This window comes from Microtus pennsylvanicus, chromosome 8, assembly GCF_037038515.1.
Source record: "Microtus pennsylvanicus isolate mMicPen1 chromosome 8, mMicPen1.hap1, whole genome shotgun sequence".
NCBI classification, from domain to species: Eukaryota; Metazoa; Chordata; class Mammalia; order Rodentia; family Cricetidae; genus Microtus; species Microtus pennsylvanicus.
Window position 1 is genome coordinate 19139105 of NC_134586.1, and position 71578 is coordinate 19210682.

General features: G+C 39.7%; 3 protein-coding genes, 1 long non-coding RNA gene and 1 pseudogene across 11 annotated transcripts in view; 2 read left to right on the forward strand and 3 right to left on the reverse strand.

Moving 5' to 3' along the window:
* The first annotated feature begins 15158 nt into the window (after window positions 1–15158).
* LOC142855451 (C-type lectin domain family 2 member H-like) lies at window positions 15159–36380 on the forward strand. Of its 2 annotated transcripts, none has more exons than XM_075981949.1 (5): window positions 15159–15242; window positions 31619–31741; window positions 34410–34594; window positions 35153–35259; window positions 36260–36380. In XM_075981949.1, exons 1-5 carry the CDS (start codon window positions 15185–15187, stop codon window positions 36372–36374), a joined length of 588 nt encoding a protein of 195 aa, XP_075838064.1. In that variant the 5' UTR covers window positions 15159–15184; the 3' UTR covers window positions 36375–36380. The 2 variants fall into 2 exon arrangements, with proteins under 2 accessions (XP_075838064.1, XP_075838065.1); XM_075981950.1 differs by having other exon boundaries at window positions 31625–31741.
* On the reverse strand, window positions 23726–31604 carry LOC142855698 (killer cell lectin-like receptor subfamily B member 1F). The gene is made up of 6 exons (XM_075982144.1): window positions 31575–31604; window positions 29367–29382; window positions 25937–26038; window positions 25246–25320; window positions 24322–24476; window positions 23726–23845 (listed from the first exon to the last, which is right to left on the reverse strand). Exons 1-6 carry the CDS (start codon window positions 31602–31604, stop codon window positions 23726–23728), a joined length of 498 nt encoding a protein of 165 aa, XP_075838259.1.
* An 11459-nt stretch (window positions 36381–47839) lies between the features above and the next one.
* Window positions 47840–49718, reverse strand: LOC142855454 (nuclear factor erythroid 2-related factor 2 pseudogene; annotated as a pseudogene).
* Window positions 49719–52424: 2706 nt separating this feature from the next.
* On the reverse strand, window positions 52425–69385 carry LOC142855942 (killer cell lectin-like receptor subfamily B member 1F). 7 transcript variants are annotated; one of them, XM_075982614.1, is made up of 9 exons: window positions 67846–68905; window positions 67244–67317; window positions 64312–64563; window positions 64127–64237; window positions 60340–60438; window positions 57317–57391; window positions 56652–56806; window positions 56197–56312; window positions 52425–53439 (listed from the first exon to the last, which is right to left on the reverse strand). In XM_075982614.1, the coding sequence occupies exons 4-9, from the start codon at window positions 64209–64211 to the stop codon at window positions 53295–53297; spliced, it is 675 nt and encodes a 224-aa protein (XP_075838729.1). In that variant the 5' UTR covers window positions 64212–64237; window positions 64312–64563; window positions 67244–67317; window positions 67846–68905; the 3' UTR covers window positions 52425–53294. The 7 variants fall into 7 exon arrangements, with proteins under 7 accessions (XP_075838729.1, XP_075838730.1, XP_075838728.1 ...); XM_075982615.1 differs by lacking the exon at window positions 64312–64563 and adding an exon at window positions 65786–65927 and having other exon boundaries at window positions 64127–64249; XM_075982613.1 differs by adding an exon at window positions 65786–65927 and having other exon boundaries at window positions 64127–64563; window positions 67846–68904.
* Window positions 69386–70648: 1263 nt separating this feature from the next.
* LOC142855455 (uncharacterized) overlaps window positions 70649–71578 on the forward strand; it is a 7762-nt gene continuing 6832 nt past the window's right edge. The window contains exon 1 of the long non-coding RNA XR_012911511.1: window positions 70649–70891. This is a non-coding gene — a long non-coding RNA (uncharacterized LOC142855455). The remainder of the gene's footprint in view (window positions 70892–71578) is intronic.

The following is a 71578-nucleotide window of genomic DNA, read 5'->3' on the forward strand; positions in this document are numbered from 1 at the left end:
AAATATACTCATAGATACAACATATAAACAACTATAGGAAAGCAGTGCATGGATAAATTATACTATTAAAGATTTAGAAACTGTAAATAAAACCAAACAGAAATTCTGTAATAAAAAATACAATAACTGAAATAAAATATGTTAGTTTTAAACAAGGATGGGAGTGAGGGGCTTGGGGGAGTGAAGAGATAGAGAATGGATTAACCAGAAATATCAATGGTCTTCCCCTACAACACAAATCAGCCACAGAAGATGAAGAGTGGTACAATGCTGATATGAACACTATGAGGGATGCACTTCTGCTTTCCAATTAGATTTGAGGCCAATTCATTTCTGGTGTTGTAAATGTGTTAAAAGCCCATGGATACAGAGGTCATGGACCATAATGAGGAATCTACTGTAGTTGTTTTGATAAATAGTCTTCTTGTCAGGTTACCATCTAAATAAATATCTATGCTTATACTCATAGATTATTACAGTCCCCCACCTTGGTCAGAGAAGCTTCTATTTTTTTAGCAGGCAATGGTCAATGCAGGCATGATTATAACTGGTAAAATTGATGGGAATAAGTAATTGTGAATTTTCAGTCTTAAATACGACATCTATATTAATTCAAACCCAGTGTACTCCATGGAAGAAAGGTGAAAAGAATGGAAAATTAACATAAAATTCTGTCTTCTGGACCTGAAATGGTCATTGTACACACAACCTCAAAGAAGCTGGAGTAAACTGCACAAAATCAAGCCTGTCAAAATTCCAGCATGGGTCAGGCATGGTGGCACACACTTTTAATTCCAGACCCTTGTAGGCAAAGACGGGAGATGATGTGGGAGTCCCCTTTGTGTGCTGTGATTACCATTAATGATAAAGAAACTGCTTTGGCCTGTTGATCAGGCAGAACTGAGGTAGGACTTAGGGGAGGACTGGACTGAATATTGGGAGAAAGAAGGGCAGAGTCGAGGAACTCCATGGATTTGCCACCAGAAATAAACATGCTGAAACTTTGCTGGTAAGCCACATACTCGTGGTGATATACAGATTAATAAAAATAGGTTAAATTAAGATGTATGAGTTAGCCAATAAGAAGCTAGAGCTGGGGGCTGTAGAAATGGCTCAGTGGTTAGGAGCACTGCCTGCTCTTCCAAAGGTTCTGAATTCAATTCCCAGCAACCACATGGTGGCTCACAACCATCTGTAAGAGATTTGGTGCCCTCTTCTGGCCTGCAAGCATACATGCAGACAGAATACTGACAATACTGTATACATAATAAATAAATAAATCTTTAAAACAAAAAAGAAGCTAGAGCTAGTGTGCCAAGCAGTGATGTAATTAATACAGTTTCTGTGTGATTATTTCAGGGGTATGGGCAGCCAGGAAATGAACAAGCAGCCAAGTGGCCTGCTCCTACAAATTGGTGCCCATGTGGCCAAGTAAATCTATGTAAAACCTGAGAAGGCTGGACAAAACTATACCCGTATTCCCAAATATTGTTTATAATTGTTTGTTTACATTTAAAGGCAAATATGATATTGATATGAATAATTTTCATTTGTATGGATCTTGGTTTATTGATACAAATTTAAGGTCAATTTTCTTATATGTATTATTGGGTTCTTGATTAAGGTATTGTGTTTGTACAGGTCATTTAAAAATGTAATGTATGATTATGAAATATAAGTTAATAGATACTCATCTATAATAGTCAAGCTTGTAGTCATGATAGTTAAATTTTCTATATGTATAGAGATTTCAGTTAGATAGATATTCTTCAAATCTTTCAGAGACCTTCATAATATGGCATTTAAAATGTTTTAATAACTTAGGACTTTTCATGACAATGAGATACATCTGCTCCTGGCAGCACCAAGCTACTTGAAGAGGAAGATCAGCATCAAAGAGGCTCCTAATGGAATTGGTTAGCCATTTGAACAAGAAACTGTTCTAGCCTTGACTGTTTAACTAGACATGTAGGACCCACTGAGAAATGACTGCTAAGTTTGCCTAAAGGTGAGATGATCCTTTGGGGTTCCTGCTTCATGAAAGAGTCTGTGAGACATTGGGCAGGATATAGAAAAAAGTGACTGACAAAAAGGACCTTCTACACCAAAAGACTTCTCTTTAAAATTTCCTGCTTCATGGAAAAGTCTGCTGGATGCTATGGGCCTGAGGGCTAAATATGGATGCCCCGATGGTACAGAAGAACTTTGAGTGACTGTCGAGGCAGCAAGAAGTCTGTCAATTCTAGAGTTTTGGAAGACGCTTACAATGCACTTCCTGTTTACTTAGGTAATATTATATCCTTCTGGAGTCTTTGATGAAGTTGAAAAATTTATAGTTAAAGTTATAGTTTTCTTTAGTTACAATAACAGATAAAGTAGATATAAATATTGTAACTGTAATTCTTGCTTGATACCTGTTTTGTTAAATGTAATTTTACTATGTTAAAATTAAAACATTCCTTTCTGTTTAAACAGAAAAATGGAGGTGATATGGGAGTCTGCTCTGTGTGCTGTGATTACCATTAATGAATAAAAAAACTGCCTTGGCCTGTTGATAGGGAAGAAAGGTAGGCAGGGCGGACTGGGCTGAATATTAAGAGAAAGAAGGATGGAGTCGAGAGACTCCATGGATCCACCATTGGAGATAGACATGCTGAAACTTCGCTGGTAGGCCACGAATTCATGGTGATTAATAAAAATGGGCTAAATGAAGATTTAAAACTTAGCCAATAAGAAGCTAGAGCAGTGATTTAATTAATACAGTTCCTATGTGATTATTTTGGGGGTCTGGATGCCTGAAAAACAAACAAGTGGCCAAGCGGCCTACTCCTACAAGGAGGATTTCTGTGAGGTCGTGTCCAGCCTGAACTACACAGTGACTTCCTGGACAGCTGAGCTATATATAGCGTGGTCGCTGGTGGTTGCTTTGGCCCCAGTAAATGGCCCCACATCTAGGTATATACAGGTAGCACTCATTGGACTCATTGGGATTTTAAAAAGTAAAATTTATATAGTTGGGAAGAACATGTTGAAGAGGCACCGGTCTCAGCTGAGTTAAAGGTATGATATGAGGAGGGGATATTACATTGTGAGAATACATAAAATTTTCAAGTAAAAACCTCCACATCTGTCTCTCTCCCACTGTCTCTCTGTCTCAAACATATAGACAAACTTATTGGAACTGATAAAGTAATTTAACATTTTAGAATATAAAATTAAAATGCAATTTTGTTTTGTATACAATTTTGTACACAATTTACTTATTACGAGTAATTTAAAAGGAAACTCTTTAAAAGTTCTGTGTCAAATATCATGATGCAGACTAAAATATGTAGAAATGAAGCCAGTTATAAATATGAAGGATTTATACAGTGAAAATAGTAAAACATTGCTGAATGAAATTAATCAAGCATTAACTAATGCAATTTTGGGTTAGTGGGTTATATGACATTATTGTCGAGATGATCATATAAAACAAAGTATTTACAATTTGAAAGAACTCCTTGTCAAAATCTTAATAGCATCTCCTCAGAAATAGAAAATTTTATGATAAAATCTAAATGGAATCTCAGGGAATTCTAAAGATGAAAAAACAGACTTGTAGGACAGGTGCTTCTTGATTTGCAAACATCTGAATAATATGCTCTAATCAAAACAGTGTGGTATTGGCAGAGACACAAGCAGACTAAATATAATAACATGGGACAGAGAATGAAAATAAATTGTCAGTACATGGCCAAGTTACCTTGACAAGGGTACCAAGTTGTATAATCGAGGAAAATAATCCCTTCAATGCATGATGTTTAGAAAACTGGAAATGCACAGACAAGGAATGAAATTTGACTCACTTATAATACATTTATATAAAGCAGTTAACTCAAGTAGTTTGATTAGCTAATCACAAAACTTAAAATTATAAAATGCTTATAAGAAAGTATAAAGAAAAATATTGTGACATTATACTTAGTAATGGTTTGTGACAGTGGCACCAAAACATTGACAGGAAAAGAAAAATAGGCGAATGGGGCCAAACAAATCTAAAGAATTTTTACAACAAACATAGCAGGTGAAAATATAAAAGAAATATGAGTGTGGTAATTTGAATGAGAATGGGGACTGTAGGATCATATATTTCAATGTTCGGTGATATTACCATGCATGAGAACTAACCACACGATATATAACAAAACCTACTTTAAGAGTTTTTATTATTAAAAATAAAGGAAAGAGAGGTGTGCCTTGGTCTGTCTGAAACATACATCTCAAGAGAGAGCATTGGGCATATGTGTGTCTGTTCTTTAAAAGTAGTTCAGCACATGTGTATGGGGCCTTATGGAGCCTTGCCACACATGTGTATAGATTACATAGCCAAGTTGCACTTCAACATACATTGCATAAGGCATAAGACCCTGGGGTAATTAGGCAATTTGCCTGGATGCTGATGATGCATGTGTGGCAGTGGGACCCCAGAAATGCTAGTACCTAGGGTGACTAAGCAATTTGCCTGAATGCTGATGGCGGTGGTAACCTGAATGTGATAGAAATGACAACATTTAGTCCCTAGTTAGTGGAACTGTTTAGGATAGGTTAAGAGGAGAGGCCTTGGAGGAGATACGTCACTGGGCATGGGTTTTAATATTTCAAAAGTTCATGTTGTCCCTGGTTAATTTTCTGCCTTCAATTTTCTGATCAGGATGCAAGCTCTTAGCTACTGCTCCATCACCATGCCTGCCTGTTAGCTACCAGGCCTCCCACCAGGATGATTATGGACTCTTACCCTCTAGAGCCATGATCCCTAATAAATATTTTCTTTTATAAATTGCTATGACCATGGTGTCTCCTCATGGCAAGAGAAAAGTAACAAAGTTAGAAGTTGGTGCCAGGAAGTAGAGTATTGCTTTGACAGACCTGACCATGCTATGTTTTGGAATAATGTCAGAGAATTTGGGACTTTCTTTTAGGAAAGGGCTTGAATACTAAAAGTAGGGTTTAATGGCCATGTTAGTCAGAGCTTGGAACACAGTTGTGATGAGAACAGTTGAAATATAGAGGCCCAGCCAAAGAGGTTTCAAGGAGAAACAATCTTATCAACTGTCTTATGGAAGATTTTTGTGAAATTCTGACAAATAACACAGATGTTTCTTTGCCCTTGTCTTAAGAATCTCCATGAGGCTCAATTGAAGAGTTTTGGACTAATTTTATTGGCAGAGATTTTATGACAACCTGATATTGGTTGTGTTGTATGGTTATTAGTAATAATTCTTATGCAGAACTACAGTGAAAAAATGTAAGCAGGGCAAAAAGTAATACACAATTTACAGTTCAGAAGGAGAAAGAATGCAGGATATTTAAGGGTGGACCAAAGATTTGCACTGAAGAAATGGGAGAAATGGAATACTAGGTAGAGTGCCCTCAGGGCAAAAGTCCACCTAGCTAAATCTGTACCATTTGAAAAAGTCTAAGGAATTTTCTTCTCTGTGAGAGCAACAGCAAATCAATCCTAATGCAAATGTAATTCAAAGAAGAGGAGGCTAGTTTCTATCCCAATTAGGCAGTAAAACCTGGGAATAGAAATCAGCCACATAGTTATGGCTTTAGAGTCATGAAGAATACAGAAGTAAAGAGGGTATGGACTATGTCTCCATGATTAACGAGAGCAGCTGACATCAATGTAGGGAAGAGAATTCCCTGCATTAAGTGTCAGAGATACCAGTTTTGAAAATGTAAAATTGAAGTCTGGATTGTGTGAGAGAACCTAAGATATTGGATATGCCAGAGCTATGGGTTATCTACCAAGGAGAGCTGCACACAGGGAATGAAAACAGACCAAGAGAGAAGTGTGCAGCAATCAGAAAAGCAAGGAGGGTGGAGTCAATGGGGCCCCATGAGTTGCAATGTAGAGCTATAGGATTTGGGGTTTGTCTCTCTGGTTTCAGGCTTTCTTTGATCCAGTATTTCCTCATTGTGCCCCTTGGCTCCCATTTGGAAATGTAATGTATATTTGTGCTGTTGTATCTTGAATTGAGTGATTTACTTTTTGATTTAAAGAGGGTTACAGTTAAGAGATTGCTGTGTGTCTCAGAAGAGAATTTGGGCTTTGAACAGTATTGAGACAGAAATTCTATGGGAACTTTAATTTAATGTGTAATGCCATAAAATTATGGGGGCCATAGAGTGGAATGTGGTGGTTTGAATGAGAATGAACCCCATAGGTTCATAAGTTTGCATTCTTTGTCCCCAATTAATGGAAATATTTGGGAAGGATTTAGGAGGTTTTGCCTTGTGGAAGGAGTCACTTTGGGGCGTCAAGTCTCACTCCATTCCTAATTAGGACTCTCTCTGTTTCCAACCTGCAAATAAGGGTATAAGCTCTTACCTAATTTTCCTATACATCCTGACTGCAGGATACCATACTCCCTACCATGATGATCAAGAACTTTAACTATCTGGAACCAAGAGCATCAATAAACGTTTTTTTTTTGTAAGTTCCCTTCATTGTGATGTCTCTTCAGAGCAATGGAAAAGTAACTAAGACAATGAGAAAATATTATTGTCACATATTTAATGAGATTATTATCTAGCCTATGGAGGAATTACAAACACCAAAGACCAAATAAGCTAGATTTTATAATGTGTAAATGATTTGTATAGATATTTCTCCAAACGCAATGGTATTAGTTGTTTTTGAGTTGCAGTTACAAAAACACTGAGAACAACTTAAAGGATGAAACTGTTTGGCTGACAGTTTCACAGCCAGTACATCAAGGATTAGTATTGGTTCATAGAAAAGGGGAAGGGGAGCAGTAACATTATAGTGTGCCAGAAATCAAAGAAAATGGCATTGAAATGTGGCCCAGGTTGAGATACTACCCATTAGAAACACTTCCTGTGAAATATTGCTTCCTTCTAGGCTTCCATTGCCTACATTTCATCAGATCTCAAAGTAGGATCACATTATATCAAGTGATTAAACTGTTCATTTTGTAAAAAATCTTGTATATATTTTTCTTTGGAAACATCTTCACAGACACATATTAAAGAAATGTCATAGATTTTTTTTAACTAAGACAAGCAAAAATCAAGGTTCAGTAACAGAAGAGCATAATGTTAGCAAAGGAGCATATGAAAAGCTTCACAACATCCTTAACCATCATGAAGATTAAAATGAAAACATGGTGAGAAAGTCTTGGTTTCTAGTTCTGCATGAAGGAACTTGGAAGTTTCTAGTTCATCCTCACAGTACCCATGTGAACTAACTGGAAAGCAAATAGTTCTTCTTGATGGTGCAAGGAAGGTGAGAACACAAGACAAAGACATGTCCACCAATAGAGGAGAGATGGGGGGGGGGCAGGAAACCATGGTTCATGGAAGACAAATTCAATACTTCTCTCCCACCATGGAAGCCATAACAGAACTTGAAAACCTCAGCTGTGATTAAAGAAGTACTATGAGCTCAGTGTGGTTAATGTGATAGTTAAAAATGCTTGCAAGAGCCAGTCAGCGGGCAACCACAGTGTGAGACTGGCCTCCAGAGACTTGACCATGTCTGCACAGTAAATATCTCAAGTCCCTTAAGATCATAGTAGGGGAGAGAAATAAATTCTAAAATATATGGCTGACTACTCTGTTTTTAATGAAATTTTTCTCTAAGATAGATAGATAGATAGATAGATAGATAGATAGATAGATAGATAGATAGATAGATAGATAGATAGATAGATAGATAGACAGACAGATAGATAGATGATAGATGATAGATAGATAGATAGATAGATAGATAGATAGATAGATAGATAGATAGATAATAGATAATAGAGAGAAAAAAATACAAAACCCTAGGAATTGAGAACCAAAGACCAGAAGATTTATAATAGTTTAACTGCCCAGAGGTTAGGAGAAACACACTCAGTCACCTTTCCACACACAGAAGGTAAATCCAACTTGAGTACACTGTTGACTTCAATGGGGAAGTGAAATAGCCAGCTTCAATTGCTCTAGATTCTGTCCCTTCCCACATTAAAGATGGAAGGGAATAAGTGAAGAAAAGCTGAGGAATTTATCTTTAAAGATACATAGTCACTAACACCCTGAGACCTTATCACACTTACCTGTCCCTCCACCTCATCAGCATGCTAAATGTCTAAGTCTGAAGTGCCTTTACATGGAGCATTGTGTTGGGTATCAGGAAAAATGAAAAGGCACTGCCCAATGCTAAACATGTGACTGGAGGATCAAGAACAATCTTCACAAGACATGGCAGGAGTTGGGGGAAAAAGAATGGAATATCACCTCCTACCCACTTAATGGCTATTCTAAGAAAGCAGCTTCTCCACTAGAAAATGAAGACATGTTAAGTGTGAGTGAGAATGTCAGGGAATTGATACCATTATTTATTGTTGGGTGGAAAAGTAAAATGGTGCTACTACTTTAGAAAACTATGGTTAGTCACCAAGACAAAAATGAAGAAAGAAAAGAGATTGGCATAGTACCTACAGCCCTACTTCTGATTATAAGAACATAAGTATTGAAAGTTGTGTCTCTTTATGTCATCTCTAAAATTAATCTTGATATTGTAACCCACGACATAGTAATGAGAGGAGGCCTCTATGAATGAATCTACTACTGAGGTTTTTCACAAAGGGGCATATAGATAAACTTCCCTCTAAATATTTATTTTTATCTCTGTAGAAGAGTTGCCTCTCACCCTTAAACAGACAAGTTTCTTTAATGAATGGGTACTGGTCAAAGTGGAGACTCATGGATGGCTTAAGTACTGAAAGTACTTAAATACTGAGTGTTCAACATCAAACCCAACATCAATGTCACAAACACCCTGAAACCTTATCACGTGTTTTTGTCTCTGCTTATGTTACAGCTCTCAGCCCTCGGTCTGAGACCCTTGTCCATGAAGACTGGGCAGCTCTCCAGGAGTGTTGTGGCAACTAGGACATTTCTTGTCTCTTTTCTCTGTGTTTACAGCTCTTTATTAGTCTGCCTCAGACTCTGACCCCTTTTTCATGTTTCGTCTCACTTTCTCCCTCCTGCCCTGGCTGCTATCAAACTGATCAACTGCTTCTTCAGCTATCAGTCATTAGCTGCCTTACTCTGCTCATAGCATGGCCTGCCTACACTCAGTGGTCCTTGTCTCTTCCCTTCTATAGCCTTTGTTAGCATTTCTGTTCACATCTGTCCTGATGCTATTTCCCTGGTGTTACCAGTTCAGCCTTAATTGCCCAGAGAAAGCAAGAAAAGGCCAGTCAAGAGAACACTTTCATCAGGTCTGACATTGAAAGACCTGGAGAGAAGCACAGAAGCACATCTTCCAGAATACTTAGTGAGACAGAGAAACCTTCTGAGTAGCTTCAGAAAAGGCCTTTGGACCTGTCATGGTCATCATTTCTGACCAGTCACAGAACTTTGTGTAGGACAATCACAGTATTAACTTTTGTAACAACCACCGACTTGATGCTTAGGTTTAGGAATCATGGGCAGGATTCTTAATGTCAGTCATAGGAGTGTTTTGATAGGCCATCAGGGGAGGGAGGCATTTTCCCTCTCTGCCCTAGGTGAAATTGGCTGTAAGCTCCTGCAGAGCTCAGTGGATCATCTGATAGCAAAGATCCTGGTTTAAACTGCTCTGACAGCTAAACTAAATTTAGTGATTTAATACAACAAATGCAGTGTGTGTGTGTGTGTGTGTGTGTGTGTGTGTGTGTGTGTGTGTCTGTCAGTCTGTCTGTGTATGTGTGTATGTGTGTGTTTCTGTTTGTTAAAGGTGTGCATCACCATACTCAGCAATTCTTAACAGTCTTGACATCTTGTAAATTATTTTCCAAAGGTTGCAATTTTTTTGTTTGTTTTTTTTATTGCGAAAAGGAAAAAAAAAAGTTTCCAGCCTCCCATTTCCCTCCCTCTCCTCCCACCCTTCTCCCCCTCCCCCCACTCCTCTCCCCCTCCCTCTCCAGTTCAAAGATCAGTCAGGGTTCCCTACCCTGTGGAAAGTCCAAGGTCCTCCCCCTCCATCCATATCTAGGAAGGTGAACATCCAAACTGGCTAGGCTCCCACAAAGCCAGAACATTAAGTAGGATCAAAACCGTTCGCCATGTTCAGAGAGTCTGGTTTTATCCCATGCTTTCTCAGTCACAGTCCAGCTGGCCTTGGTGAGCTCCCAATAGATCAGCCCCACTGTCTCAGTGGGTGGGTGCACCCCTCAGATTCTCACTAAATAATAATGTCAATGACATTTGTAACAATTTACTTTGTACAAAGCAGAATGACAGGTGTAAGTAGAGATTTCACTTTTATTTCTCAGTCACTGTGCTATTGTTTCCCCGCTACCCAAACCTGAATAGTCAAACAGAAACTTTATAAATACAATATCGTTTGACCAATGGCTCAGACATACTCCTAGCTAGCTCTTACATCTTAAATTTAACCATTTCTATTATATTATATTTTATCACGAGTTTTTTTTGTTTCTTCAAATCTTTTTTTCTTTTCTTTATTTATTTTTTAAATTTATTTATTTATTTATTAAAGATTTCTGCCTCCTCCCCACCACCGTCTCCCATTTCCCTCCCCTTCCCCTGCCCTGATCAAGTCCCCTTCCCTCATCATCTCGAAGAGCAATCAGGGTTCCTTGACGTGTGGGAAGTCCAAGGGCCACCCACCTCCATCCAGGTCTAGTAAGGTGAGCATCCAAACTGCCTAGGCTCCCACAAAGCCAGTACGTGCAGTAGGATCAAAAACCCATTGCCATTGTTCTTGAGTTCTCAGTAGTCTTCATTGTCCGCTTTGTTCAGCAGTCCGGTTTTATCCCATGCTTTTTCAGACCCAGGCCAGCTGGCCTTAGTGGGTTCCTGTCAGAATGGTTTCTTCATATCTTGCTTGTTGGGCACCTACATGTCATCTCTTTGACGATAGATAGATGATTGATAGATAGATAGATAGATAGATAGATAGATAGATAGATAGATAGATAGATAGATAGACAGATAGATGTATATTTTAGATTTCTTGCCTGACTTTGCTAAGCCATTGTCAAAAACAGCTTTATTTATCAAACAATAAAAGCAACACCTATACAGAAGGGCATCCCACATCAGACAGGTCAATATAATACAGGTCTCTGGAGTTTACTGAGGCTGCTTGATTTTCTATGTATACCTAATTATTTTCCATCCTTCCCTATTCCCTGGTAACCATCTCTCTTTTCTTTGATGTTTATATTTTACTACTGCAGGTGTTTCCTGTGTGTGCAATCAGGCACCATTTCTTTCTGTGAATCAATTATATATTTAGCATAAAGTCACCTAGGTTCACCCAAGTTTCCCAAGCCACATATCCTCTTCTTTTAAAGCCTGATGATCATTCCACTGTACAAATATACCACATTTAGTTGTAGACAGGGATCTAGACTGGGTGCATATCACAAAACTTTATTATGAATAGTGTTTGAGTGAAGATGGAAGTGATCATATCTCTTAGAGGCCTGAATTTCTATCCTTTAGGTAAGTATCTAGAAGGCACATTATCGAATCAAACTGCAGCCCCATTTAATTTTTGGAGGAATTTCTATTGTTTTTCAGGGTCTTTACTGTTTAACATTCCCACAGTGTTCATAGGCTCCAGTTTCTCCCTCGTTTCTGTGATACTCATAATTTTTTGCTTTGTTGATATGCCTGATGTGATTTCCCATGGGGCTTTAATTTATACTTCCTTCAGGACTGAGTGTGTTTTTTATCCATGTGTGTATCTCTATCTTTTTTTGGATGTAGTGCTTATTTAAGTCCTTTGCCTACTTTTATTCTTTGTTTAAATTTTAAAACCTGTTAAATCAATGAGTAAAATCTCCTTGTATCTTTTGGACACCTGTGTATCTCAGTAGGGTAGGCAGGGCTGCACTCAAGGTAACTTTCAAGCTATTAATAGGATGCCATCAAGTCTCCAGTTGCACTCCACAGCAAGTCCAGGCCCACACAGTTCAAAACACACAGATAGATTGAGATGCTAAACCTAATCCTGACAAAGAAATACATAGTTGGGATGAGATGCACACTGAGGTGTCTACAGCTGAAGGAGGGCAAGTGTTCTGGTGATGGAAGGGCCACTTGGCAAGAACCAGTTGTGTCCACTCACATGTCTTCCTGAAGTGTTCTTTTCCTACCCTGGCTAGCCTCTCTTGGAGTCCTGCACTTAGAAGTCTGCATCAAGATTCCAAGTGCTAGTGACCCCAGCAGGTTCTGGAGGATTGCTTTTTGAGACATGTCAGTTACCAACAAGCAAGACCACCTTGGTGTGCCATCTTGCTCTGACACAGATCTGCTGTTAATGTGGAGGGTGACAGGGCAAAGGAATAGAGAGAACACTATTTCAGCCATGGGCTGAGCCACAGAGCGAACCAGCCCACAGAGATGCAAGAAGTCTCTCTCTCTCTCTCTCTCTCTCTCTCTCTCTCTCTCTCTCTCTCTCTCTCTCTCTCTGTGTGTGTGTGTGTGTGTGTGTGTGTGTGTGTGTGAAGAGAGAATAGTAAAGCCCATTGTGGCTTCTGTGGGTTCACAGGACTGATGGCAGCCAGCCAAAGTGTGTGGCAGGGCTGACCAAGTTTTATTTTTGCTAAACCTCTACATCCTCTTCCCTTCCAGGTTGAGCCCTTAATAGGTTGTGAATACTTGAGTAAAAACAAAACTAAGATCTTTCAAAAATTGTTAAAGGAGGAAAGACTGTTTTCTTTTTAATTTATTAGAAATTCAATAGTAAAGCCTAACGTGGTTCTACTTAGTTTCCCTTGGGGGGAAAAAATCATTTCAATGAATTAACTTTAAAATCAGAACATAATGTGAAAACAAGAATACTCCTAGGGGTGGCTTATTTTGAAAAATATAAAATTATTTCACTGCCCTGTCTGGACTGCACCATCCTTGCTCTAGAGGTACAGGTTCTTGGTGTTCTTTGTTTCAGTTTTAGGTTTCAGAGCAGTGTAAGACTACAGAAAATTTCTAGCCAAAAGAGATGCACATTTCCTTTGGGCCCCCTACTCCACCACCTGCAAAGGACCCATAGGTTTATTTTATCTTGCGTATTGCACTTAAATAAAATACTGGTTTTATACTCATTATATCTAGTGCATTTCCCCATCTCCTCTACCCCTACATTTTCTCCTCCCCATCAATATCCTTTCTCAAGCCACCAGAACACAGGCACTCCCAACACCTTTCATCTTTCCAAGTCTTTTATTGACCTGTCCCAATTATGCAAGAGGCCTTTAGAAAATTTCTCCCCATCACAGACTCCTGTAGCATTTCCAGGGTCCACATGCAGGTGGAAGACCAAACTTGACTGTCATGACAGCCACTGAAATTGTCTGCTACTCTTTGGGCAAAAAGGTTTGTCAGGGAGAGGTCTAACCTCCTGCCAACTTTCCTAACATCAAAGTTGATACTGTGGTGATACCACCAGCAGGACCTCAGCCTCCCTGTTCTTAGGGGAGAGGTGGAGATGGTACTGTTGCAGAAATTCTCACATTACAAATTAAGAAGGAGAAAGGCAAAGATTTCCTTAAAGTTATTTCATCTGTTTACAGTGGAATTGAACCAGTTGCTTACAATTTCATGACAGTGGTGGCAGTCAGCTGGCTGTGAACTTCAGAAGACATGAAGTTCATAACCACAGCATAGATCACATGATCATCCCTCAAGTTCATTAATTACTGTGAATTGGGAGAAAGTATTGTGTGATATTGTAATTGCATTCTAACAATAAAGCTTGCCTTGAATCAGAGGGCAGAGCTAAACAAAACTGACCAAAATTAATCATAGAGATTTTTGGAGGACTGAAGACAGATAGATCAACAGGGAGTATAGGCAGAATTTAGAGAGGATCTCAGCCCTTTTAGATGAAGTAATAGAAAAGATTGGAGGTCACTGGTCAGTTCTTTGCAACTGCTTCAGTCTGATACCATAATATTTTAGTTGGGTTTGGGATAAAGAAGCCACAGTCACTGGGCAAGGGCCATAGCAGCCAGACCCAGGCCCTTGCTGAGGCAGGAGTTGAAAGTACTTCAGTCTGTTTTTCACGCTGACCACTAGCATTCCCATATTGTCAGTGCTTGCCTGGACAAGCTGAGTTGCAAGCACCTGCCGGCCTGAGACAAAGGCAGAGCCAGAGCAGCTCATGGCCTATAACTCCCCGCACTGAATTCTGTGCCTGAAGACCCATCCCATTCACTGAAATATCATGGAATCGTAACTTGCTGTGCTCTCCCTCTGGTCGGAGGAGTCTGACGACCCTAACTTGACTGCTATCTTGGAGATGCTCTTTTGGGTTATCGTTTGGAAGCAGTCTAGCTGGGCTGGTGGATGGTAATTTAAATACTAGGTTACAGGTAGGGGCCAAAGAAATGCCTGATAATGCATTACTTGGAAGTTGTACATTTACCTGCTGGGTCCCACGTAGAGTAGAGTGCTTAGGGGGAGGTTCTGGCTGAGATTCAAGTGGTCTGCTTCTTTTTTTAGAGTGTCTCAGGTACACTGGCCACAAACAAGTCATCCAGGGTCCCTGTACCTGGGCAAGGACCTTCTTTGTAATCTGTAGGATGAGCTATCCTCCATCTATCTTCCTCCTCTGTTTTGTTTCTTGAGGGAGGAAAAATTGAGTCCCATGAGAATCAGCAGAGTCCTCAGGGATTGGAAGCAGAGAGGGACGACTAGACCCCCACAGATGGTCTCCTCATACTTCTTTATTATGCTCTATCACACTGTGAGATGAGTGCTGTATCCTTCTGACAGTCACTTATCAAGTGAGTCTGAAACCAGCCACAGCATCACAGTGAGAGCCTGTTTTCAAAATAAATACATAAGCCCTTCCCAGAACTAAAAGCACTTTGATTTGTTGAATGATGCAACAGTTCACCATTTTAATAATTTTGTTTGCAATACACTTTATTCCATGTCTCAATACCCTCTCCTAAAACTAACTTTTCTTTCTCCAATAAGCAGTTTTCTGTGCTGTGAGAGCAGGTGTTCTGCTAGAAGGGAAAGATAAACACGATGGAGATACCATCGGGCTTGTTTGAATCTGCCCAAGATTGAAAGCAGTGATTCTTCTGTTCTGATTTCAATTTCAGTCTTGCTCTGGCTGAGATTCGACTCAGAGATGTGTGCTGCAGTGACTCAAAGTGCTTCCATGAGCATGCTAGAGGCAGAACCCACTAACACAGATCTCCAACAGGAAGGAGAAATTGGTATGTATTTGATGAGATAAAAATCAATATAAAAGAGGATGGAGGAGCTCCACTAGGGTCTCACAGAGAAATAGAGCCTCCTGTCTAGTAGCCTGTCACTCTGGGTCTCTGGAGAAGTGGAGATGCTTAGAGGCCTCTTGCATATTAGTTACTCTATCTGAGTATATAATACTCAAGTATTTCTGAGCAAGAGAATTGAGCAAGGAATCAAATTATAGGAGCCTAAAGCATACTTATTGTTCAGTTGGATTTTTAGGTTTTGTTTGATTGTTTTGTTTGTTTTTGGTGTGTATGTGTGTGTGCCTGCGTGTACGCCTATGTGCATGCCCAATTATGTATACATGTCTGTCTGCCTGCATGCACGCATACATTCATGTATGAGTGCCTGCCTACCTGCCTACCTGCCCAGGCACCCGTGTGTGCACGTGTGTGTGTGTGTGTGTGTGTGTGTGTGTTTGTCTTTAGCTTTCTAGTCCACTATGTCTGGTAATTTGAACTCTGGTGATTTAAGAAAGTTGCTGTAGACCATGCTCCTTATGTCCCAGAGTAAAGAAAACTCTAACAGCACAGGTTTCAATGTGCACAGCCTAGGAAGTTCCCTGTGGGCTGGGGCCTGGGGTTTGCAGATCCAGTGTGGTTCAAAGGAAAGCTGGGAGTAACAGCAGAGGTTGAACCCCTACTCAAGCAAATCTTCTGGTATTTCTGGTTCATGGAAATTTATGGAAATGGAGAATCCTGTGGAATTTCTGTTAAACTGTCTTCTGTATTTGGGAACCAATTGTTTCATTCTTTTATTTTTCTTCCTTTAATATCTCTTCCTTACTTTAAATTTTGTTTGCTTACTTGTTTGTTTTAATGAAAGAATATGGACTTTCTGGAAAACAGTGTTTATAATTACAAAAAAAAATACTCATGTCATGAGGAATGTAGAGATTTTTCAGCTTAGTCAAATAGTCCAATATATGAAACCGTTTTCATCCTACAAAGAGAATCACATTCTTGCCCATATTTCTATGAGAAAAGGTAGCTAAGACAGATAATTTAATGTTGGGGTTGGGGGGATGTGTGATATTTTCTATAATAAACATTTAGGATTTAGTTTCAGAAAAGAATAAGAATTAAAGAAACAATAACAGTCACAAGTACAAGTAAATAAATAAATAATTTTCACAAGTGAAACATCCAAAAGGATTTGGGGGGCCATTTTAAGAAAAAGTTGCATATTAATATATTGAAAAAGAAAGCCATTGTAGAAATCCTGATGCACTGAATTTAAGGGATATCTTTGTTTAATGTACAACTGGAAAGACAAAGGATGAAAAGTTTCTATGGAGCCAAAATCCAAAGGACACTGTATAAGCTGTCCCAGAGTCTTTGGAGAGAACAATATTTAGCAAGCAATTCTTCAGAAAAAGAAAGAAAAGGTGCAGCTTTGGTGCCTTTATTAGTTATATAACTTATAGTTAGTGAATTATAACACGAACTGCTTTGCTGCAGCTCCACAGGTGACCACACAGAGTGGAGTTCCGGGGAAGAAAAAGCATATTATCTCAGTAGAGAATACTTTTTCTGCCACCTCTTATACATGACGTTTGGTGAATCGGCCTTGCTGAGGGGTGGTCTCTTGTCCATGTGATTGACAGACCCAGCAGGACTAACTCTTATGACAGGACACAATGGTGTGTTTTGTCTACCCAGGACAAGAAGCAGGTTCTGTTCATCTGAGAGGAGGAAATAGACTTCAGGGGAGCACTGATATTTCCAATGGCCTCAAAGACTACTATAACATTGCCTGCTCAAGATTCTCCAAGATTATTCACATTATGGGCTAACTGATATGAGAACTGAAATGGTGTGTCTCTGCTAGGAAGATCTAGGGATCTAGTCCTAAAGCTGCTCAGCAGACCAGCTTAGTGTCAGTTACAGCCTCATGCATAGCATCCACACAGGGAGCTCTCCTGGAAGAAAGGAAATAGAGACTCAGTCTCTTCTGAACTCTGACCTGGAGATAACCAAAGATGTTTCCTATTTCAAAGAGAATTGGAACTGCTCACCATTGGGACCTCTGCTTCTAAATCTGTTTGACCCATTTCTGTCTCCTATCCTGAGCTAATAAATCATTCAATCCTCTGTCAGTTTCCTAAGTATACACAGAGACTCTGTTATCTTGGAGTTTTGAAAAAAATGAACAAAACATGATGGTTAAAGTCAACTGGGGTTTTTGTTTTTTGTTTGTTTGTTGTTTTTTGTTTTGTATTGTTTCTCTGTGTAGCCCTGGCTGTCCTGGAATTCTCTTTGTAGACCATGCTGGCCTCAAACTCACAGAGATCCACATGCCTCTGACTCCCCAGTGCCGGGATCACATATGAAAAATTCTGTTTCCCCTTCATCCAAGTCTTCTGTAGACGAGGACATCATTTGTGAACCAAGACCTTCTGTGAAGTGCTGTAGGAAATCCTATAGCCAACGGCCCATAAGTTACCCACCCAAGAGTTGTGGCCTCTTTTACTATTTATGCCAAAGTAAAGCATGCATCTGCTCTCCTGACACAGCTGCAGGATGGGGTTTCTGTTCTTGTTCTAGCAGAGGATTCTGATTTATAAGTCTACCCCTGTTACGGGAGGTCCTCCCACTCCTCCAGCCTATCGCCGCTGAGATACCAGCCCCTTGGGGTGTGGTCTCTCTCCCTTTAAAAAAGCGGCCACTTCCCTCTCCTCGCTCTCTTCACTTCCTGCTCCGCCGGTGACTTGACTTCCTTCCTGGTTACGCAGAGGGCTGACAGTGATCTGTAAGTTTTTTCCCCTTTAAATAAATATCACCCTATTAATCATAATCCCAAATTGGTGTGGCATTGTTTGTGACTTACGCCTTCATACCCCTATATAAATAACTGTCTATTATTCTCAATTCTGAGCTAATGTGAGATTTCTTTTAAGCAATCTTCATCAGTGAAGGGCATTTTCAGTAGAGGAATACAAGTCAAATCTACAGATGATTGTGAGGTAAATTTACTATTTTCCCTAAAATCTTCTTTGTTGCGGGAGATCCTTCCACTCCTCCAGCCAATAGCCGCTGAGATACCAGCCCATTGGGGCATGGTCTCTCTTTTTTAAAAAGCAGCCACTTCCCTCCTCTAGCTTTCTTTGCTTCCTTCTCCGTTTCTGGAGACTAGACTCCTTCCTGATTGTGCAGAGGGCTCTTGTCTGGGACGGTTATCTGTAAGTTTTTTGCCCCTTTAAATAAATACCACCGTATTAATCATAATTCCAAACTGGTGTGGCATTGTTTGTGACTTACGCCTTCATGTGGCGCCCAACATTTGGTTTTAGGACCCCTCTTTCCCCTGCTAGGCTGCCTGCCTCAAGTTTGGCTTGGCACGAGCCCTCCCTTCCTCTGCCATGGCCTGCGCCTTGCAGTCTGTGCCTTGCAGCCTATGCCTTGTGCGTGGAGCCAGCAGTTTAATATAAATTATCACGCAGTGGCTTTTCTTGCTGCAATTCTTTATATTTTCCCTTTAGACACCTCAGATTGACTTCAAGTCCCCAAGTACCCTATCATCTGCTTCCCCACATGGATATAAACTCCACAGGCCCGCGTAGTCTCTGCCCACGTGGTTTGCTCTTTTCTGAGTCGTTTTTAAATCTTCCTTGCAAGCACAGCTCTTACGTGGCGCGAACCAGAGCACACGGTTGCCAGTTGCGGAAAGCTGCAACCCCTCAGGGTGACTCTGTCACGTGGAGGCATACCCGGCTTCCGGGTTACTCTTCTCTACCCCTGGATTCTGGGTTTATGGTTCCGTGTACGGAATTGATTTAATTACATTTATTTGTTGAGCAACTTGCATTTCCCAGTTTTTAACAAATACTAGGCAGACACTGAAACAAGACCCCGTTTTCGTTGCGAATTGGCAACAGCACCACCTGCTGGATAATAGGTAATATGGCAGTTTTCGTTTCCAACACGAATTTTACTGTTTTGGTTACCAACACAATGGGTTATATCATGCAAGGTTTATATGACTATGGGGATAACTTAATTTACTGGTTACTAGGTTTCAGTATTCTTTTGCGTATTCTATCATTTAGGAAGAATATGGCACTCCTAAGAACCATACAATCTTTACTAGAAAATCATGCAGGTCAGGATATTCAGGATTCAAAAGAGACAATAATAAAAAGACTTGAAATGATTGAAGAAATTATTGGAGCTGGTGAACAGAGTAAGGAGGCATAAGGACAGGATACAATGCCAGCACCAGCTATTAGAACTGGCTTACCCAGGGTTTTAGCGACATACTCTATTCTTAATTCTGACAAAGCATCAACTTCTAAAGGCTCAAAGGGAGTCACAGAAGCTAGATGGAGGCCAATAGCAATGAATGATCTAAAAGAAATTAAGCAAGCTATTGTTAATTTTGGCTTGCACTCTGCATATGTAAAGGAAATGATAAGGACTTGGGCTTCTAATGCTAGAGCTACCCCCCACCCCATGATTTCCATCAGTTAATGTCTGCAGTTTTAGATAATGGACCTTTTTTAATGTTTGGAATTTATTTCAGAGAAGAATCCAAACATATGGAACAGCAAGGAAGAGCAAAAGGTGTCGAGGTTTCCCAAGATCAAATTCTTGGTACAGGAGAATATGCTGATCCACAGGTCCAAGCTCTTTATGACGATAAAGTACTGTGTCTATGTCATCAAGCAGCTTTAAATGCTTGGAATAGGATACAAGATCCAGCAAAAAGGGTTGAATCATATACCAGAATTAGGCAGGGACAGAGAGAACCCTTTATTGACTTTTTGCAAAGATTAATTAAGGCTCTGGACATAGGGGTAACAGACCCAGAAGCTAGATGAATACTTCTTGAATCTCTAGCTTTTGAGAATGCAAACATAGAATGCAAAAAGATAATTGGGCCTGTAAAGTCTAGATCAGCATCTATGAATGAATGGATTCAGCATACAATGAATGTTGAGACGTTTAGCTATAATGATAAATCTTGGGTAGGAGAAGTGATTTCCAAAGCAATGAGGAGACCTCAAACTGCCAGGTGTTTTAATTGTGGTAAATTAGGACATCTGAAAAGGGATTGCAGGCACAGAATTTCTAGGAATAATATCTCCTCTGGGAATGACAAAAATAGGAGACCTCGGCCTTCAGGTATATGTAGGAGATGCGGTAAAGGCTGGCATTGGTCCAATGAATGCAGGTCAACAACAGACAGACAAGGCAACCTGATACTATTGGGAAACTCCTTGAGGGGCCTCTCACAGGCCCCCAAGCCAACAGTGGCCCAGTCATTCCCAGTCACAGTGGAGAACGTGCCTCACCAAGAAAATTAAAAGCTCCAATTTCTGCTGAAAAAAGTAATACTGGTCTAAATGATGAATTATGTGTGGAGGGCGAGTCAAAAAACCCAGTAGGACAGAGTAAACATATATATTGGCAGACTTCTATTAATGATCAAAGACCAAAGCTAAAAGTCTGTATAAAAGGCACTTTTATTGAAGGCTTATTAGACACAGGTGCAGATGTAAGTATCATTACTCCAGAATCTTGGCATCTGAATTGGCCTCTTCAAGAGGTAGATGTTCAGTTTCTGGGAATTGGAACACTATCTCGTGTAAAACAAAGCACAAGATGTGTTGAATGCACAGGGCCCGAAGGATAAATAGGAAGACTAAGGCCATATATAGCCAATATTGCAATAAATTTATGGGGCCATGACCTGCTACAGCATTGGAATACCCAGATTGACATTCCTGTAGTTTCAGGAACTGATAATTCTGGAAAGGATATGATGAGGTATTATAGAAAAAGGTAACCAGCCATTCAGTCTGTACAAGAACATACAGCAAATACCAAACCCTTAGAGGTACCAACAGCCCTACCTTTAAAATGGCTAACTGAGAAGCCAATATGGATCAAACAGCGACCTCTAGCTGAAGATAAATTTCAGGCATTGGAATAGCTGGTGCAAGAGCAACTAGATGCTCACCATATTGAAGAATCAACCAGCCCTTGGAATTCTCCTGTGTTTGCTGTAAAAAAAAATCTGGTAAATGGAGAATGGTGACAGATTTAAGAGCTGTCATCAAGGTATTTCAACCTATGGGCAGACTACAATCTGGAATTCCTTTGCCTTATCTGTTACCAAAAGGACGGCCTCTTATAGTTACTGATTTGAAAGATTGTTTTTTCACTATACCATTACAAGAAAGGGATAGAGAAAAATTTGTCATCACAGTGCCTACTTATAATAATTCTCAGCCTAATAGGAGATATCGATGGACTATCCTCCCACAGGGTATGCTCAATAGTCCTACATTGTGCCAATATTTTGTAAGTAAGCCATTGGAAATAATTCGTAAACAATTCCCTAAGTCCATAATTTATCATTACGTGGATGACATCTTGTTATCTGATTCAAATAAAGATACTTTAGAAAGGATGTTTGAAGAAAGAAAGTCTTGCCTAAGTGGGGATTACAAATTGCCCCTGAAAAGATGCAAAGAGGAAATTCTATTAATTACCTAGGTTGCAGAATAGGGTTAGAGAAAATAAAAACGCAAAAGGCACAAATTAGGAGAGACCAGGTAAAGATTCTTAATGACTTCCAAAGATAGTTAGGAGACATTTCCAGTATACGACCAGCTGTTGGGATAACACCTGATCTAATAGTTCATTTAAACAAAACCTTAGATGGTGATAAAGATTTGAATAGTCCAAGAAAACTGACAGCTGAAGCAGAAAAGGAACTGACAATGATTGAGGAAAAATTACAGGAGGCACATGTGGATGGGGTGAACCCAAATCTTAGCTGCATCTTAGTCATATTGCCTTCCAGAATTTCTCCTACAGGGATCCTAATGCAAAGGGAAGATATTATTTTAGAGTGGATATTTATACCTAATAAACCAAGTAAAAAATTAAAAACCTATGTGGAAAAAGTCTCTGAATTAATTATAAAAGGTAAGCTGAGACTTCGTCAACTAGCAGGTACAGGCCCAGCAGAAATTATAGTGCTTTCTACTACTGAAGAAATAAAAAAGTTATGGGAAGACAATGAACTGTGGCAAAGAGCTTGTGCTAATTTTTGGGGGAGAAATTAATAGGAACTATCCCAAAAGTGGTAGACTTAACCTCATAAAGAGAACTTCTTGGATTCTTCCTAGAATTGTACGTGATGCTCCAATAACTGGAGCCCGTATGTTCTATACTGATGCAAACAAATCAGGGAAAGCAGGTTACAAGTCGGATGAATTTAGTAAGGTGGAACAAAGTCCTTATGATTCTGTCCAGAAGGCAGAATTATATGCCATTCTTATGGTGCTAAGGGATTTTAAAGAACCTCTTAATATAGTTACAGATTCACAATACACAGAAAGAGTTATCTTTCATATTGAAACCGCTGAATTTATACCAGATGACACAGAGTTGACTTCTTTTTTTATCCGGGTACAAGGCATAATCAGGACTAGGCTTTGTCCAATGTACATAACACACATCCGGTCCCATACAGGTCTGCCTGGTCCTCTAGCGCAAGGTAACACTGAGATTGATCAATTATTAATTGGAAGTGTGTTTCAGGCCTCAGAATTTCATAAAAAGCATCATGTCAATAGTAAAGGCCTAAAGAAAGAATTTTCCATTACTTGGCAATAAGCTAAGGACATTATAAAGAGATGTCCTACTTGTTCTTTCTATAATCAAACACCGTTGCCTGCAGGGAGTAACCCAAAGTGTACTTAGAGAAATGAAATCTGGCAGATGGATGTTCCACTTTATGGAATTTGGTAAATTAAAATATGTACACCACACCATAGACGTGTATACAGGTTTCCAATAAGCTACTGCCCTGAGCTCAGAAAAGGCTGATTTAGTAATCACACATTTATTGGAAGTTATGGCCATCGTGGGTATACCTGCACAAATAAAGAAAGATAATGTGTAGGGATAAGTCCCGCCCCTAAGGGGGCATGTTCGCCTCGGGCTAATGTTTGCCTATAAATTTGGCAAGCGTGCTCCCAGCCTCTGCTTCTGTTTTCCTGGTCTCTACGGGAATGGTGGTTCTGTAAGTCTATTTTTACATTAAAGCTATATATATATATATATTTTTACAATCTGTCTGCATTCGTTTACGCCGTTACATTTTGGCGCCCAACGTGGGGCTATTTTGCCCCCGACTCAAGCACATAGCACGCTCCCGGATGCTGTTTTTTAGTTCGTGACTCAGGCCCCAGTGCCGAGTCCGAGACATACTCGGCCACACAGGCCCATTGTGCCCTGCCTGCTCACCAGAGCAATTAACCCCTCCCTGCCTGCCTTGGCTAAGTTCACAGCAGAACCCCACTGCCTGAATTAGTTGTCTGTTCAGTCTATTTCAACAATTTCAAGAGTTTATACACTAAATTAAAATTACAAAATTCAATTTTCAGTAAAAATGAGATTCAATTGAATATTCAAATTACCTCATTTAATACTTACAGATAAGGATTTAAAGTAGAACCATTTGTCCACTTCCAGATCTGCTCCACTTGTATATATTTCAGTCCAATAAAAAACTGATGTCCTTCTATCTTTGAGAAATTCTGAAAGTATCTCTATAACCAAAACATAGTGGGAGACTTAATTTTCAATCTATTTATTCATGGCATACTTTCCTCTACCAACCTTCTAAAACATGATTACTCCTGCTTGAATCCCATCTTAGCTCCCCACCAGAATAATTCTCTCCTCTGTGAAACTTATCTCTATTTATTTCTTTTTACAGATTCGTCCCATTGTTTTTTATTACTTTAAAGAAATACGAATCCAAATTCCCACTTCCTCCCCTCTCCCCCTCCCCTCCCACACTCTCTATACCCCCTGCCTCTTATAACCCTCCAATCTTAAGAGAGGGCAAGGCACCATGCCCTTTGGAAAGTTCAACGCCCTCCCCACTACATCTAGGTTTTAAACTGTTTAAAATGCAAGTCTTCACTTCCTTAACATAGACCATTGGTTAAAGTCCAGACATGTCATCAAAGCGTCAAGAAAGTGTTATGTTCTAAACTGAGCAATTTTATTATCAATTTACCAATTCTTCTTGATCTTCAATGAGCAGCAAAGTGCCTCCTCTCACAGAGCAGTCAGATAGACCTTCAGACCAAGGTCTGGAAATTTGAGAAATAAATAAGCATTTATCCCGGTATGGCTGCCAATCTTTCAGGCAGGTTGGTATGGCTGATCTCTCTAGAGTAAGAAAGAAGATATGTTTATTTCTGTCCGGTTTCTGCTGCACCATAATCAACTCCACACAGGAGTTGTTTCATTTAGCAAATGCTGGAACAAGGCTAATGCTGTCATATGTCAATGAATCATAATTAATGACCAAGAATTAATTTTATGTTTTATTTCTACTAATTTACTTCAGACAAAGTAAACTGTCTAACATGTTTGCTAAAATAATCAACTATTTCACTTTTTAACCTGATATTTGCCTATTAAGATTCTGTGAACCAGCAACCTGAGGAAGCATGGCCAGCTGGGTAAGATAGTAAATGTCAAGGTCACACAGCTTCAGTGCAGTTTCCAGGACCACCACTTACAAACCCTGTGGCTCCCTGCAAGTTCCTAATGGTTTTATGTTCTTCTCAGACATCAAAGGTGATATAGCATCTTCATTGAAGACTGTTTTGAACTTCAACTGAGATGACTCACATTTTCTGTCAATAATCACCTCTTATCATCAGGAAATTCAAGCCACACAATTACCTGTTGGTTCAGCCATGATCTCTTGAGCAGCCAATGCTGAAAGGAATGGTGGAATGAATGTGCTCTTTTTTTTCTTTCTTTCTTTTGGTGGGGGAGTTGAGAGAGGTTTCTTTGTGTCACGGCCCTTACTGTGCTTGCTCTTAGACTCATGGAGACCCACCTGCCTCTGACTCCCAAGTGCTGGGATTAGAAGCGTGTGTTATCACACCCAGCTTGTTCTATGTTTTATTTCAAGCCACACAATTACCTGTTGGTTCAGCCATGATCTCTTGAGCAGACACATCGCATTTTTCTATTGGTGGTTTTTGCACTAAGATTCGCACTAGTAAATAACAAAACACACAGAGAGAATTAAATACTGAAAGAAATGGTGGCACCAGTGTTCTGTTTCTTACTTCAGGAAATCAAGTTTTTTCATCTGAACACAAGGACTGATACAATATTAGCAAACTGGATTAAGAGACAAGCCTTTATGTGGGATATATGAACAAGAAACATACAGAACACATGGATACGAACAGCTGTGAATTTACATATGTTATGATTGACAAGTCAATCTGTGGGCATTGCTGGAACTCTCAGGTTGCCCACAGTCACACCTGAGCTGCTCATTCTTAATAACTCACATTCCAGAGAAGGTTTAGCAGGCATGTAATGAGTTTAAAATGGGGACTTTTAGCTTTCTTTGTTGCTATATTTTTGTCATAACTGTGACTTTTATGTTTTATAGTTCCAGATGCACATATGTCATAGCCCATAACTGTTCTCAAAAAATTAAAAAGCATGGAAGAATTGTGAAGTTTCCACAGAGGACACGGGATTTTGTCCTGTATTATAAGATATCACTAACCTTCTCCTAGTCTTAAGGAAGCCAGGTTCCATAAACAAAACAAATGTTTGTGTGGAAATTAAGAAGTGAAAGCTCTTGCCTTACTTACCTAAGACACTGAGTCCAGCAAGGCTCAAGACAAGAAGGATCAACCCAGCACAGCCGAGTTTCAGAGCCAACTGATGCCAGTTTGGGCATCGACAGGCATCTGAGAAGTGCAAAAGATACACATGTTAAATCTAAATGAGGACATCTGGGATAAAAGTCAGAGGTGGTTTTGTCACTACACAAGACCTCCCTTAACTATAGGACTCTTTTCAACACTCCTAGTGGACTGACTGAAACTGAAGATCGTGCTACACTATGTGTACACACACACACACACACACACACAAACACACACACACAAACACACACACAGAGAGAGAGAGAGAGAGAGAGAGAGAGAGAGAGAGAGAGAGAGAGAGAGAACCTACCTACAGGACTGTTTCCAACACTCCTAGTAGACTGACTGAAGCTAGAGATAGTGCTACACTATGTGTGCACTGGTATACAGAGAGAAAGAGAGAGACAGAGACACACACACATACAGAGTTCCATCTTCATAAAGCCCAAACTACACCTGGTGACTATAACTTTCACAATTTTGCGTGTGACAGTAAAACATTTTTTCCACGGAGTGCAGTACTTGGCACTATCACCTTTTATTTAGAGGAATACATTATGACTTCTATTTAGAATACTGACCATTGATGCTTCTACTTTTTCAATTTGGATCCATCATTGAGTGAGTGAGTGAGTGAGTGAGTGAGTGAGTGAGTGAGTGAGTGATACTGGGACACAAGCACTGATGTAAAGTGAGGCACTTCTTGACCTAGATTCTGTGAGATCTCATCATTGTTTCTCTGGGCAGTGTCCAGCTTAAAACATTGAGTTACTTATTTCTAGAATTTTACAGTCAGTAGTTTAAAACCACTGTTAGATACAACTTATAGAAACAACAAACACTGAAATGGCAAATATGAAGTTCTATGATATTACATGACATACAGTGTGTCTACAGCAGATAAGGGTTCTGTGCTGTAACATGACATACACTGTGTCCATAGCAGATAAGGAAAGATCGAGTCACTCAGAATCTCAGATGCTTCCGCAGCCAGTTTGTGAGTCCAGGGAGACCTCCAGGGCGAGGTGCCGCTGGGAGCGGTAGCCCCCAGGAGCCTCCAATTTGGGGCGGGTAACCGCAAAGCCCCATTTTGGGCACCATCTGTTGAAATAAGAGTGGCGGGGCTGCGTCCCCGGCACCCGGCCACCCCCACGGCTAGCTTTACCTGAAATAATGACACGGAAACTGTATTCTTTTAAACACCGCTTGGCCCATTTCTATCTAGCCTCTTCTAGGCTAGCTCTCGCACCTGGACTAGCCCATTTCTAATAATCTGCTGTAGCCCACGAGCTGGCTTACCAGGAATGATCTTAGCCTGCATCTGCCTGGATTGGGAGAATCATGGCGACTCCTCAATCAGCTTAAACAATGAAATCAACAGATTGATATATGACACTCCCCCATCAAAAATTAAAACGCAAAAGGCACAAATTAGGAGAGACCTTTAAAGACTCTTAATGACTTCCAAAGATTGTTAGGAGACATTTCCAGTCTACGACCAGCTGATGGGATAACACCTGACCTAATAGTTCATTTAAACAAAACCTTAGATGGTGATAAAGATTTGAATAGTCCAAGAAAACTGACAGCTGAAGCAGAAAAGGAACTGACAATGATTGAGGAAAAATTACAGGAGGCACATGTGGATAGGGTGAACCCAAATCTTAGCTGCATCCTAGTCATATTGCCTTCCAGAATTTCTCCTACAGGGATTCTAATGCAGAGGGAAGATACTATTTTAGAGTGGATATTTATACCTAATAAACCAAGTAAAAAATTAAAAATTTATGTGCAAAAAGTCTCTGAATCAATTATAAAAGGTAAGCTGAGACTCTGTCAACTAGCAGGTATAGACCCAGCAGAAATTATAGTGCCTTTTACTACTGAAGAAATAAAAAAGTTATGAGAAGACAATGAACCGTGGCAAAGAGCTTGTGTTAATTTTTTGGGAGAAATTAATAGCAACTATCCCAAAAGTGGTAGACTTAACCTCATAAAGAGAATTTCTTGGGTTCTTCCTAGAATTGTACATGATGCTCCAATAACTGGAGCCCATACATTCTATACTGATGCAAATAAATCAGGAAAAGCAGGTTACAAGTCAGTTGAATTGAGTAAAGTGGAACAAAGCCCTTATAATTCTGTCCAGAAGGCAGAATTATATGCCATTTTTATGGTGCTAAAGGATTTTAAAGAACCTCTTAATATAGTTACAGATTCACAATACACAGAAAGAGTTATCTTGCATATTGAAACCGCTGAATTTATACCAGATGACACAGAGTTGACTTCATTGTTTATCCAGCTGCAAGACATAATCCGGAATAGGCTTTGTCCGATGTGCATAACACACATCTGGTCCCATACAGGTCTGCCTGGTCCTCTAGCGCAAGGTAACACTGAGATTGATCAATTATTAATTGGAAGCGGGTTGCAGGCCTCAGAACTTCATAAAAAGCATCATGTCAATAGCAAAGGCCGAAAGAAAAAATTCTCCATTACATGGCAGCAAGCTAAGGATATTATAAAGAGATGTCCTACTTGTTCTTTCTATAATCAAACATCGTTGGCTGCAGGGAGTAACCCAAAGGGTACTAAGAGAAATGACATCTGGCAGATGGATGTGTGCCACTTTATGGAATTTGGTAAATTGAAATATGTACACCACAACATAGATACGTATTCAGGTTTTCAATGGGCTACTGCCCTGAGCTCAGAAAAGGCTGATTCAGTAATCACACATTTATTGGAAGTTATGGCCATCATGTGTATACCTGCAAAAATAAAGACAGATAATGGTCCAGCATATGTATCTAAGAAAATGAAATGCTTTTTTGATTATTATAATATAAAACACATTACAGGTATACCAAATAATCTTACAGGTCAGGCAGTTATAGAAAGATCAAATCGTACTATAAAGGATATGCTGAACAAACAGAAAGGGACCAAAATTACCCCCAGAAATAGATTACACAATGCTTATTAACCTTGAATTTTCTTAACGCTAATGAGAAAGGAATGCCAGCAGCAGAAAGACATTGGATAATGGAAAAGTCTGTTGAACTAAATCAACCGATTTATTTCAAAGATGTGCTGACCTCTCAATGGAAGCCAGGAGATGTGCTACCTTGGGGAAGGGGTTTTGCTCTTGTTTCCACAGGAGAAGAAAAATTGTGGATACCATCAAAATTAATAAAGGTTCGATTTGAAGAGGAGAAACCTCTTGGAAGGGAGAACTAACAGCTCATCCACAATGATGATATTTATACAGGTGGTAAGAAAAACATATAGAATGAGGGCAGGGTTCTCTTCTTATCTCTGCAGGAAAACACTCATCTTCAGAAAATTTAAGGGACCCTGGATGTTTGAATACTGACAGATGGAAACTATTTACAACCCAATAAAATTCAGCAAGAAAATCAAATAGTTCTCGTAAGTAAAATTATTCTACTCTTATCTTTAAATATGTATTAATGTGCATTTATTTATAAAGATATAGAGCTGGTTTTGAAGTTGGACTCTGGCTCAGTCCCTCTCCAATTCCAAGCCTGTTGCTAAGAGAAAAACCCAGATTTTCTGGAGTTTCTGTCTCATGTCAAGAGCCATGATATGGGACAGAAAGAAATATGAGTTTAGAAAACATCTTTGCTTTTCTTCATGTCTATCATACTTTTCATTGAATATATATATCATGCCTTTCATTGAATATATATATATATATATATATATATATATATATATATATATATGTCTATATGATTAATGTTTAAGTTTTTCACAATGAACAATGAGTTTTTCCTGAAGTGACATTTGAAGTTTACAGGAAGAAGACGGGGCCCCATAACAACAACTCCACCTGGTTGATATGACGTCATGATACTGATAGCACTACTACAAGACCTGTTTTGGGTACCAGCTGCACAAGACAATCCCAACTTTGTTAGCTGAAATGGTGCACATCTTATACAACATTTTGGCCAGACCTGCACAAAATTACTCAGAGACTATTTGCAATTTTAAAAGACATTGATCTTGAAATTTAACCATCATTTTACTTTCACAGGATCCCCCAGAAAGAACGTCGCCGTCATGACAGCTGGAAGTAATTCTAGAGGACGATGTCCCCTCTCCCAGTAAAGTTTGCCCTTGGTTTTAGGGACATCATTTACGGGTTGGGAGGTTGGGGGAGGAATTTTATAAGCTCAGGGATCATTTTGAAAAAAAAGAAAAAAACAAGAGGGATGATGGGATAATAGATTTGTAATTGCAAGTTACTGTTTTTAGACAAATATATTGGTATTGATTCTTGTACATTGATACAAAGTTAAATTATATTGACTATTGTATGTATGTATGTTTCTACCTCTGTTTAAAACATTTTTTATGTATTGACATATATTGTATTGATATATATTGTATATATTTACCATATTGCAGTGTACATTTCTACCTCTGATTAAGATACTTATATAATGTTTGTGTATTGATATATATTTACCATATTGCAATGTATATTTGTACATTGTTTATATTTGGAGGTCATTATTTTCATTTGTTACACAGTTGTTTATTGTCTTAGTCTTTAAGTTAGATATTGAGAGTTATATAGATTAATAGTCATCTAAGTTTGTCATTTATAATTAGACTAATCAGGTTCTTTAGATATATAGAGATTATACTCAGTATAGATAGCTCTTCAAAGAGCTATAGAAAATGGCCTTTAATCTAACTCAGAGTTTTGTGACAGTGAGACATCATTGCTCCTGGCAGCACCAATCTATTCCTGAGAGAATGTTGAGCACCAAAGACACTCCACCTGGAGCCTTTCTTTTTGGCAGAACTGGCCTTTGGGCAAAGAAATGCCCATACCTCAACCACTGACAGAGATACAGAGCATGCATCAATGGATAAAACAGGACTGTCATATCCTGCCAAGACAGGGTAAGATAGTTTTGAAAAGTTGCTTGCCTTTTGAAAATGGTATGTCAGTTATGTTAGGATTTAGCCAAAGTTGGTTGCTTCAACGCTGCAAACGTGACTTTGGGTGATTACCAAGGTAGCTAGTTGTCTCTGTGATTTGTTGCATGTTTTGGAAGTTGTTTTACTGACCTTCCTAATTACCCAGGTAACATTATTTCCCTTCTCAGATCTTCGATGGGGTTGAAGACTATATAAATGTAGTTACTTTTCTCTCATGACTTGGCCAAGTTATTTATTATACAAGACCTAAGCTAGTTAGAATAGGATATTTGTACTTATTGTATATAATTTTGTAGTAGGTTTAGAACTCTCTTACTTAAACAAAAGGGGGAGGTGTTGCGGGAAATCCTTCTGCTCCTCAAGCCGATAGCCGATGAGATAACAGCCCAGTGGGGCGTGGTCTCTCTCCCTTTAAAAAAGGGGCTACTTCCCTTCTTACCCTTTTTCACTTCCTGCTCCATTTGTGGCGACTAGACTCCTTCCTGATTACGCAGAGGACTGTTGTCTGGGACGGTTATCTGTAAGTTTTTTCCCCTTTAAATAAATACCACCCTATTAATCATAATTCCAAACTGGTGTGGCATTGTTTGTGACTTACGCCTTCACTTCTTGAGATTAATGTTCTCATATTTATATTTTGAGATAAAGAGACCCAAGGAAAATGTCTCAGAATGGTCTCTACCGTGACTCCTGTAAAGCTATACTGCTGCTATGTACTGAACATGGGTCTCACTGTGGCTGTAATTACACTTGTAGCTTTGTCAGGTAAGTGACTTATTCTGAAGCATTCTGCTCACATTTACATTGTCGGTTATACTTATAAGCTGATACTGTATGAACGGACACATGCTAAGGACTCCAGAGAAAACATGCCAGTAATTCCTGTTGTGGGAACTTAGGGTCTAGCAGGAAGATGCACAGCACAGGCTGTGGTGTGCACAGGAGTCCAGGCTCAGCATCCCTGGGAAGTGGACATTCAGTAATTCTAGAACAGTGGTTTTAAACCTTCCTAACACTGAAAACCTTTAATATAAATTCTCATTTTGTGGTGAACCCCAATCATAAAATTATTTTCATTGTTACTTCATAACTGTAACTTTGTTACCATTGTAAACTGTAATGTGAACATCCAATATTTCCTATGGCTTAGACACATGCCATGTGGGGTATCTATTCAAGGCAGAGAAGAAGGAGAGGAAAACTAAGCAGAGATTCAAAATGAAGCTGCTGCACCTAAAAGGATGTGAGAACAGTGAAGAGTAATATCATTGGGGAAGGTACAGGAAACCCCACCCTCATGACTCCTGGTTTCAGTTAATATCTTCAGCCACAATTTGAAGATATTAAATAGAAAATTCAGGAACATGTGATTCCTAAGCTTTTAGCTGGAGATTGTTCTGAATAATGTGATAAAAATCTTGAATAACTTTGCTACCATAGCTATAGAATCATTTTGACCACATCAATGAATAATACACACAAGTCTAGACAGGACAAACATTTGCCATCAAGTCTTGGTTAGTGTAGCCTAAACTATTACATAGCTCAGGAAATAGTCAAATAAAAAGAAGGGACAGTAATTCTCACTGCCTGTTGCATTGGTCCTTTTCACTGAGGCCTTGGGGAACTGAGAACAGCTACAAAAATTCCCCATCACTAATGTGTGCAGTCATTTCTGGTATTTAATATGTCCTATCAAGTCACATATTTCCTGGAACTCACTAGACCTTGAAAGAAGAACACATTCATTCTTACCTGTTAAAGTAAGGAAAAGGCAAAGTTATAAAACAAGAATACCTATTATTCTTCTAAAATGCCCTCTGAATCCTTGCAGCATTCATACATTCTTATTCATGCACACAGATACACAGACACAGACACAGACACACACACACACACACACACACACACACACAGAGGAGGGGAGGGAGCAAGAGAGGGAAGGGAGGGAGGGATGACACATTTACATCCATGTATATGTATGTATATAATCATTTTATTATAACATACTCAGATTAAAACATCACACAGCCCCATTAACATGGGCTCTCAAACATATGTCGAGTTTCAAACTCAGGCATCTCAACTAGCTTCTACACAGTTAGGATAGCCACAATGAAGCTGTGGAGTTTCAGTTATGGTTTTAGACTTTATATGTCAGTTAAATGAAGTACCACAGAGTTTAAGCTAGAAAACCAATTCTTTTCTAACATTTTTTCATAACTTGCATGCTCTTTGCTGCATCCTTTCCCTCTTTGTCACCTTATGTCACTCTTCTTTGTTCTCCTTTGTATCTGTTACATCATGATCACACTCACAGGTTTTCACACTGGCTGGGATTGCATGTGACAGAGAACATGGGTCCCAATCTTTCTAAGTTTATGTGACTTCACTTAACTTCATACTTTCCCACACACTTTCCTACAAATTTCATTTTTCTTTAAGACTGAAATATTATTCAATTTTGGATGTGTTGCACATTATTATGCATTCATCAGTACATGGACATCCAGGTCAGGTCCATTTCCTTCTGTTGTAAATAGGGCAGCAATAAACATGGAAGGCCAGACTCTCTGTGGAAGGATGTGACAAGGAGTGACACTAATAAGTCACATAGCAGCTCTATTTTTATTTTCAATGAGGAACTTCCAAATTGCATGTATCAGTTTGTATTCCCACCAGCAGGGAGTAAGTGTTCCCATTTCTGCTCACGGTTCTAACATCTGTTGTTATGTTTCTTCGTGATGGTCATTCTGGAGGTCCTCTCAGAAAAACAACCAATGTGTGTGTGTGTGTGTGTGTGTGTGTGTGTGTGTGTGTGTGTGTGTGTGTGTGTGTTTGAGTATGTGTGTGTGTGTGTGTGGTAGAGTTATATGAAGGACTTGAACAATGTTTTAGTATCAAAGACCTATTTTAACCGTATTTTGAAGGCTGGCTTTTTTCTATAGTAAATCCAGGCAAATGAGAATTTCTTTTTGTATTGTCAAGAAAAAAAAGGAGCATGTGAAGGAGGGTTAAGGGAAAGAAAACTGTAGGATTCCAGGAATCAGGAACATCCTTAATTGAGTGTTGGCATAGAAATTATTTCCTTTTAGGGTTTGGTGTCTTTAGTCCCAGCACTCAGGAGGCACAGCCAGGAAGGTTAACTATATATTCTAGACAAGTCTAGTCTACAGAGGAGTATCCAAGCAAGAAAGGGAGGTCATAGTGAGATTCTGTATCAAAACACAAAATAAAAGAAGAAAAAATTATCATTTCCCCAGAGTGCACTAGAAGTTTCTGAATTGGGGAACTTCCTGTTTGGAGGAGTCTCTCAGTGATCATTTAGGAAAGAAACTGGCCAGCACATAACACACAACTGAGATTTTTATAGCTAACCAAGACAGAAGACTTTGAAATGTTTATTATATTTCCTGAATTGTCTACATTTCAGTAGGGAAAGGAAAACTGGTCACTGAGTGCCCTGGACCTTGCTCCCCCACCTGCCCAACAGAGTGGATTGGATTTGGAAGTCAATGTTTTCATTTTTCTGAACACACAAATAATTGGACATCCAGCCAGACCTCCTGCATGGCACTAGCGGCCCATCTAGCACTATTTGACAGTCTGGATGAGCTGGTAAGAAAGGAACCGGAATTGGTTTGTTGTTTGTTATGCTGAGTATATAATTCATTGAAATATTGAACATAAGTCTGAAACATGAGGACGGATTCTACCCTAGACACTGGGGGACATAGGAACAAATTGATGTATGCCATTTGCTGATGTTATTGCTTCTGACTAAAACCCTGAGACATTCTAGAGACTGTTGATCATGTGGTGTTCATCATCAACCTGTAATGTGTAACATACAAACAGCTGAGATATTTGGTGGTCATAAAACCTTCACCGAAACTGGCAAGTATTGTATACTAAAGGTGATCACTGTTAATAACTGCCATGACAGGCTTAACAAGGGACTTTCCCAGCCACAGTGGGACAGGTAGACATTCATATACTTTGGATTGTAGATGAAAATACATGCATTGAGAAGTGAGGGCTATTATGGCTCCAAGGTTGGTGAGCCTCTGTTACACCCTGTTGCCTTCCCAAAAGAAGGAGTCTGTAGGGCAAAGACTCAAGGGCCATCTGAAACAGAGAGACACATTTGGTTTTGCTTTTTGTGTTTTATGACAGAATTTCCTGAAGAGATACAAAGGTGATTCTGACTTCTGGATCGGCCTGTACAGAGAGTCACCAGAGCACCCTTGGATGTGGACAAACAACACTGAATATAACAACTTGTATGTTTGTAAACCACTTTTCCTTCTACTGTGTTCATGAGTTGTGATTGTGTGAGCTGTAACTATAAGAGAGGAAAGCCTGAGTCATCTGGAGCCAACTATACTGGAAACGTAGAAAAATAAACCCTTAGGTTGAAGGAGTACCTCAGAGGTAGGGTGTATACTTATATGCAATAGCTTATCCCCAGGAAGTTCCACCTCCCTACAAAATTAATTTTTTTCTCTGTGTCCCATTTAATGGCCATCATTTTCAAAGTATTTACTTAGTGTGATGTCCATTGAAATCTTTCACAGGATTGTGGCATCTGGGGTAGATGCCGTCCACTCCATTACCAATTGAAATTTTTTCCTTGATGATAAATACTGCTGTTGGCTGTTTACGTAAATGCAGATAGGCAGCGAGGGCTTTGAAACCCCAGAAAACCACGTTAGAACTGCTGGGTAGTCAGACAGCTGTGTGCACAGATGCACCTGTACACAGAAGCAGAGACTCCGGGGACACTGGGAGCCTCTTCTAAAGTCTCATCATCAAAGAGCACTAAGACAATCCTAGATGTGGACAGAACCATTTCAAATGGAGCCATTTCACTGGAACAGTAAGACACACCCAGTCACATCCATCATTAAAGACCTTTCAAAAGTTTACTAACAATTGGATTTTCCCCACTTCTATACGTGTGTAAAATACTCAAGACAGAATTGAAAAATTGCCCTTTTTAGGCCACACAGGGCTGCAGTTCATTTTAACATGACATCAAGCACCAGTCAAATGCCTTCTACACACTATATAGAGTCGATTGGGAGAAATGATAAAGATGTGGTGTTCAAACTGAACTCCAAGAATGTAAAAGATGTTCGGTCTAAGTAGTGCAGGTGATTCCTCAGGGACTCTTTCTTCCTTTGATTCTTATTACAAATTAGCAGTGAAGATGGATGAGATTTCGTTGCTTGATTGAATCAGTGTCAGTGTGTGCAAAATTGTGTGTGTTTGTTGTTTTAGGGTTCCTATCCGAGGAGGAGGAGAATGTGCCTACCTGAGTGACAGCGGAATCAGCAGTGGCAGGGGCTACACACACAGGAAATGGATTTGTAGCAAGCCTAAAGCTACTCTTTAAAAGGGCCAGGGAAAGCTGGAGAGATGGCTCAGCCGTTAAAGGCTAGGCTCACAACGATAAATATATAAAAGGGCCAGAGATTTTAAATTCAGGGTAAGGAACGTGCCAGAGCACGCCTGAGAAAGAGATGCTCTGTGACCTCTTATCTACTGTTGCTGGTCCACTCCTGATCTACTAAAATTATCATCAAAATCCAATGATAATATGTGTTGACAGAAAAATTAAAATTTCACTGAGAGGATTATATGTAAGGGTTCTTGGTAAAACATGGATGGTTTTAAATTAAATAGGTATTTTAGAAAACCTAAAGTATAAGCATATGTATATTAGTGAGCTCCACATTTATGACCAGATATGAACTTTTTTCATTGGTCCTTGCTTTGAACGCAAGGGACCTAAAAATGTGTGAAGACTAAATGCATGGAAATGATTCAATAATCACAAGAAATGTGGTACTTGGTCTGTAGTCTCTAAGTATTTTTGTACACATGGTCAATATTATTTTCTAAAATTTAATAACCAATATGATGTTATATCTAGACAGTATTAAAACCATTACTGTATACCTTGTGGTTAACTCATCATGGACTTTGTCAAAATGTTTTACACTTTACTCCTCTGTGTTCCTGTTTAGTTACAGTGGACTAAGAGCATGATCCAACAAATGCCCTTTAACTTTCTTTATTCAACTTTTTTGAGCCTTTCCTACATGAGTGTGCCATTCGAAGTTCGTTCTTTATTAGTTTCAGTCAAAAACAAACCTAATAAAGCATAAGAAAGTTAATTACTGGACATTTTAAAATGCATTTGGTGCCTAGTTTTGCAATCATTTACATACAGTTGAGTTCTAAGAACAAAATAGTTTAAATTTTTATCGTTATACTGTACCGACGAGTCCTAAAACGGACTAAATAACAGATAAAAAGTCTGCCTTCAGTCAATTCTGTCTTCTTACTTTATTGGTATATGGACTAAACCTGGTGACCTGAGTTTGACCTGGACCCATATGGTAGAAGGAGAAAACCAACCCAAGCAAGTTGTTCTGTGATGTCCACAGTTATGCTGTAGCCATAAGCATATATGCACAAATAAAATAAGTAATAAATTTTTTTAAGTTCAACTTCGATAGAGACTGTGTCTGTTACATTTGTTTCATTGCCGTTATTGTTGTTGTTGCTGCTGCTGTTATTTGCTTTTTGTTTTTGTTTTTTGTTTTTTTTTTCGAGACGGGATCTTGCTATGTAGATCTGGCTGTCCTGGCACACACTATGTAGACCAGCCTGGCCTTAAATTCATGGAGGTTTGCCTGCTGCATCCCAAGTGCTGGGATTAAAGGCATGTACCACCATATCTGGCAATTGTTATGCCTGTGTTGAGAGGTGTATTATTAAATAAATATAAGCATATCTTATTTAGGAAAATGCTTTTCTCAATATTATTGTCTTACTTCATTAATTCTTTTTGTTTTGAGGTCCATTTTCTTTCAAATAAACTAATAAGAAAGTCCAATGTAACTCAATTTGTATTCTCAGAGACCGGCACACTATGTAAAGCACAGAAATGTTCCAATCACATGCATAAGGAAGATAGGGTCTCGGGTCTGTGGCTATGAGACTCCTCTCTTTGGTTGTAATCAACTCAGTTCTTTGTGAAGAAATGTATATCTACAAAAATAAATCAGAAAAACAAATGACTTTCTATCATTAAACTGTGTGTGGTTGTTGTGTAACAGACTTTCCTGGGGAGATGAAGAAACACATGTACTCATCTAAGACAGGCCAAAGTACAGATATCATCAAAATCTAACTGTGTGAACTTACAGATTTATAAGGATTATTTACAGGAATATGGGTGAGGACTTTCATACAAGATCAGAATTGGCACAGAGATGGTGCATCACCAAAGTCCACTCCAACATGAGTGACCAGTCACAAAAGCTGGAACCCTGGATCATAAAGAACAGGTTTGTGGCTGCTCATTGACTAAGAGAGTGTCTGTCTTAGTTACTTTTATTTTGCTGTGAAGAAACACCAGAAACAATGCAACTTACAGAAGAGAGTTTATTGCAAGCTTGACTACAATTTCAGATGGTGGAGAGCAGGGCAGCAGGAAGGCAGGCAGACATGCTGTTGGAGCAGAAGCTGAGAGCTCACAACTTAAGACAACAACCAACAGGCAAAAAGAGAGCACTACCGGTGGATGGTGTAGCTTTTGGAACACCAACCTCAGTGACCAAACTACTGAAATAAGTCTACACAACCTCCAAAAAAGTCACATCTCCAATAAGGCCTTATCTTCTAATCCACCCCAAACAGTTTCACCAATGGTAGACCAAACACATGAGTCTATGGGAGTCATCCTAATTCAAGTTATCATAGTGTCCTTTCCAGGAGCTCCATTGGCTCTTCTAGGCCATCCTGCTGGTCTCTGCTTTTTCTAGGCAGCTGGGCTTGTCTGACAGTGACTCTCAGCAGTGACTTACTGCACATGCGCTCTTGGAGAGGTGAGGACCTAGAAAATCTGGTCTGTTTAAAGACGCCCTGAAGTTATTATGAGTGGTTTGAATTTTTCTTTTCCTAACCTCCCATCAAATTTTAGAAGTCAGGATAACAATGTCAGTAAAATTACTTTTGTGAATTAATCTTATAGTGTTGCCGTTTCCTGTGAGACCATTGCAATTATATTCTCTTATTTATAATCCAGCACCTTGAGAAATTTGTAGCCCCTAGTGCAGGGTTTCGTCATAGGATAACATGGGCCAAAGGAGGCAGCATTACAAGCTTATCCATGACCAGACTCAGTAAATCTGTAAAGCCTAGGTCATCCCCTGTTGCATTATGAAGATGAAAATGAGAAGAGCAAGGTGAGCATCCAAACTGCCTAGGCTCCCACAAAGCCAGTGGAGGTGGGAGGTCCTTGGACTTCCCACAGGGCAGGGAACCCTCACTGCTCTTAGGGCTGATGAGGGAGGGGGACTTTTTTGGGGGAGGGGGGTAAAAATGGGAGGCGGTGGCGGGGAGGAGGCAGAAATCTTTAATAAATTAATCAATTAATTAAAAAAAAAGATACACTAGAAAACCAAAAGAAAAAAAAAAGAAAATGAGAAGAGCAGCAACAGTCTCCACTAGACTGTAGCCTCTGCGGGACGCTGCCGCCACCTACAGGTCATAGCTGTTTAAGCCATCTTCTCATAGACACTGGAATTTACCACTACTCAAATGAAATATTTGAGTTTTGCTGTTTTTCCAGCTGCTGACGAACAGTATGTATGATTCTGTCATGCAAGGCAACAACAGTGAGCTACAGAACCCAGACAACCACGTGTTCACAGTGTTCCCTGTGTCTAGCATCGTTTAGATGCAGTTATTGGATACATTTCAGGAGATTGAAAATTTATGTTTTTAAGTGCTACAAACCATGGGATTATACAGTAATTATTTAGCTGTCGTTTCATACGGGCAACCCATCAGAATCAAGGATACTGTTGGAGGATTTAAACCAAGATATAAGGTTGCTGGGGTTATTACCTTTTGAATGAACTGGCTGTAAATTTCTCCTGTAGCTTATTCCTATCTGTTACAAATTTGGGATATATCTTCCACAGTTCAGCACTATTTGATCATTTATGGGGCACAATTTCCCCTGTCATATGGGGTATGCTGTAGCTTTGTGTGAAAACAGCCACACAATCCAAAACCCTGTTTCCCACTACCAGGTCTGTGCTCCTTTCTCCAATGTAAACATAGAGCTCTGTCTTTCTGCAGTTATCTTTATTGCAGGCATTTAGTCAGCGTTAAGTCTCCAGGGAAAAGTATTTCATTTAAGACATTCCCAGATATCCAAGGACATAGAATTACTACATGTCTAAAACTGTTGAACCATAGCTGCTCAGATAGGTAAAAAATAAGTACGCCCTGCTTTTACCTCGCTTGCAGATAATAGAAGTGATGATCATTAACTTTCACCTTGGTTCATTGGTGGTTTAGCCTAAGAGATTTAGTGCTGTGTTTTACTCTTACAGATAGCAGGAAAAATAATTAACCATCTGCCCACAGCCTAGAGAAAGGCAATCTTTCCACTGGAAACTCCAAACTTAGGCAGCCAATAGTCAGAGTGGCTGAGAGATGTTAAGTCCCTGATCTGATAACTATAGGGCTTGGGTTTTCATTTGTTTCAACCACTTAGAGCAAATGATGTCATCTTCAGATCTAAAAGGCCCCTTAGAGCTTGTTAACATTTGGCCAAAGTGCTAAGAATCAAACACCACAAACTCCCTGTTTGTTTTGGTTGCCTGGTTACATGATATTCTCTATGCATGCTGGAAAAAAGTGGGTCCCTGGGTAAAAAATGGTCCTTAAGCAGCTTTTGATTTTATTGATTATAAAGTTCTTGGCTCTTTATCTAATTGTTTAAGAATATAGCCGCTCCTAGAATTCCCCGGTGAGTTAATCTCTCCCTTAAGGAGCCCCCTTCTCCCTTAAGAGCTCACAGAGGATCTCACTAACCACTCCCACTTTAAGTCATCCAGTAAACTGACCTTTATAGCTTTGTGTGTGAAAATCCTTATCTGTCTTTTATGGCCCTGTAAAGTTCCAGCCCTGGATTCCACTAGGGCTGAAGAATTGCTGGTTGCAAGGGTATATAAACTGGAAACATTTGCAGCACAAGAGATCAATAAAGGGACATGTTGAGGAGAAGTGGCCTGTGAGCTTATTCTGTTACACTTAGATAGTTCCCTCATCGACTATAACATCTTATCTGGACCCTGAGGAGTCTGAGGGGCTGGAACCACAAAGACCTCATTTTTTAGGCTGGGTACAGGCTTTGATTTCAGCACCTGAAGTGCAGAAGCACAAAGATTTCTATGAATTCCGGAATATCTATCCTGGTCTACATAGTGAGTTCCAGAACAGCCAGGGATATATAGTGAGACACTGTCTCCAGAAGAAAAATCACAGCAAAAAAAAAAGAACATTTTTAACTTATCATTCTAACTTAAAAGCAAAATTCAACTGAGGGACTAGAAAGATGGTTCAGCAGTTAAGAACACTGGTTGCTCTTGCAGAGGAATCAGGTTTGGTTCCTAACACTCCATGGTGGCACAAGACCACCCCTACTCAAGTGTCAGGGGATCCAGTGCTCTCTTTCAACCACTAAGGACACTAGGTATGCACATGATGCACAAACAGACAGACAGACACACATGCAACTATACACATGAATATAAAATAAATAAAATTTAAAAATGGATAAGAATGGCCGGCAGTGGTGGCACATGCCTTTAATCCCAGCACTCGGGAGGCAGAGGCAGGCGGATCTCTGTTAGTTCGAGGCCAGCTTGGTCTACAAGAGCTAGTTCCAGGACAGGCTCCAAAGCTACAAAGAAACCCTGTCTCAAAAAAACCAAAAAAAAAAAAGAAGAAGAAGAAGAATGCTTAAAAAACAAAAACGTGAATCTCTATCACAAGTCTGAAGAACAGAGAGAGGTCCAGAATAGATCTTGTTAGACCATACTTTACAGTATGACTTGGTTTCTTTTAGAAAGTTAAGGAAAAATTCTTCCTTGTCCTAACCATCTCTACAGACTATCTGCTTCCCATAACAAGAGTCCTTTCCTCCATCTTCAGAGTCAACAGCGTAGCATCTTTAGCTTTTTTTTTTCTTTGATGTCCTGTCTTCTGTATTGAGGAATTCCGTGTTCAGGTTAGACCACCTACTTGATTCAGGAAAATCTTTCCATCTCTAGGTCTCTACTTAAATCACACCTGAAAAGTCAGATTTACTATTAAGGCGTCCTATGTACAGGACAGGAGTTTAGGGCAACTGTGTGCCCTTGGCATTTTCATATCCTATACCACCCTCAGTCTTCAGGGAAGGTAGAACGAACTAAGGCCAGCTGGACTATTACCAAAAAAAGCATGGGATAAAACTGAACTCTCTGATCATGACGAACAATGAGGGCTGATGAGACGCCAAGGACAATGGCACGCAGTTTTGATCCTACGCAATCTGCTGGCTTGGTGGGAGCCTAGCCAGTTTGGATGTTCACCTTCCTAGATATGGACGGAGGGGGGAGGACCTAGGACTTACCACAGGGCAGGGAACCCTGACTGCTCTTTGGACTGGAGAGAGAGGGAGAGAGGAGTGGGGGGAAGGGGAGAGGGGTGGGAGGAGGGGGAGAAGAGTGGGAGGAGGGGGAGAAGAGTGGGAGGAGGGGGAGGGAAAGGGGAGGCTGGGAGGAGGTGGAAATTTGTTTTTTTTTCTTTATTCTTCTTTTATCAATAAAAAAAAGTTTTAAAAAAAATAAAAATAAATGGAAAAAAAATAAAAACGTTATTGTTAAAATGTCACGGGAGCTTTACCTTGACTGGGAAAAACCTTTGTCTCTGGCCCTTCTTAGGCTTAGGGCTATCCCCAAAAGCCCCCTTTCCATCTCACCCTTTGAACTCATGTATGGGTAGCTGGTTTTACTCCCCGGCCTCTCACCTAAAACCTCTCATTTTCCTGATCACCTGCTTACTTCTCTGTTATCCAATCTTCACTCCCTATTATGGGATTTTACTGACTACTCATTACCTCAACCATGTGCTAATTCATGCCCACCACCAATTAAAATAGGAGATCAGGTACTATTCTCTCCCCAGACCGACACCCCTCACACCTTTCCCCTAAATGGCAGAGCACCATTAAAGTAATTCTTGTAACTCCCACAGATGCCAAGCTTGAGGGACTTTCTCATTGGATCCACCTGTACCACCTTAAACCTTTTACTCTTTCAGCTCAAGATAATCCCTCCCTCATATAAGGGAACTCAAACAGGGCCCTGCTCCCTTAAGTTCCAGCGGATACCAAGATCAGACACTCTTCCTCCAGTTCCAGAAAAAATAAAAGTCTCATCACCATATTCAACTCTCCTGTGCCAAAACTCCATATACTCTCCCTCTTCTTCTTTCTCTTGTCATGTCTGCTTTGCCAACTCCTTTGTATCTCCAATGTCATACTTAAATTTCCAGGTTAACCACTCAGCTGTTATTACAGGGACCATCATTAAGCATAGAGCCAGAGGGACAAGGACTGTCAAAATCCCAGGTGGTAAGAAACAATAACAAGTTTGAAGACATTCACAGCCCCAAACTCCAAAAACTCACAAAACAGACATTAACATAACAGGTTTATCACCGACTGCAGCAGTGTCTCCTGGATGTTAAGGTGATACCATGATGCTAAACAGAACAAATGCCTTAAGATTTGCTTTAGGTAAAACATTAAAGGGTCTAATAATTCCCCTTTCTAATAGCACCCCCTTCTTTTCCTCCCTCCTTCCCACCATCTTCTTTTCCAACACTATACCATCATAATCATAAGCTTTTAATATGTCTAAAATTTATTTCTTTTCAAACATTTTTGCATAAGCTCCAGGGAGCCAATTGGACCTGTCTAAAAGACCAGACTCACCCAGAGTGAGTATCATTTAATTCTTCCCTTATCATTCCTGGTCTCAGGAGCCCCTGAGAAATTCCCTCTTCCACCCCCCCCCCCCACACACACACACACAAAACCTTTATCTTCAATTTTGGGACTCTTCTCCCTTAATCACTAAGATGTAAAAGTTTTTTTCCAGATATAATTTTCTGCTTTTCCAACACTTTGCGAGGTCTAAGCTGCCAGCTAGCCAGTTCCATAGAGCCTGGAATGTTATGATTTCACCTGCAATTTGGCTGATACTTCAGGTTCTAAGGGCAATGCATGTGTGGACAAGCCCTCAGGCAGAAGTGCCTAATGACCCCAGGAATGTTAAAGGGCCCTGCTTGACTCATGTGTGGCATGGATTGAGTCCTCCACATATGACTCAGCTAAGCCCTGAGTGCATGCGTGGTTGCATTATCCATGTATGACTCAGGTAAACCCTTATGGGTATGCGTGAGCTCCATCATCCATGTATGACACAGCCATGTCATCCCCCTGTGTGCCTGTGCTGGGTAGCTTTTAGAAGCTAGACACATCCTCTGTCTGTCTGTCTGTCTATCTATCTGTCTATCTATCTATCTATCTATCTATCTATCTATCTATCTATCTATCTATCTATCTATCTATCTATCTCTGCACACTGACTTCCCAGGCCTGTACATGCCCTCTCTAATAAACTCCTAGCAGATTTTTTGCATGTTCTGTGTTTCCTTCTCACTCCCAACAGGTAATTTCAGTCTTTCCTGTCCTTTTAAGAGACAAATCCCACCCACTCCCTCCCCCTGACTGCAGAGGGACCTTCCCTAAAATAACGAATCATGTACATCATTTCATGCCTTAAACATTGAAATTTAGTTTTCTCAAAGTCTCTCTCTCTCTGTCTCTGTCTCTGTCTCTCTCTCTCTCTCTCTCTCACACACACACACACACACACACACACATATTCTGGGAAAATAAAGGATGGATCATTCTCTGTGACTTCCAAATGTGAAGTTTAAATCTACACTCTGACTGGACTCTGGGTTGGGGAGGATGGGCTGATTCCAAAAATCTCTAACAAAAAAAAAAATTACTAGCCGGGCGGTGGTGGCCCACGCCTTTAATCCCAGCACTTGGGAGGCAGAGGCAGGCGGATCTCTGTGAGTTCGAGACCAGCCTGGTCTACAGGAGCTAGTTCCAGGACAGGCTCCAAAACCACAGAGAAACCCTGTCTCGAAAAATCAAAAAAAAAATTACTAAATCTCAGAAAATGCACGCATAAAATTTATCTTAAGCTATATGAAGTTATTTTTCTTAATTTCTTAGGCTTAATTTACTTTCAAAATATCCAAATTTGGAAAACTTGCTATAATATAGTGCCTGCACTACAGATGGTCACAAGCCAGGAAAGGGACAAGAGATTTAAACACATACACACACACACACACACACAGAGAGAGAGAGAGAGAGAGAGAGAGAGAGAGAGAGAGAGAGAGAGAGAGAGAGAGAGAGAGAGGACACGGGTCATTCTTGATACAAGAATGCCAGCTTTATTGTGCTCCAGGGATGTTTATATAGGGAACCTTAACTGATAGGTATGCCCCCAGCTATTGGGATTTTCAGCTGTAGAACCCACCAGGAACCACTCCCCTGACATCAGGAATTCAAGAGTGATGTGGGAAGGTCATATGTCAATCTGTTGATTTCATTGATTAATAAAGAAACTGCCTTGGCCCATTTGATAGGCCAGCCCTTAGGTGGGTGGAGTGGACAGAACAGAATGCTGGGGAGAAGGGAAGTGAGCCAGATGCCATGCCTCTTCTCTCTGGGTCAGATGCGATGGAGCAAGCCGCCAGGGCAGACACGCTGAATCTTTACCGGCAAGACACCACCTCATGGTGCTACACAGATTACTAAATATGGGTTAAGCAAGATGTGAGAGTTGACCAAGAAGAGGCTAGATATAACGGGCCAGGCAGTGTTTATATGAATACAGTTTGTGTGTTGTTATTTCGGGGACTAAGCTAGCCATGCGGGAGCCGGGTGGGACAAAAAGCAGGCCTGCTGCTCCTTCTACACATGAGGGTCTCATGCTCAGAGCAGCTGCAGGCACCGAAAAATAAGCTGTTTACTCCATCCACCCCAGCAGACAAAGAAAGTCAAGGGTCTTGGAGTCTGCAATCCCCAAAACTATAGGTTACTATAGTGTCAAAGCTAGAAAGAATACTGTTGACACAACTATTCTTGAGATTTTGCATAAATGTGAAATTTCTCTTCAAAGTCCTGTAGTTTCAAAAGCATAGCTATTCATTATTACCACATAGGGCCATAGATCTGGTTTTGAATTCAAGTGAAAATAAAGCTGAAGCTTAGCATTCAAAAACTTTTAAAGCATCTGAATCTTTCCTCTTTGGTCATGAACAGTCTGAAAAATATTTTCAATTTCTTTTCTTCATTGCTTTCTTCTAGGAAAAATAGTTTCAAAATATGTGACAAATATTTCAATGACTGAAGTTGCCGTGTGTGTGTGTGTGTGTGTGTGTGTTCAGGTGCACACATCTGGAAAAGCAGAGCAGGAGAGCATAAGATGTTCATTTGTGTTACCTCTCTGTTTTATTCCCTTGAGACAGGTCCTCACTGATCCCACAATTAGGCTTGCAGTCACCCCAGTTACCCTCCTGCCTATAGACATCCCCCCATGCCAGAGACACACAGTGCCACCATACACATAGCTGGAGTTATAGTCACATGTACAATAACAGCCAATATTTTGTATGTAGGTGTTAGAACAGTCTATTGAGAAAGGGCCTCATGTAGCTCAGGCTAGCCTCAAACTCATTATGTACATGAAGATGACCTAAAACTTCTGTTCCTCAAGCCTTTACCTCTGAGATACTAGGATTATAGTTATAGATGAACACTCCTGGCAGGAAAATCCTTCTGAGGCCATCTAGTCCTGACAGACTTTCCCTTACAAACTCTCTGGAGTCTGCTAGAAAAATAAATAATATTAAAAGTATATATGCTGGAAGTTAAATAAAAGCCTTACTTTCTTATTTTTCCTTATATTCAAGCCATTTGTAATGTGACTTTGAAACTCTTTCCATAAAAGCAAGATGTCAATTCACCACCCCTGAAATGGAGGTGAATTGGGCTTATACAACAGAATGTAAGGGAGAGCGCACATCACTGCATGGACGTCTTTCTCCCTGTGTCTTCCAGCTATGTCCAGTGACCATGTATATAAGGTGATGGAACACTGGAAGCCTGTGCTGTGTCAGTCAGGCCTTAACTGACCTCTCAAGATTCCATGGATGTGAAAGTGAGCCAGAGCAAGTCTTCTGAGACGTGACCTGTGAAAATATCTACTCTAATCACATGACAAAGATGAAGCACTCTGTCTTTAGCTGCAGAATATTGAGAAGTTAGTCATAGTAAATAGGCCACAAATGACCATCCTATTATTTATTATTTATCCTATTATTATTTATATATTATTTATCCTATTGGTGTTCTAATATATTAATATATAGCTTCATTAGTTAAATCTGAAATGCAGATGAATCACTTGCTACTGATTTTGCTTGTTCTGGTTGAAATGATTAGAGTTTTTAGCATTTTTCTTGTTGTTCCTGTTGCATTATTGTTTTTTTAAGTTATGACATTCCTCTATTAGTGCTAGCTCCTTTAATTTTTGTCAGAAATAAACAACATAAAAATGTTATTTTTTGTTCATACAGTATATAAAAAAAGTATAGTGGTTTAGTTAGTTTTTCAATAATTTGCTTTTAGCCAGATGTCATATAAATTTATGAGTGTAACAAATAGGAACAGTATAAATAAGTTTTGTAGTATTTACACTTACACAGAAACTAGCCCAAGTGGAGCCTCAAGAAATTAACTCCAGAGTTAAAATGAAACTGATTCAACATCGAGACTTTAATGCTTCATAAAGTTTCCTAATTATTTCTATACTAGCCATGGCTAGAATTCTGCATAGTTACTTATAAAGTGTTTCTGCATTCCACATTACAGTAGGAAGTTCTATCAGTACAAAACAAACACTAGCTCAGAACAAAAGGCTCCATCTTCCCGAACCTAGTTTTTCTTAGTATCTGACTTCTTGCTTTTGGGAACCAGGAACACATTGCCGTCTCTGGTCTGCTGCAGGGAGTACTCATTAGGAGAGTAAGGGTTTCCAGCCTCATCAGGCAACATGCTGAAGACTTCAAGATACAAGGTGCTGCGCTGCCTCTTCAGGAGATGGAGGTTTCTGTCGTTTTCTCCCTTTTCTTTGAGTAGCTTTTCTCACTCATCTTTTAGGTGGCCTAGGTCTTGCTTCAGTTCTACTATGTTCTCCAGTTTCCTTTTTCTACAGTTCTGAGCTGAGACTTTATTCTTACCTCACCTGCGTATATCTTGGATTAATGCAAGCTGAGCTTCATTGAATTCCTCCTTGGACATCATTTCATTGAAGTCGTCAACAGGGAGATTAATGATTTTTTTCAACAGGGAGTGGGATATGCAGAGCTTTTGCCATAAGCTCATCTCTCGTGAGATGAGCCTCCAATCGATTTGAACGTTTGTCTTTTGTGGGACTTTTTGATGACCAGGACTCTCAGGAGTTTCTTTTGCTGTTGTATTTTCACAATGCGGATCATGCACAGGAACACGGTGCCCTTGAGCTGGTCACAGAGGCTGTACCGGATCCCCAGAAGAATGTGTTGGCTATGTCTTAGGACCATTATGTTTGACACTTCCAGGGGCACTATCTAGCTCTTCCATTTCAGAGTCACTGAGCCCAGGCGGTGGGTATCTGTAAATGGAAGATTCCACAGAGTGTTCTGGGGATGCTCAGCTGTAACTAGTGTTCAGGGAGATGCCAGAGTCCAAGTCATTGAATTCTGCTGTGCTCTCAGAATGTTTCTGGCTGAAAGCTTTACAGAGTGACAGATCACAGCCATCAATAGGCCCGCCCAGAAGAAGTTCAGACAGTGACTGACTGACGGGGGCAGAGAAAGGCACACTGCTACTGCCACTGGGCTCTGCTTCAAAAGCAGAATAAAACTCATCACCAAAATCTGTATTTAAAGTGGGATTTGAATCTAAGAAGTTGAGCTGGCTGGCATCTTCTGTGGAGAGGATGCTGCTGAGAGAATCTTCAAAACCGTGAAGGAGATGGGGACTGCAGCCGCCCACTTCTTTCTCCAGTGGGGAGATGGAGGAATAGAAATGGCAATTGCTGTCAATTTCTGTCAGGTTGGCTTCTGGGCTGGGAACAGTGGAAGTCTTAACCAACAGCTTGTTTTCAGTATTAAGACACTGTAACTCGGGAATGGAAAGAAGCTCCTGCCAAACTTTATGTCCTGCTGAGTGCTGTCTAGATCAGTCATGGCTGTCTCCAGAAAGCTGTCCAGTGACTGAGCCTGACCCAGACTGCTGAAGACTGGGCTTTCCGCGTGGCTGGGGATCTCCAGGGCGAGTGACTCATGGTTACTACAAATGGGAATCTCTGCCAAAAGCTGCATGCAGTCTTCAAAGTACAGGGCATCTGGTTTGGAAATGTGGGAATAGCTGGCAGATCCACTACTGTTTGTTGGGATGTGTTGGGCTGGCTGAATTGGAAGAAATTCTCCTGTCTATTCACCCAGTTGTAGCTGAGTGAAAAAGGCCTTCTCCTATTCCTCTTGGAGTTGCTCCTGTCTCTCCTTTTCAAGTTTTTTCTGTTTTTCCAGCTCATAGTCCTTTTGTTGCTGACTGAAGTCAAACACTTCTCAGCTTACCCGGAGAACTATGTCTTGCCTCCCAAGAATGTCAATCAAATCCATATCCTGCTGGGACTGTAGTCCTGGCGGTGGCAACTCCAAGTCCATCATGCTGAGAGCGGACGCTGCACTGGAGATCCCCGACAGCAAAGCTACAAAGTTAGGCTGGCTGCTGAGGTGCGGGAGGGGCAATGGCAACTCAACAGAGCTGCATTCTTGTTATTAATCTGGGTTATTTTTGTCTGCTAACCACCACGATTCTAATTAGAAAATTATATAACTCAACCAAACAAATTGACTATGTGCTAAGTAAGTGTTAAGTAGTGTGAAATGTTTAAATAATGCAACATTTGACCCTAAAGAACCACATTTCACTTAGTGTAATAAGAAATAAAACAAGATTCATAATATACTTAATGCTAAGTATGTATCCAAAATTGGACATTTAGTGAGACTACACTGAAAACAGAATTTCCTCCAGTCTGAAATAATCATTGCAGTTCCATAGAAGGCAGAATTGGATTTATTTTTTCTTAAAGATTTACATTTGTTTACATGTAGGCCGCATGCATTACGATCTCAAGGAATCCAGAAGAGGGTGTCAAGTCCTGTGGAGTTACAAGTGTTTGGGTTGTCATCGTGGGTTCTGGGAATGTAACATGTGGTGGTTATTCTTCATTGTCAACTTGAGCATGTCTGAAATGAACTACAAACCAGAAATGGAGGTTTTTGCTTCATTTGAAGTGGGCAAATCCACTTCTAACCAGAACTGTTGAATCAGGAAGACACGTGCCTTTAATTTGGATGTTAATCTGGGCCACACTTTCTGCTGGAAGCCCATAGGCAGAGGCTGTGTGATTGTTCCCAGCCACCCAGACCCAAAATAATCACATAAAAACTGCTTGGCCTATTAGCTCATGCTTCTTACTTGCTAGCTCTTATATCTTAATTTAACCCATTTCTATTAATCTGTGTATTGCCACATGGTTGTGGCCTGTGAGTAAAGTTCCATCTGGTGTCTGGCTTCCAGCGTCAGGCATCTGGTTTCCAGTGTCCAGCCTCTGTCTCCTGTGGCTACATGGCTTCTCTTTGACTCCACCTATTCCTTCCACCTCTATTTCTTGGAATTTCTGCCTATTCTTTGCTACAATGGGCTTAAAGCAGCTTCTTTATTAACCAACAATATTCACAGCATACAGAGGTGAATCCCACATCAGAAGCCTATACAAGGACGTGAAAGAAGGAAGCTTTTGCTCTTAGCCTGCTTGCTCTAGCCTTGTTAGTGGTTCCATTTATTCACTGGCATTAAAGTCTATTTCTTCACGATTCCAGTGTCCACCAAATACCATCTGAGACATCCAGCCTTGTGGACTGCCAACACTGGATTTTTGGACTTTTCATTCATTGCCAGGCATTGTTGGATTTGTTGGACCATAGCCTGTAAGTCATTCTAATACATCCCCTTTCTACATATATAGAAGAGAGAATCATACTATAAATTCTGCTGTTCTAGAGAACTCTGACTAATACAGAGCTGATGTCCTCCTCTACAGTGACAAGTGCTCTGAACCACTGAGCCATGGCTTTATCACCTAGAATTGGGTTTCCAAACAAGCATTTAAAATATCCAATGAGTGAAAAAAAAAGAAGGCTTTCAGAAAAAATTCAACATGAACTGTCACAATTCTGTAATATATCTCCAAAAAAGTTACCCACATGAGTCTTATTCTTCTTCACACCCTAATCTATTCATATTTGCTAACACCACATCCTAATCTCCCCTCCCCCATGGTTAGGAAACATTGGCAAAACTAGACAAGAAAAGCTATTACTGGGGTGTTTACACTATAGATATGAATGCACTTCCTGAAAGCTCTTTTTAACAAAAACAAGCATCCTGTTTAATTAATGTTATTTAAAACATTCCTTAAGCCTCAAATAGCTAAGTATTAATGCATTACTACTGAAATTGTTTCTGATGAATATAAGTAAAATGAAAAAAAAATCTTAAGAAATTCTTGACAACCAACAAAGCTCCACAGAAGACATATAATGGAATTCTTTAGCCTGAAGATAAAGATAAACACACCCATGAGGTCACTGTTTGAAAATGGTTAAGAAATGAATTGGGAGAAAACAATATTGCTAAATGAAAGTAACTAATACACAACTTTTAATGATAGCATGAAAGTCAATGCTTTTCATTCCCCAGTCAAATAAAGCAGACTGACAGATTAGATTAAAAGATAAGACCTATCTATTTATTGGTCCAAGAAACATACCTCAAGATCAACGACAGACACTACTTTAGGGTAAAAGTCTGGAAAATTGTAAACCTCCCCCATCCTTCAACTTTAAAAATTAATTTTTAGAACATTTCAGAATTTTTAAGCAGTATATATGGACAGTGAGATTATTCAGTGTTGCAATGGATGCATTTTAATTTTTTAGGATAGGAATTCCATGCTGTTTTCCATAACAACCATGTTAGTTTTTATTACCACCAAGGTGGGCAGTTTCCCTTTAGTTCATATCCTCAACATATTCATCTCTTCTCTTGTTTGGTAATTGGCAGAGGGCCAGGCTTAAATACCAGACTATTATATTGGAAAATATGGCAATACTTTTTTTTTAGAATAGTATATATCTGAGTCAGAGAGTATTGGCACATGCCTTTAATCCCAGCACTCAAGAGGCAGAAACAGGTGGATTTCTGTGAGTCTGAAGCCAGCTTGGTCTCTAAAGTGAGTTCCATGACAGCCAGAGCTATTCCACAGAGAAACCCTGTCTCAAAAAACCAAAACCAATGAGAGTATGAAATAAAAGCAGACATCCAGAATATTTATCAGAATAAATATTTATTTTAATTTCCCTAAAAGAAGATTGAAAAGATGTCATTTATTTTATACTAAAATAACCAAATATTTAGCTGCATACTTTCTACAGTATGTCATAAGTTATAGAGAGGTGCAGAAGAAAGAAGTGATGAGAAAATTAAAATGGAAAGGCCTTTGAAATAGTGGGAAGAGACAAGTCCCTGTATTAGTCCGTTTTTTGTTGCCATAACAAGAAATTGGAGGGTAAGAGACCCTCTTGTCTCACAGCTCTGGAGACTGACAAGCCCAGAGTCAATGCACCAGCATCTGCCCAGAGTCTACTGGTACAATAACACCACAGCGTGGGAGACATCACATGGATAGAGCTCATTTTACCTAGAGTTACTCTCGTTATCACATTAGTTATTGACTTGATTAATTTGGAGGTGTCAATCAAACCAAACTCTTCCCTTCCCTAGATCCTTAACTATGGGGCTCTGGTGTCAAGGTCAAACATTTAATCAAGGTTGTAAGATAGCTTGGAGTAGAGTGTACAGTCAGGATTTTGCAAACAGTTTTCTGCAGCTGTCTGCAAGATGACCTCGTGGACAGAGATCAGCAAGGGCCTCCAGCGCCCTCTGCTGTCCTGGACTTCCTTGTACAGAACACCTCTCAGAATGGCAAATCTGTACCCGTGTGCATTTACATTTATAAAATAAAAACATTGGTTACAGAATAAAGACATGGGAGTGAGCATCTGTAGGAGTCACAGTGGTTTTGGAGTCCATGTTTTGTGTCACTAACTGCACTGGGAAGGCCAAGGAACGACAGCCTTGACAGTTCAGTGCAGCAATCTCATGTGGAAGGCAAAGGAATAGAGATGCCATTCACAATCAGGAGTGAGGACAAGGATTACAGTCATGGTTCAGTTTCTTTTGGCAGATCCAGCGGTTGTCTGAAGAACAGAAGTCAGAAAACACTTCTGTCTGTGAGATGACTGCACAGCTGTTTTCTTCTTCAGTGCCCATGATTCTTAATCTAAAGAGCAAAGAAGAGCTGTTACGAGTGTTTAGGGTTTTCTTACAATTATCCACATCAGCCATTGATTTTCTCTGGACTTTTAAGGATGCTGTAGATTACATAGTGTTTAAGCACAGTAAACACAGTAACAAACATTAGAAACACATGTAAACATTATAAATACAGCTGATAGAAATGCTATAATTTTCAGTTTTGCCCTCACAGGAGAAGAACTCTAACAGCAAGAACCTTCATAATAATGTAGAAAAAGGAGGTTTGGGAATTAGGGGCTGAAAACTCCTTGTTCTATTACTACCATGCATGTGACCATGCGAGAAGCATCTTCATTTTAGTGAGTTACGGATTTCTTAAATATTTAGTGTATAATTTAGTGTACGGTTGCTGTTTGGAGAAGTCACTGAGGTATGCATGGATGCATGACAACATTTACACAGAGTGGGTGCTCTGTAAATGTATTCGACACACAGAGTGAACACAGTGGGTCTACCAAATTGGATGCAGAGAAGTAAAGAACTTCAGCTTATGCAGAAATGGAGTTCCAACCTGTCTCAACCTGTCTCAACCTGTGTAAACCCAGGGTCTTTGCATTATCATAATACTAGTCCCACACTCAGGGTTCCTGGGATCACTGGAGGTGGGAATGACCAGAAGTCATGCACAGACACAGGCATCTTCTGGGGTGATTAAAGGAAGGGGTGAGTTCAAGAGTAGCCTGTCTTGAATGGAGGATGTCACCTATCAGGAAGTAGGCAGGGTTCCCTCACAGCTGACCTTTGCCTCTCATCATTTCTTCTTGGAGTCCCTTGTCCCTAAGCAGCGAATTTGATGTCACCCTCGCAGCCAGCATGCTAATCAAACTATGAGCTTTCGTTGGCTGGGCTTCTGCAAATGTCCCTATTTTTTTTTCCATCCGTTAGCTCCTTTCTTCAGTCCTCGAGATCCTTTTCTTAAGGCCAATCAGTTCAAATCAATGACTTATTTTCAAAAAGTCGTTGATGGATTCCCGGGGATTCCCTAGCCAGATTTCTGGTGAGGGATCTAACATAGTCTCACTTAATTCCCAAAATAATCTTGTTTGCAAAATTTTTACTTTGCCTCTGTTTCCCCAAGTTTCCTTATCAGAAGACCAGGACTCTGGGAGTTAAAATAAATATTTACTTTGTGTATGTGAGAGAGAGAGTGGGGGAAAGGAAGGGACCAAGGAAGGGTCAGAGCTTATGTAAAAGTCAGAGGAAAATTTTGGGAGGAGCCTCCCTTTCTATCTTGTTTCTGCCACTGTGCTGTGTGATGTGGGATTCCCCTCTGTATGCTGTGAATACCACTGGTTGATAAAGAACTGCTTTGGACCTATAGCAGAGCAGAACAGAGGTCAGTGGGGAAAACGAAACTGAATGCTGGGAGAAAGAAAACGGAGTTGGGGAGAAGCCATGGAGCTGCCGCCAGAGACAGACATACCAAAATTTTGCTGGTAAACTACAGCCACCTGGCAATACACAGATTAATAGAAATTGGTTAAATTAAGATGTAAGAGTTAGCCAATAAGAAGCTATCGCTAATGGACCAAGCTCTGATTTAATTAATACAGTTTCTGTCTGGTTATTTCAGGGGTCCGAGAGGCCAGGAAATGAACAAGCAGCCTCTATACAACAGCAGTGTACTCCAGGCTCACTGGTCCAGGAGCATCTGAATGATTCCTCTGTCTGCACCTCCCATCTCTCTGCAGGAGTGCTGGGATACAGAAGTGCATCTCTTAATCTGGCTTTTTATATGGGTTCTGTGGACTGAACTGGGAAGTTTACAAAGCTAGTGCTTTTACCCAGAGCCATTTTTCAGTCCAGTTAAAAGAAAAGCCGGTTTGATGGACACTTTCCATTGTAGCATGATGGCTTCCAAATGCACCTGGTCACTGCTGTCTAATCAGAGTAAAATCACACAGTAACTGAGCTAAAAATCCTTTGCCTTACATAGCTATCTCCACTTATAATCATATATTTACTGTGAATCAAAATTAAGTAAGCATTTTGCATTATATCAAATTAAGAAATTCACAGAGACATACACACACACACAAATGAACCCCTACTATGTATGAAAATATTTTTAAACAGCGATGTTTAGACTAATTCTGTCTAGAGAAAGTAAGTTCATGATATGCTATGCTGCAACTTTGTTGCCACAGTTCTAAAGTCTTGCTTAAGAATTATTGTGTAGGGGCCTAGAGAGATGACCAATGCTCTTGCAGAGGATCCAGGTTGAAATTCTAGTACCCATATGGCCGCTCACAACCATCTGTAACTCCAGTTCCAGGGAATCTGACTTCTGTAGGCTTCTGTATGCACATAGTACACATACATGCACTCAGACACCCACATATAAAATAAAACAAATAAAAGAAAAATTTAAATTATGTGCAAATGTAGGAAGTAGAAAAGTGGGAAAAGAAAGAAAAACCTATGTAATCTAGATAGAAATTTTAAAATATTTTTTATCTTGTTTATCTCCAACCCTAAGAAGTTAATCTATTCCTTGTCCTTTAAAACTCCACTGAAAATAAATACACACACACACATACACACACTCTTATAAATGGTTGATGTCTACTTGAACATGAAAAATTTCAACCGATCTTGGAACTGTCTTTTCAGCCTATTCTGACCCTCTCAAATACTTATAAACTTAATTAAAATTATAAAATTAAATTTTCAGTGGCATGGATGTGAATTGAATATTCAGATTAGCTCTTTTAATACTTACAAATCCGGATTTAATATGGAGCCATTTATCCACTTCCAGGTTTTCTCTGGTGGTACATAATTTAGTCCAATAAAAAACTGCTGTCTTTTTCTCTTTGAGAAATCATGAATGAATCTCTATAATCAAAACAGAAAAAAAGACTTAATCCACAATGTTTACTTGCGACTTACTTTTTTCTGCCAACCTTCTAAAACTATTACTTCTATTTCAAGTCTATCCTAACTCCCCAGCAGTAAAATTTTCTCTTCTTTGTGAAATTCATCTCTATATATTTATACTTTTAATAGACTCATCACACTATATTCAGTTGTTAAATCATAAATCCAATTAGTCTCTGAAATTACAAGATATTTAAAATCTAAGTCTCCACTTCCTTAGCATAGACAGTTGATTATAAGTCCAGAGGTGTCAACATAGCTTAATGAAAGTGTTATATGTTCTACTGATCAATTTACCAATTCTTCTTCATTTTCAATGAGCAGCAAAGTGGCTTCTTTCACAGAGCAATAACTTAGACCTTCAGACCAAGGTCCAGAAGTTTGAGAAAGATGTAAGCATTTATCCCGGTATGGATGCCAATCTCTCGGACACTTCAGTATGACTGATCTTCCTAGAGTGAAAAACAAGACATGTTCTATTTCGGTCCTGTTCCTGATACATGACAGCTTCACACAGTAGTTGCTTCATTAGCTCATACTGGAACAAGATCAATGCTCTCATATGGCAAGAAATCATAATTAATGACAAAGGATTCATTTTATATTTTGTTTTTATTAATTAACTTCAAAGTAAACTGTACAGCGTGTTCCTTAAAATAATCAAATATTTCACTTTTAACTTGATGTCTGCCTATTAAGGATCATGTGTATCAGCAGCATGGTCAAGGGACTAAGATGAGAGATATCAAGGTCACAGAGCTTCAATGCAGTTCCCAGCATCAATAATAATAAACTGTGTGACTCTTCATGAGTTCCTAATATTTTATGGCTGTTTTCTCAGAAAAAACAAACATAGTGATATAATGATTCATGGAGGGCTATTGTGAACTTTGACTGAAGTAACTCACAGTATACATCAAAAATCACCTCTTATTCTCAGGAAATTCAAGCCACACAATTACCTGTTGATTCAGTCCTGTTCTCTTGAGCAGTCACACTGTATTTTTCTGTTGGTGATTTTTGCACTAAGAATCGCACTATTAAATAAGAAAACACGTAGAAAGAATTAAATACTGAAACAAATGGTGGAATGTGTATTTTGTTTCTCTGTCGCAGGATATTTGATCATACTGTGAACACAAAGATTGAACTATTTAAATAGAATCAACTGTAGGTCAAGAGGTGGACCAAATAACCAGTTGACTAGAAATAACCACAGAAAGTTAGGGAAAGTCAGGAGCTGAAAGGGGGGGCACAAGAAGAAGGGAAGGACTACATCTTAGTGGAGAAGATTTTTGTTTCAGTTGGTGTAGGAAAAACTATTGCTAGGACAATAGCTGTAGCAGGCTTTTTCTTTGGGCCACCAGCACACGAATAATGAAATGCAGACTTATTATTAATTATGAAAGCTTTGTCTTAGCTTAGGCTTGGTCCTAACTAGTTCTTATAACTTAAATTAGCCCACATTTTTAAATCTGATATTGTTTTTTTAACATGGCCAATTACCTTTACTCTGTGATGTTCATCTTGTTTTCTCTGTGTCTGTCTTGTGACTCTATCTTTCTTCATCCCCAAGACCTTGTGTCCCTAGAATTCCCACCTAACCTCTTCCTGCCTAGCTGTTGGCAATTCAGCTTTTTATTAAACCACTCAATATGCCACAGTGACACATCTTCACACCATGTAAAGGATATTCCACAACATTTAACCCTTTTGTCTAAATAAAAGGGAAAGACCTTAATTCTATCATACTAAACCTATAAATAATAAGAACAATGATCAGGTAAGAACTGCATACACAATGTTCATTTGAAGAAAATGCCCTACCTTATCTTGATAAATGCATCTTATCTTGATGAATTTAAAGTTTTATACCTAAACCATTTTCTATCATAACCTGTATTACCATCTGAAAACTATCTTTTTGGACCTCAAAACATTTTTTTGATAAACAATTTAAGCTTTTATGTCTCTCAACCTTATACATTTTATACCTCTTTTGAGAGTGTCTTCTTTGAATTTGGTAAGAAAGAAAACTGTAACTATAACTGTCTACTCTTCAACTCTGTCAGAGGCCCAAGAAGGATATAATATTACCTGAAGAAACAAGATGTACAGACCAAGCAATTTTCAAACCTATTGAAATGACAGAAACAGCTGGCAGCCTAGACAGTAACCCAAGGTTCTTCTATAACATTGGGTATCCATCTTTGGCCTACAGGCCTAGAATATTTGACAGACTTTTCTCTGAAGCAAGAATTTTTGAAGGACTGTCCTATCCTATCTTGGCAACACTTGTCAATTGCTTTCTTTTGTATCCTGCTTGTCCAATTTGGGCAGCATAATGTCATAAGTCAGAGCAATGACAGTTTCTTGCCCAAATGGCTAGCTTTGGCCACAAAAAAGCAAACTTCATATGAAGGTTCTTCTATGTCCATCATCCCCTTTTGAAGTAAATTAGTGTTGCCAGGAGTAGGTGTGTCTCACTGTCATGAAAAACCTTATGCTATTAAAACATTTTAAATTCATATTCTAATAGATCTTTGAAGAGTTTGAAGATCACTTGTCTATCTAAAATATCTCTGTATGATCTTGAAACTATACCTAACTTGACTATAAGTTTGATTTTTATATATGACTGTTAACATGTCTTTTTTAGTATCATAAATAGCTTTCAAGAACTAATACTTTACATTATATTTTTAAATGAAATGTATGGATATAATACCTTATACAAGAGTAGAAAATATATACAGTATAACTAAAATAAGCTTGGCTTTGTATCAACATACAAGAATCCATACTAATGTAAAATATTTGAGACTAGTGGTTATTCAAAAGTAGACACAACAATCTACCCTTTTATCCCATCATTTCATATAATATACACCCTTTTTCCCTTCAGAAAGAGATTCCTGAATATTTTTTAATCTGCATTTTTTAATGAGGCTCAGTAACCTTTACTCTGTACAGTCCATCCTGCTTCCTCCTCATCTGGTTGGTGACTTTGACTTTTTTTTCTTCCCTGAGACCTCTCTGCCCCCTAGAAGTCCCACCTAACCTCTTCCTGCCTAGCTTTGGCCATTCAGCTCTTTATTAATCCAGTCGTGGTGACAAATGTTCACATAGTATACAGAATTTTTCTACAGCAAACAGCAGAGAAGGAAGATGAGCCAGCTGCTTTCTCTGCCTCTCTGAGCTGGCAGGTTTCATGCCAGCATCTGACTCCGAAATCTTCACTGGTAAAATAAAAAGATAGAGTCTTAGTCAAAAACAACATTTGCCTCCCGACATGGAGGTGGCTAAGGTAGTGGCAAGGATGGGAAGTGGGACATGAAAGCTCCCCCGGGTCACAGTCTCAAAAGCGAGGTGGTGTTTGCAAAGGTGTAGTCAGGAGCTGAGGCATTGGTAGTTTAAGGAACAGCCACTATGCTGCAGATAAAACAATATTTCTCACTTCAGAAAATCAAGTTATTGCAAAAAATCTGAGCATATGGACTGAGAAAAAAAATATCATCAAACTCGATTGAGACAAGCGTGGAGACAGAATATATGAACCAGAAAAGCACAGAATACATGGCAGCTCTAAGGTTGCATATGGTCTGATTGACAGGTCAATTTGTGGGTGCTCACAGTCACACCCGAGTTTGCACTTCTTCAATCACTCCCATCGCAAGAGAAGGTGGAGGTATGTAATAAGCTAAATATGTGGACTTTTTGGTTTCCTTGATTTTTTTCACATTTTTGTCACACTTGTGACATATTCTTCTGCCGTTCTAGATACACATATGACACACCCCATGTTTCTCAGGAAAATTGAGAAGCACAGGGACAATGTGAAGTTTCTATAGTGGACAAGGAATGTTGTCCTGTAGCATTCAGTGTCATTGACCTCCCCGCTAGTCTCAAAGAGGTGAAATGCTATGAAGAGGACTTATAAGTTTATTAGGGAAAATTCTGAAGCTAAGGCTCTTACTTCACTTACCTAAGACACTGAGTCCAATCAGGCTCAAGAAAAGAACGATCAGCCCAGCACAGCCAAGTTTCAGAGCCAATGGATGCCAGTGTTGGTACTGATATGTATCTAAGAAGTGTAACATAAACACTTGTTAAATGCACTCGAGGAAAGATACATGAGATAAAAATCAAAGGTGATTTTTCAACTACATAAGACCCCTTAACTTCAAAGACTCTTTTCTGCATTCCTAGTAGATTGACTAAAACTTTAGTTAGTGCGACACTCTATGTGTACTGTTTTACAAACACACACACACACACACACGTGTGTGCATGCACTGCACACACAGAAAGAAAGAGAGAGAGTGTCCTTTTCTTTGTAGGGTTTCTGACTGTAGGTGCGGAGTCAGTGAGATATTAACACCTGCCTCAGAGACCATAGCATGCTGGATGCCAACAAGGAAACACTTAAATGGAAATTAAGATTTTGCCTTTAGAGATGGCATCACATCAAGCAGAGTGATCATGGCAGGCCTTCCTCTGAGATGATGCTGGAGCCAAGCCCTAAAAGAAAATTATGGAATATTTGTGTACACTGTAAAAATATGTCTCTGCCCAAGGTGCCTTACGATAGGTTTAATAAAGAGCTGAATGGCCACTAGCTAGTCAAGAAAGGGTTAGGTGGGACTTCTGGGTACAGAGTGGACTTGGCGAAGAAGAAGAGCAGGGTCGCCAGTCAGACAGAGAGGAAACAGAAGATGTAAGATGAGAGAGAGGTAAAAAGCCATGAGGCAAAAACATAGGTTAATATAAATGGGTTAATGTAAGTTATAAGAGCTAGTTAGGAACAAGCATAAGCTATAGGACAATATTTCAAAATAACAAGAAGTCTCCAAGTCATTTTTTGTGAGTTGGTGTCCCAAAGAAAATTATGTTTACATCCAATATTACGTTGTACTGCATTATTTAATGTTATATAATGAAAATTTAAAATATGAGTGTTCTTAATACTAGACTTTGTAAAAATCATCAAAATAATGACTGCATGAATTTTTCTCTATTTTACAAAAATTGGATTTCAAGAGTAGAAAGAGTGAGAAAAAGCAGAAATATGAAATAATACACAAATACAAAAAAAGAAACATGACTCGTTAGGCTTACTTAATGGACTGTCACTCTATGATATACTAGTGTTCAGGAGAAATTCTAGGCTATTTTAAATACACTAGTCTCCTCATATTTCTAGTATCTCTAGGAACCTTGTCCCATAACACAACATGTCCTACAAGGCAGAAATGACAGCACAGGATCTCATTCCTCAGGCTCAATGCCTGTGTGTTTCCTTCCGTGACAATCTTGTGTCACCTTTGACCACACAGCATTGCTCACTGTCCACAGAAGATTGCTTATAAAACCTCTGCATATGAGATCAAATCTCTTCTATAAAATGTGTTATTTGCACAGGACCTGTGTGCTTATCCCTCTGTGCTTTAGATAATCTCCAGATTACCTACAGCTTCTAAGATGATCATCATCATCCAGAACAGTGCTTGACACATTTAAGGGCTCATTTCTGAGTGAATGCATGATCTCTGTGCCCCTTTTTAGCCACCCTACTATCAAAGCAAACTTTTGATCATTTGGCTACAAAGCAGGTCACTGCCAATGTCCCTCTTTCTGTATTTGTTTGTTGGTTCACTGGGAGATCTAATCACCATGGTGTGAATTACCTGCAATTTTGATCTGTTTAGCTAATTGGTCAAGGCTGTTTCATTTCCTTCACTACAGAGTCAGTGTTTTCCCTTCACGGGCTTTGCTCTGGCTTTATTCTACTGCTTTTGTACTTTGGGTTCATGTCCAAGCTAATGCTTTGTAGGGTAATAATCATAATGAGGGTGAACAAATTTTCTGGTCTCTTGGTTTGGAATCATGGATGGTAGTGTTGAGGAAATCTCATTGTCTTTCTCAACCTTCATTTTCTCATATCCATTTAAACAAGGCCTTCCCCATCATTTTGCTAGGCTTAAACACAGGAAAATAAAAGCGTGTTTCTTTCTCTCGTACCAGCAAAAAGAATTCTTCTAGCAGTTTCAAAGTCTCCACTTTCCCCTGACCCTGATGTGAAGATGACAAAGAAGCAGATTTGATGATTCTGTTTCCCTGACCTTAACTTTTTTTTTAATTTTTTGCTTGCTTTAAATCACCAAATGATTTGGCGTTTGAAGTTTGGGTGTATAAATAAAGAAAATTTTTCCTAAATACATGTGAACTACCTTTAAGAAATAAGAGAAGGAAATAGGAGAGCAAAAAGCAAAGGAAGGAATGAGGGAGAAAGTTAAAGAGGGAAAGAAGAAGGAGGGAAGGGAGAATGGGAAGGAGGGACAGAAGGAGAGATAAAGGGAGGGAAAAGCAAGTTTGTATACTCTGAGCTAATCTCAGGACATAGCACCTTATATCAGGAGAGATACATTGTATCCAATGATATAATTAGAGAAATGGGCAGTTGTATCTCACACAGATTATGCCATACTATACATTACATTTTAAACATTGTCATTAATTTTTACATAACACTGAAATAACTGACAGACTTTAATTACTACACAGAAAAGTGATTAAAATTTCAGGAAGAACAGTAACATGATAGTTCTATTGATTCCTTGTGGCAGAGTTCAAAGCCTGTCAATGCAATGTTTTCCTTCATGGCATCATCCTATTATATAATGACTATGAGAGGGTTGTCCAAAGCAATAGATTAAATTTTTGAATGACCAATATCATCAATGATTGTTCACGGTATATAACCCTATAAACACACTTTTCTTTTTTATTGATTTTTTGTTTTTGTTTTGACCTTAACTTTTATAATTTAATAGTTCCTAATCCAAAATCTTAAAATGTTGATAATCACATAGCTTCCAACATGTAGGAATAATGTCAAATTGAATATGTTGCAATGTTATTGATATTAGTAAGGTCAATTAGATCATAGAATGCAATAATTTCTCATGAAAATTTGACACATTTTCTACCTCAGTTTCTACCTCCCTCTGCCACGTTATCCTCTGAGCATTACCCCAGTCTTCCACATTCTTTCACTCCAATTACTGAATTCTCTAGGAGAGGAGAGGGCTGGTTTACCCAGTGCTGACTGCCAGGGGTGCAAGTGCAGTAGGACTGAGTTCAAGTGTTTGTTCTGTACTAGAATGGACCAGTCTGCAGTGTCTCGAAAAACATTTTTCTGTTCATATATGAAAAACATCATTTCTTCAGGGTCTTGTGACTAACACTGAATAGGAGAAGCCCTGTTCACGTTTCATGAAGGCTAGTCATACAAAATGGCAGCGTGTATGCTTTTTCTTCCCGATGTTGTAGTTGTCTATAGGCAAGCTGTCCTACACTAATCAACAATACTAAGAATAGCACGGCTTCAAAGAAATAACTTTTTAGTTCATTAGTGTGTGTGTGTGACAGAGAGAGTAGTGTGTGTGTGTGTGTGTGTGTGTGTGTGTGTGTGTGTGTGTATGAGTGTACATGTAACTGCAGGTGTGTGTGTATGTGTGTGTGTGTATGTGTGTGTGCCTATGTGTGACTGCAGGCATATGGATGCCACACTAGGTGTAGAGGTCAGAGAACAACTTTCAGGAGATGATTCTCTTCCACCAAAGGTATTGGGAATTGAACTCTGGATGTCAGGTATTTGGAGCAAGTGATTTGCCTGAAGACTCATCTCAGCATCCCAAGCAAAATTGTTAAAGCTGTTAAAACTGAAACATAATGGGAATCTTAATTCTAGAATATATCCAAGTACTTACCTGGGGGAAGAGATGGGGTTGACGCACGCTTGTGCCTTGGGGTCCTCAAGGTCTTTGCATCGCCACAGACTCTCAATGGGTCCATTGTAAGCTTGAGATGTAAACTGTGAACTGTGACAAGTTCTGTGAGGTCAAATGACAAAAGGAAATCCTCTGTGAGCACTCGGCTCTGCGCCCACACTCACCCACACTTGAAGCTAAGGCTTTTTTCCACAGTTACTGAACATGGCGTCCACTGTGATCACAAGGTTTCCAAGTTTTTATCTTTCAAACAGAAGACGCAACACGTAATCTACTCTGAACTTCTGGTTCTTCTTCCTTCAATCATCTGTCTTCCGTTACTTTTCCCCGGCACAAGCAAACAAAGCAATCAATATCGAATTAAAATTTGAGGACTCCTCCCCACTGCACTCCCAGGAAATGTTCTGTGCCGTGTCCTGAAAATAAAAACATGTGAAAATCGTCTTTTCTATTTGACAAAAATTGAAGCTATAAAACCCTCCTGAAACATTCCTGCTGTGAAAGAAGCTGTGAAATGTGGAAATGAAAATGTGAATGTGGGTTTGTAAAAATTAATAATTAAAAGAAACGCATGACTGACACAATAGGAAAATCAGTGAGGAGGGAATCACACGTCTTTCAGCCTTGTCCTGAGGTGGACGCAGATGTAGCAATGTTCGCCTCAGTTAAGGACTTCACCTGTCAGAGATAGAGAGAGAAAAGGACATGGGTCTATGGGATGTGCTAACTCCTCCAAGGACTTTCAGGCCTAGAGCCTTAGAGCAAGGACCACACCTAAATCAAAAGTTCTCACATCACAAGTGAAAAAGAAGAAGAAAAGCGAGGAGTTCCTTAAAATCACTTTCTGTGGTCGGAGTGAAATTGTACCAGGTGCTCACAATTACATGACCATGGCAACAGTCTGCAGGCTGTGAGTTCCAGGAGTCAGGTGCACACTCATGGCGTGGAGAGCACATTCATTTCCCAGGACCACTGATGATTACAAAGTGAGGGGAAGCATGTTAGGGTCTCAGAATGAACATAAGACTCAGTGAAAACTCCTCAGTTGCCACTCTTTGATGACAACCATTTTACTCAATGCCAAGAGTAGGGCCCTGTAGTGGCATTTCATTTGTATTTTAATAAATAAGCTTGTCTGAAGATCAGAGAGTAAATCAGCTCCTCTGGACAGCCTTACAAACCAGGCAGTGGTAACACACACCTTTAATCCCAGTAGCCATACTAGTTTGCCATAGAAACCAGGCAGTGCATGCCTTTAATCCCAGTGGTCCACGGTTTTAATCTCAGACCTAGAGAGGATTATAAAATGGGAGGAGACAGTTCTCAAAGTCTCATTCTGAGATTCCTGGGGGATCACCATTTTGGACTGAGGTTGAGGAAAGAGCCAGTATCTGACTGCTTTGCTTTTTGGATCTTCAGGTTAAACACCAATAATGGTCTCTGAATTTTATTGATCATGCTTCAGGGTTCTGCCTTATTCTTCAACTGAACCTAAGATTTCAACAACAAGACTCTCCAGAGTTGTCCATCTTGAGTGATTCTATAAAAAAAAAATTCTGGAAAAATTATCAACTCTAGCAGACAGAAATTTCAATGTATAATATATAAGAATCTCAGGGTTTATTATATTATAATTACCTGGAAGTGTGATAATGATGCAGGCTCCTGCCACATAAACTCCTTCTTTTGTCAAGATAGCATGCCCTTACACAGGAAATGTGTGAATAAACATTCCAGCGTTAAGTTCATTCATGGAACACATTTAAGTAAACAAACATTCCTGTGGAATGAACAGGAAATATCAATAGAGCGAAGAGAAGTCTGATGCTCTGAGGAGAAGAGTCAAATGATGCTGTCAGGACACTGAACTTCAGCTGTAAGATCTAACCTGTCTGTAGCTACTAGAAATCCACAATAGCTCTGGCAAGAATGGCAGATTTCAGCTAAAAAAAAAAAATATTTCTAGCAAAGATGCTTACAGATGCCTCTATGCCACAAAGTGTGAACTAAGTGGGAAAACAACCAGAGATTACTATCATTTGTCCACAAGAGTGTGAAGTAAACTGACCACTTGTGAGATACAGAATATCAGAAACAGCACCAATTACTGTACAGGTATACAGTCATCATCATAGAGATAAAAATAAAACCCTCCTGAGATTGCACTTCTAGAGAATTTAGCTGTGCTAATGATGTCTTTTGACCACTTGATTGCCAGAATATTTTAGTATGAGATAGATAGATAGATAGATAGATAGATAGATAGATAGATAGATAGATAGATCAGAATTCAGAATTACCTTGGTCTTATCACAATGAAATAGATGAGAGGGACAGACAGAAAGACAATGTGTGAGAAAGACTACTACTTGGTGTTACATACAAATATGAGATACTAAAAATCAAAGTAAGTCAAATAGCGAGTGATTCTAAGTAATGCAGGATTTCAGAGTGTGGCAACAGTAAAACCAATATTGAATGTCTCAAGAAGAAATAAAGACAAGTTTTAACTAGAAGCCTCTTTTCATACCAGACCCATCCAGATTAATAATGGAAGTTTCCGATGTATAGAAAAATGAATAAACTATAAGCAATCGTACTCTCTAATGTGAAAATGAAAGTAATAAAGTAATAATGTTAAGCAAGAAGGTAAAAATTAAAGCCAGAAAGTAATAATTGTCAGGAAAGATCATATGCTTTGGGCTAAAACTACACAAAAGAAAGAAAAAGGAGTGGGTGACATGTAAAGAATGGCTCACCAGGAAACTACAAAGCCTCCTCCTTCTCCACAGAGGCATTGCTTTAGGCACTGCCACACAGACCAGAGCACCTCAGTGAGAAGTCTGGAGACTAGCTGGGAGGGTACAGTCAGAGCCCACTTTAAAACCAAGGAGATGCATTACAGAGAAGGGGGTAGGTAACTGGTGCAGCTCTCTCCTGCTTCATCCTGCAGAAGACCTAGGAGGAAACCTCCCACACTGTTGAGAGACAGATCAATCTACTTCTAATTTAGCTTGGGTTCTTGTTGCTGTGAAGAGACACCATGCCCGTAGCAATTCTTATAAAGAAAACATTTAATTGTGGTGGCTCGCTTACAGTTTCAGAGGTTCAGTCCACTATCATCATGATGGGATCATGGCAACGTGCAGGTGGATGTAGTGGAGAGGTACCTGCAGGGAACAGGAAGCCAACTCTAAGTCACACTGAGGAAGGTTTGAGCCAAAGAGACCTCAAAGCCTGCCCCTACAGTGACACACTTCCTCCAATAAGGTCACACCTCCTAATAGTGCCACTCCCTTTGGGGGCCTTTTCTTTCAAATCACCAGTGTCCAAGGCTTTCTCAGAGGCCCTGATGAAAGAGCAAAAGGAACTAATTCTGTGTTGTTGCCAAGGATGAACTTGGAAAGGCTAGTCTGGGGCTGGTGATAGGACTGGAAAGGTCTTACTGGGAACTTGGATTTTCCCGTATAAAGACAGGAGCTGTCAGTCCCGAGCCCACTGTGCTCTTGGTCTGCCATGCTCTTTCAATACTCATGTTCTCTTTGCACATCACTGTTTGGTTAGCTTCCTACTGACTCCATCCCACTGTATGTTAGCTTTCTTCCGGTGCTGCCCCATTTATCCCCTACAAGTAGTGTATAAGATGCTGTATCTCTTAATAACTTTGCTTGGAATAAAGCACAGCTTCTGTAACTCACCCCAAGATTACCTTCATCTTCTTTATCTCTGATCCCCTGGACCTTCCTTCTCAGCAACCTGTTACTAAAAAGCAACCTGTTGGTCAGGGTCATCAAAGACAGCCTCCTTCTTTTCAATGAAACAAATTGGGTGAGAATAAAATTTTCTGGTTTGTTTGGGATACCTGACAAGTGTTTCTGAATTGTCATACTTGGACTGCCAATGGGCATGTCACCAGTTTAGAGCCCCCGGGTAATAGGAAAAAGCATGTCTGAGGCACAGTTTGTGGGCAGGCAGTAGAAAGAGAAGGAGGCAAGAATATATCGGTTTGAGAAATACAATAACCTCAAACTGATGGAGTTTACCTCAGATAAAGACCTTGCAAAGATTAAAGATGATACTGTTTTTTAGATGCCCAAATCATAGGGAAAAAAATTAAATAGCAAAAGATGGCCCAACGAAAGGAAAAAAAATACTTGTTAAACTAAAGCATCACAGATTGTAAGTTGCTGATGACATAATTTTATTTCTGTTTTTGCATATGTCTATGTTATGTGTGCATGTGTGTATGTCTGTTTACATGTGTGTAGGTTAGTATCTGTAGTACATGTATGTTCTGGTGGACGCAAAAGTGTGGGGCCCCACAGAAGTGACCCTGCTCTACCTTGACTGGAGGTCAGAGAGTTTGAGCTTATTTTTGCTCTTTCAAAGCTGTTGACAACGGGTGTGGCTACAAACCCTGACCTAGGCTGTGCTTACTTAGTGTTTTAGACATTAAAATGGACCACCAAAGTGGATCTGCTCCATTCTGACCAAAGGTCAGAGAATTCAAGCCTATTCCTGCTTCTTCATTTTAAAATAGGAGCATTTGATATAGGGAGTGGCTGCCTACAGGATACTTGGTCTAGGGTATATTCACTGCATATCTTGCCCAAAACATCAGAATGCTGAACTCAGGAAATAGTGGCCTGATGTTTCAAGTATTGAAGCAAGTAACTGTTCCAGCTGTCCTTTGTGTCATGTTAAAGCAGTTTTTGCCTTCTCCCCCTCCCTTTTTTTTGTATTGGGGCATAAACGCATATGAAAAATAAATGTGGGCAGATTCAGTACTCACTATACACTTGAGTTGCCCTCCCAGTACTATCCTGTGTCTCTGCGTTTCTTTCATATTTCCATTCCTCCTATTTAATGTTTCTAATCCACATACCCCTACCCTGGAAAGTACAAACCCATCATGGCTAGTCCAAGACAAAAGTCACCGCAAAATGTGGCTTATGACGCAAGAGTTTGATATCAAGTGTCTTTGATCATGATCTACTTTAATTATTGAGTTGAGGTCTCTTAACAAGTACAGAGTCCTTTGATTCCATTATTCTAGTTATGCAGCTTGTTCCAGTGATCCCATCTCCACCTCACAAGCACTGGGATTGTTGATGGGCTACTATACCTCCCAGTTATTTACACAGGTGTTGGGGTCTGAACTCTTACTGCTTACATGGAAGTGGTTGACCTACAGAGCCTTCTCTCCAGCTCCTGGACACAAAATCCTTAAAACTTGTCATAAAGATGTTCATGAACACCACAGAGAAACAACTCTAGGAAAGCAGTGCATGGATAAATTATACCAATGAAGATGAAGAAACCATAAAGAGAACCAAACAGAAATTCTGGGTAGAAAAATAGAATAACTGAACTAGTTTAGTTTTAAGCAAGGATGAGGCTAGGGGGCTGGAAGAGAGAAGAGGTAGAGAATGGGTTAAATAAAACTAAGAATGTATGAAAAAACCTTACCGAAACCCAATAATTTATAAGTGTGGTAGTTTGAATATAATTGGCCCCCATTATCTCACAATCCCATAATATCATAGGGATAGACACTATTAGGAGGTATGGCTTTGTTGGAGTGGGTATGGCCTTGTTGCAAGAAGTGTATCATTGTAGGGGCGGGCTTTGAGGTTTCATATACTCAAAATACCACCCCGTCTGTCAGTCAACTTCCTTTTGTCTAAAAGATGGAGCACTCTCAGCTCCAGCACCATGTCTGCCTGCACACTGCCATGCTCCTCTTCATTATCATAATGAACTAAACCTCTCAAACTGTAAACAAGCCGTCCTCAATTGAATGTTCTCTTTATAAGAGTTACTATGGTCATGGTGTCTCTTCACTGCAATAGTAAACCCTAACTAAAACAGTAAGTTCGTTTAAGCTTGATATATTTGTAAAGGAGTTTGAGGTGAGTTATCCTGCCTAGGTAGGCAACACTGCTCCCAGAAGACTTGGGTTATTAAACAAACATCTCAGTGCCTGGCATGGGATAGCCTACAAGTTCTTGGTCAAGGAGACATCAAAGGTTCCCAGAACAACACAGAATATTACCATTGTCCTTGACTGTCCACAATTACTATTAGCTAAGACCTTATTTCTGAAGATAACACATGGTTATCACATAAATAAAGCAACCTGAACCAGAAACCTCCAAGCTGCTGATCAGCTTTCATAACACTGGAAGGCACTGTGCAGCTGCTGAGGGAGAAGCCATCAATGGTACCGCGCCACAACACCAACCACACATACAAAATGATCACTGGAGCCGTACTGGTATGAAGGCTATGGGGTAAACAACTGGTTTCAGAATGAGTCTGAGGTTCCCTACTCCACAGGAGAGAATTTATGCCTGGTGCTGTATATGTATTGAAACCAATGCTGTGGTGATTTGAATATAATTGGCTGCCATAAAATCATGCACAGTGGCTGTATTAGGAGGTGTGGCTTTGTTGAAGTAGATATGGCCTTGTTGGAGGACACTGTGGGGGTGGGTTTGAGGTTTCCTATGCTCAAGATACTGCACAGTGTCTGAGTCTATTTACTGTTGCCTTCTGATCAAGATGTAGCCCATGTCTGCCTGCATGCCACCATGATGATAATAGACTGAACCTCTGAACCTGTGAGCACTCCAAATGTTTTCCTTACAAGAGTTGCAATGGTTATGTTGTCTCTTCACAGCAGTATAAACCCTGACTAAGACAATGACTATGGAGATCATAGGACCAAGGTAAGAGCCTATTGTTCTCTCGGTAAATGGCCATGCTGGCATACCACCTTCTAAATAACTATGCTTGTCCCCATAGATTAATGATGCTCTTCACCTTGATCGGTGAAGCATTTTTTTTTGTAGTCAGCAATGATAAATGCAGTATGAGTGTAACTGCTCGAAGAGCTGAGAATAAGTAACTGTGAGTACCCAGCCTTAAATGTGATGTCTATATTAATTCCCACACAAGGAACATCGTGGAAGAAGCAGGTGATAAAAATGCAAAAATACCCTGAAATTCTCTCTCCGGATATGATATGGTCATTGCTCTTACAAACTCACAACTGTGGTTATCTGCACAAAACCATGCCTGTCAAAATTCCAGCATGGGCCAGGTGTGGTGGCTCATGACTTTAAAACTAGCACTTGGGAGGCAAGGACAGTGTATCCTCTGTGAGTTCAAGGCCAGCCTGGTCTATGTAGAGAGTTCCAAGGCATGAGATTACCGAGAGATTACAAGAGGAATGAAGCCAGTTACAGGTGTGAGGGATTTACACAATGAAAACAGTAAAACATTGTTGAACGATAGCAAATACTAATAAAATCTTGAGTTAATGGACTGAATGGCAATATTCTTGGAACTATCATGTTACACAAAGTATCTATGGTTTCAAGGGGCAGCCACACAAAGAGAAGTTCTGACCACCGACTGCTTGCACTC

Excerpts from the sequence above, each read along its gene's own strand:
- LOC142855451 (XM_075981949.1), top strand. The coding sequence starts at position 15,185 with ATGAGCATGCTAGAGGCAGAACCCACTAACACAGATCTCCAACAGGAA. Across the intron at positions 15,243-31,618 it reads CCAACAGGAAGGAGAAATTG|ATAAAGAGACCCAAGGAAAA; the intron begins GTATGTATTTGA and ends TTATATTTTGAG. Across the intron at positions 35,260-36,259 it reads AACACTGAATATAACAACTT|GGTTCCTATCCGAGGAGGAG; the intron begins GTATGTTTGTAA and ends TTGTTGTTTTAG.
- LOC142855698 (XM_075982144.1), bottom strand. The coding sequence starts at position 31,604 with ATGAGAACATTAATCTCAAGAAGTGAAGGC. Across the intron at positions 25,321-25,936 it reads TGCTGGACTCAGTGTCTTAG|TGCGAATCTTAGTGCAAAAA; the intron begins GTAAGTAAGGCA and ends GTTATTTACTAG. Across the intron at positions 23,846-24,321 it reads TTGAAGATCAAGAAGAATTG|AGATACTTTCAGAATTTCTC; the intron begins GTAAATTGATAA and ends TTTTGGTTATAG.
- LOC142855942 (XM_075982616.1), bottom strand. The coding sequence starts at position 64,211 with ATGGACCCATTGAGAGTCTGTGGCGATGCAAAGACCTTGAGGACCCCA. Across the intron at positions 57,392-60,339 it reads GATTGGACTCAGTGTCTTAG|TGCGATTCTTAGTGCAAAAA; the intron begins GTAAGTGAAGTA and ends CTTATTTAATAG. Across the intron at positions 53,440-56,196 it reads TCCATATTAAATCCGGATTT|ATTAAGAATCATGGGCACTG; the intron begins GTAAGTATTAAA and ends TTTGCTCTTTAG.